The 72,089-nt window shown below is 45.1% G+C and overlaps 2 protein-coding genes and 1 long non-coding RNA gene across 5 annotated transcripts; 1 reads left to right on the forward strand and 2 right to left on the reverse strand.

The window, feature by feature from the left end:
* The first annotated feature begins 35,092 nt into the window (after positions 1-35,092).
* Positions 35,093-45,102, forward strand: LOC127295199 (protein ROOT HAIR DEFECTIVE 3 homolog 2). Of its 2 annotated transcripts, none has more exons than XM_051325101.2 (22): positions 35,093-35,346; positions 35,638-35,704; positions 35,807-35,909; positions 36,662-36,732; positions 36,852-36,915; positions 37,000-37,065; positions 37,396-37,443; positions 37,525-37,587; positions 37,659-37,715; positions 37,877-38,035; positions 38,166-38,234; positions 39,218-39,309; positions 40,453-40,531; positions 41,896-42,061; positions 42,497-42,621; positions 42,793-43,055; positions 43,158-43,254; positions 43,368-43,529; positions 43,616-43,720; positions 44,127-44,221; positions 44,326-44,422; positions 44,607-45,102. In XM_051325101.2, exons 1-22 carry the CDS (start codon positions 35,178-35,180, stop codon positions 44,844-44,846), a joined length of 2,457 nt encoding a protein of 818 aa, XP_051181061.1. In that variant the 5' UTR covers positions 35,093-35,177; the 3' UTR covers positions 44,847-45,102. The 2 variants fall into 2 exon arrangements, with proteins under 2 accessions (XP_051181061.1, XP_051181062.1); XM_051325102.1 differs by lacking the exon at positions 35,093-35,346 and adding an exon at positions 35,451-35,562.
* Positions 45,103-45,422: 320 nt separating this feature from the next.
* On the reverse strand, positions 45,423-46,508 carry LOC127295198 (uncharacterized). Of its 2 annotated transcripts, XM_051325099.2 has the most exons (2): positions 46,337-46,508; positions 45,423-46,207 (listed from the first exon to the last, which is right to left on the reverse strand). In XM_051325099.2, exons 1-2 carry the CDS (start codon positions 46,487-46,489, stop codon positions 45,689-45,691), a joined length of 672 nt encoding a protein of 223 aa, XP_051181059.1. In that variant the 5' UTR covers positions 46,490-46,508; the 3' UTR covers positions 45,423-45,688. The 2 variants fall into 2 exon arrangements, with proteins under 2 accessions (XP_051181059.1, XP_051181058.1); XM_051325098.2 differs by having other exon boundaries at positions 45,423-46,508.
* Positions 46,509-47,504: 996 nt separating this feature from the next.
* LOC127348889 (uncharacterized) lies at positions 47,505-48,644 on the reverse strand. Its single transcript, XR_011743225.1, has 3 exons — positions 48,177-48,644; positions 47,961-48,083; positions 47,505-47,886 (listed from the first exon to the last, which is right to left on the reverse strand). It is a non-coding gene; the product is annotated as an uncharacterized lncRNA (long non-coding RNA).
* Between the last annotated feature and the right edge of the window lie 23,445 nt (positions 48,645-72,089).

Below are 72,089 nucleotides of genomic sequence, written 5' to 3' on the forward strand. Positions count from 1 at the left end.
TTGGAGGCTTTCGACGATCTGGGAAATCCATACGTCGATCCCTCCAATCTGCGACAAGGCCTGGGCAATAAATACGTCGGGCCGCAGCCGCGAGACAGAGTTCAACTTTCGCAAGCAGCGTGGGATAGAGCCGCGAGAGCTATGAATGGTTCAGAACCAATGGCCACCACAGCCACACCAGAGGAATTGCAAGCATATCAATATAGGCTCGCACGAGCTGCAAGAGAATTGGAAAAACAGACAGCTGAGTTAAACAGAAGAAAAGAGGCAGCTTCTGCATCTAGCAGGAGAAGGGCAGATCTAAGTCGACAATCTAGAACTTCGGGTGATAGCCACAGGGAGGCGCGGAACAGAGCAAGATCAAGGTTGCAACATATACCCGAGGCAGAAAGAGAGCACTTGGTACAAAACCTCGACATGTCCTTTATGTCGATAGATACAAGAGGAAACATCATCCCTAAGACACCAGAGGCTGGGTATATGGCGACACATGCTTTTATCCTGGCATCTAAACCACCTCCAGGTGATCCAAGGGAAACACTATACAATATGGCGGTAGCAGGAGTTGGAGCCATGGGGACAGCGTTTGTATCAACGCCTCCCGAAGGAGCAGCAAGGCAAAATAGTCCACGACCTGCAGCAGCAATAGCGGCAGCACCTGAAGGACCAAGTGGAGCAAGAGACACGACAACACAGGCAAGGGTCGACAGAGCGCGGCAAACCAGAAGGGAACAGCGGCAATCCCCAGAGCTTAACGACGAAGATATGTGTGGCTTGCCGTGTTTCACGAGGAGAGTCCGAAAAACTCGAGTCCCTTCAGGATTCAAGTTACCCGACAACTTCAAGAAGTTCGACGGCCTTCAAGATCCAGAGGATTGGCTAGTTGATTATCTCGAGACAGTGAAGCTCACAGGAGGAACCAGGGCAATAGCTATGCAAAGCATCCAGGTGCATTTGAGTGGAGCCGCACGATCTTGGATAAAGAAACTTACTCCAGGATCTATCGACAGTTGGGAAAGTTTCGAGGACGTGTTCGTCAAGAACTTCAGATCCACGTGCAAAAAACCTGCGTCGTTAGAAGAGTTGAGAGCATGTCGACAAAAGCCAGATAAGCCAATGAGAAAGTACATCCAAAGGTGGAACATCATCAAAAACTCGGCAGAAAATATATCTGACGAGAGAGCAATAGATGCGTTTGTCGCAGGAATCAGGCGTGGAGATTTTGTCGAGGACTTGGGAAGGACCAATCCAAAAACAGTATCCGCGTTAATGGAGATAGCAAACAGATGGGCAGATGGAGAAGATGCTGTCCACAACAAACGGCATAGGTCGCCAGAGGAGGACCGTGGTCGGAATTATCAACCGAGGCGACGATTTCCTCGGCAGTACCCGAACTATGACGCTCCAGGGCAAATTTCGGCAGGTTTTCGGGCAAACACAGGAGGAAACAACAGAGATGATTATCAGAGAAGCAGCGAACAGCGAGGTGATAACAGGGATGATTCTCACAACAACAGGCAAAATAGCGGGCCTAGGTTCCCAAGGCCTTTCGTGTCCCCTGAAGAGATGATGAATGGACCGTGTCAAATGCACTTTTTCCTCGACAGCAACAGTAAAAGACAGTCAGGGCACCTGCAGAAAGACTATCGAAATTTTCAGGCAATGCTAAGGTATGCAGAGCACGCTAACGCGCGGGCAACACAGAGAAATCCTCGAGAACCCAGGAGCGAGATTCACTTGCCGCCTCCTCCCGCAATTACAGACGACAATCGACATCAGCTCAGAATAGCGGCAGCACCTCCACCACCACCTTATGTCGATCCTAACTCCAACGGAGCGGTGTCGATGATTCAGAAGGGAAGGCCATCCAATAGAGCTCAGAAAGTAATCTCACGACAGGTGTTTATGGCAGAAAAAATGCCTCCACCAACAGTCGAGTATCTTAATTAGTCAGGACAAGATATTGGCTTCACCATAGCAGATCATCCGCAGCAAGTTCCTCGACCAGGGCAGTCAGCACTTATTCTGCCAGCAGTTATTGCGGGATTTGATGTCTCTCGAGTGTTCATAGACGGCGGCAGCAGCCTAAACCTTATGTACGCAGATACATTGAGGAAGATGAACATATCCTTAGCAAACTTGAAGCCAACAGACACAAGGTTCCACGGCATCACACCAGAGAAACCAAGTTATCCATTGGGGAAGATCAATCTCGACGTTCAGTTTGGAACCCGAGAAAATTATAGAATCGAGAAGCTAGAATTTGAAGTCGTGGATTTTCCGTCGCAATACCACGCTCTGTTGGGACGACCAGCATATGCTAGATTTATGGCGGTGCCACATTATACATACCTGTTGTGGAGGTTGCCTGGACCAAAGGGACCAATCACAGTCAAAGGAAGCTTTGCCTTAGCCGATAAGTGTGATAAGGATTTTCACCGGCTATCAGAAACTTTCGGGATGCAAGCTGAGTACCTGGCGTCAAGAAGTATGACTGACTATGACGTGCTGCCAGACGTTGGAAGGCCAAACAAAGAATCAACTTTCAACACCGAGAAAAATTCTAAGGAGGTGCAGATTCACCCGACAGACCCGAAAAAGACGACATCTATCGCAAACGACATGGATATCGCATAGGAAAGCGCGCTCATCGAGTTCCTCCGTGAGAACTGGAAAATCTTCGCATGGTGTCCAGCTAACATGCCAGGAGTACCCAGGGAACTTGCCGAGCACCACCTAAACTTGGATCCATTAGCGAGACCAATCAAACAACCTTTGCGGCGTTTTTCGGTACCAAACCGCAAAGCCATGCTGTCAGAAATTAATCGACTACGAGAAGCTGGTTTTATTAAAGAGATATTCACAGAAGCCACATGGGTAGCAAATCCTGTGTTGGTGCCGAAGAAAAACACTAAGGTCCTTCGCATGTGCGTCGACTTTACGTGTCTCAACAAACATTGTCCAAAGGATCACTTTCCCCTCCCGAGGATCGATCAAATTATCGACTCCACGGCTGGATGTGAACGTCTTTCCTTCCTGGACGCATATTCTGGTTATAACCAGATCAGATTGAAAGAAGAAGATGAAGTAAAGACCGCGTTTATTACACCCTACGGCGTGTTTTGCTACAGAACAATGCCCTTTGGTCTAAAAAATGCGGGAGCAACATATCAGAGGATGATGCAGAAGTGTTTGGCGACACAGATTGGGAAAAACGTGCAAGTATACATCGACGATGTCGTCATAACATCAAAAAAGGGGGCAACGCTGATTGAGGATCTCAAAGAAACCTTTGACAACCTTGACAAGTTCTGCCTCAAACTGAACCCGACGAAGTGTTCTTTTGGCGTCCCAGCAGGAGAACTTCTGGGGTTTCTAGTTTCAGCAAGAGGGATTGAAGCAAATCCCGATAAAATACAGGCCATCGTAACAATGAGGAAGCCAACAAAGTTGAAAGAAATACAGCAGTTAACTGGACGAGTCGCAGCCTTGAGCAGATTCGTCGCCAGGCTAGGGGAAAAAGCGCTACCATTTTACGCCCTCATAAAGCAAGGAGATAAATTCCAGTGGAACGAAGAAGCGGACAGAGCTTTTGAGGACCTCAAACGCAAAATCTCGACACCCCCCATCTTGGTGGCGCCAAAAGAGAAGGAGCCTTTGTTACTGTATATTGCGGCCACACCCCAGGTAGTAAGCACAGTCCTTGTCGTTGAAAGGGGGGAAGAAGGAAAACTTCATGGAGTGCAGAGGCCAGTATACTTCGTCAGCGAAGTTTTATCGCCCTCAAAATAAAGATACCCTCAGTACCAAAAGCTAGCATATGGAGTGTTCACAACAGCGCGAAAATTGCGCCACTATTTTTCGGCACACCCGATCATAGTGGTCAATGAAGCTCCCTTGTCAAATATACTAAACAATCCAGAAGCTACGGGTCGTGTCTCCCTTTGGGGAATAGAACTTTCCCCTCGGGACATCACGTATGAAAAAAGAAAAGCAATCAAGTCGCAAGTTCTCGCTGCACTTCATCGCAGAGTGGATGGAGCTGCAAAACACAGGACCCCCAGACTTGTCGAGAACCTAGACCATGAACTTTGATGGGTCCAAAAGACTAGAAGGAGCTGGCGCAGGAGTAGTACTCATATCACCTGAAGGCGACAAGTTGAAATATGTCCTTCGGATGACGTTCCCTAACGCATCCAATAACGAAGCAGAATATGAAGCTCTCATACACGGGATGAAGATGGCGAAAGCTTGCGGTGCAACTCGACTAAAAATCTTTGGCGACTCACAATTGGTGGCTTAGCAAGTTATGAACCAATGTGACGCAGTCAATGATAGCATGATGGCATACAAGGAGGTGTACAACGAGCTCGAAAAGTTGTTTGATGGATGCGAAGTAAATCATATTAGCAGATTGAGCAACGACGAAGCCGACGTTCTTGCAAACATCGGGTCGCAATGCCTTGCAGTTCCGCCAGGTGTATTTTGGGAAGAGATAACAGAGAGATCTACAAAATCGACAAAATCAAAAAAGAAGGAGAAGAAACCCTCGGGGGCTACCAAGGAAGAGCAAGAGGAAGAAGAAGAAGATCAGGACCTGGTCATGGCGATACAGACACCATGGATGCAGACGTACATATCATACATCCTCAGGAAAGAAATACCCGATGATCCAGTTGAGGCAAGGCGAGTAATTCGACACTCCAAAGCTTTCACGGTGATCAAAGGAGAATTGTACAAGCGAAGTATTTCAGGCGTCCTGCAAAGGTGTGTCACACCCGAAGAAGGAAGAATAATTCTGAAGGATGTACACGAAGGAATATGTGGCCACCACGCAAGTAGTCGAGCTATTGCAGCCAAGGTTTTTCGGGCAGGATTCTACTGGTTGACAGCAATAGAGGACGCCAAGGAAATAGTAAGAACTTGCGACGCGTGTCAAAGGTTTGCCGCAAAACCTCACTCTCCAGCAGCAGAACTAACACCAATATCATTGTCATGGCCCTTTGCCCAATGGGGACTTGATATGGTGGGCAAGTTACACAAATCCTGGCCAGGAGGAAAGGAGTACATGCTAGTAGCTGTCGACAAATTTACAAAGTGGATAGAAGCGAAGCCGATAAATTCACCAGACGGAGCATCCGCAGTAAAATTCATAAAAGGCCTCGTCTTCAGATTTGGAGTGCCCCACAGCATCATCACAGACAATAGCAGTAACTTCACATCCCACGAGTTCAAAGATTATTGCGAAGAAGTGGGTATCAAGTTACACTTTGCGTCAGTTGCGCACCCGCAGACCAACGGCCAAGTCGAGAAAGCTAATGGAATCATCTGCAACGGCATTAAGAAACGCTTATTAGCACCATTGGAGAAAGCTCGACACACCTGGCCAGAGGAGCTGCCCAGTGTATTATGGAGCATACGAACAACACCAAACACAGCAACACAAGAAACTCCGTTCTTCCTGGTTCATGGAGCAGAAGCAGTACTACCAATCGAGATAGAGCATAACTCTCCACGAGTCGTGGAATATGATGACGAGGTGTCGAGAAAAGCGCTAGAAGATGACGTCGATGCACTTGACGAAGCTAGAGACGAAGTACTGTCTCGGGTAACCAAATACCAACAGGACTTGAAAAATTACCACAATCGACGCTTGCGGCCAAGATCCTTTCAGGTGGGAGACCTAGTTCTTCGGCTCACGCAAAAAAGTCATGAAAAACTCGAGTCACCATGGCTAGGCCCTTACATTGTCACGGAAGTAATCGGAGGAGGAGCATACAGGATAAAAGACAAGAAGACAGGGGTGGAGGAGCAAAACCCCTGGAACGTGGTGCAACTCAGGCGGTTCTACGCCTAGAGTTGAAATATAGTCCTTGTAAAACTTCAATGTACTGAAACGCCCGCGAGTTTTCAGACGCACTCTTTTCCTTTTTCGGGGCACCGAGTGGGGCCGGGAAAGGTTTTTAATGAGGCGGGCTCGCGGTGCTGCAATATAATAAAGATAGTGTTAATATAACTTTTCTTTATCGACACGCTCAAAGTCTCCGACCCGACGAATTTCAATATAGTTCCTCGAAAAAAGAAAAGCCTCGCCTTGGTATTAAAATACCTCGCGAGTCAATACAAATACAAAATAGTACTCAACAAAGAAGCTCGGGGGCTGATACTCGCCAAAACTACATATTGAATAAATGCCTTGGTTCAAAACCTCGCAATACACAAATACAGTAAATAGCCACCGAAACACTCGGGGGCTAGACAAATATAGAAATATGATGATTGCTTCACAATATAATCACAATCATGGGTTACAAAGAAGAATTATCTACCAAAGGAAAATAATTAGTCATGATTCAATATGTCATCAAGGGTAATTCTGTTTTCTTCAGGAGCAGCGCCAAGAAAATCAGCATAATGACCATCTGCAAAAAAGTCGGCATCCATCCGAAGAAGGTCTTCAATCATTTCTTCGGCTATAGGCGAAACCTTCGTGTTAATTCGGTCGACACCAACTCTTCGGCGCCTTACCTTCTCATGAACTTTCGCAACAACTTGGGTCAGGTCAAGCTTTGAGTGGCAGATCTGAAGCATGATAAGGGCAAATCTGGCGCCAGCTACCAGTTGAGCTCTGACAAAATCATGGATCTTGTGGGCATCCTTAAATTTCCCCATTAACTCGGGAAGAGTTTGTGGTTGAACGTTCCGAGGAAACATGGAGTTATAAACCATAGACAGGGTCCTGGTACAGAAGTCAAGGAAGTCGCGAGTTTGAGAGGTGCGATCCTAAAATCTGACAATCTGGCGGGTCCTCTCTGGGGTAGCCCAAAACAGAGAACCATGGTCAAGGGCAAGGTTAACAAGGAGGTTCGTCCTAGTATTTACCCTCTCTTCTTCGGCAACAGCATCAGTAAAGGAACCTATTAAAACAACAGAGCAGAAAACTTTAAGAGATGCAGCATGAAGACGGAAGATATCGGAGGATGAAACAAGCATACCCGACATATCCGCACTGGCTTCATTCATTAACTCGAGCATGAAATTTTCTCGAGTAGTCGCCTTTTCAGCTTCGGAAGCAACGATTTCCTTAGCAGCCACGGCCTCGCGAGCTTGCTGAAGTGCAATTTTTTCGGCTTCAGATGACTTACGAGACTTTTCCATCATCACAAGTGTTTGCTTCTTTGCATACTGAAGTTGCTGCCGAAGTTCATCCAATTCTTGCGGCAAGGAATCTTCGACAGGTATATTATCAGCAAGAGCTCTCCTTGAGCGGGAAGAAGTAGGCGAAACATTGGAAGGAGCGGAAGATGGAGTATAGTTATCAAATACCAACTGAAATTTAATAAAACAAGACAACATCAATCAACAAGCAAAGATAGAGTTTTCATTAATCTTTCGGAATAGTTACAAAGGCCTTACAGTGGAGCTAATGAAGTACGTATCGCCAAATAACTACTTTGGCGACAAGAGCAAAAGAAACAGAGAAAGAAAAACAAAGAGGCATGCAACTAGACCTCCGGCCTTGATGAGCTAGGAGTTGAAGCTGGTTTGATCCCGAGATAGGCCAAGATTTTCTTCGTGTTGGGCTTGGCTGCCTTAATCAGCGACCTCCATCTTGACTGCTCTATCTGATCGGTGTCGCCAACTTTCATCCAATCAACAGTTTGTTGGCTATCAGCAACCAGGGCAACAGTGCTTTCGACAGCAATCTTCATATTTTCCTGACGCATCTTCAGTCCAAGGTCTTCTGATGAATTGAAGCTCTTGGCAAGGGCAAGGAAAGTCGGGGGCTCCTCTTTCTTCGGGAAGAAGTAGGGGAACAGCGCCGACAATCCTGCACTAGCATTTGCCACGCCCTCACGAATTTCGGACCCATGAAGCTCCAGATAAGAAAGTGCGTCGAGGAGAGGATCATTGTCAAGATTCTCCAGATCAAACTCTTGGTTTGTCTGGCCTGCCACAGGAAATAAACATTAATCAAAAAACAAGGAACAGGAAGTCCACTAAAAAATAGAAGGGATTGATAATATTACTTTGAGTGCGTCGACTTTGCGATTTCAGGCGCTTGAGAATCCCCTGTTCACGAGCAGCCTGTGCGGCTTTGTGCTCGTTTAAAGCAGTTTCAGCATCTCCAAGTTTCTTCTGCAGTTCCTCGGCACTAGCAGCTTTTGCTTTGGCTTCATTAGCCTCTGCTTTGGCTTCGCTAGCAACAAGTTCGGCTTTCTTGCGCGCCGCCTCACTTTGCTGCAGTTGTTGAGCAAGTGCGTCGGCACGTTTGTTGGCCTCTACAAGTTTCTCTGTCGAAATAAAAAAGAAAAAAAAGATAGGTCAAAAAGGTTGCGACAAAGGACAGGAGCAAGAAGTCAAAAACAACGACAGTAAAAAAGTTATTACCTTCAGCTCTGTTGGCATACTCACGGTACCCAATGAATTGGGATCCGATGCGAATAAGCTCTTTGATCATGGGCTGTCAAAGAAGAACAAAGAAAGAGAAATATCGGTATGGAAAACGAGTGAAGGCGTGAAAAAGCAAAATAGAGGAAATATAGATATCGACAAACTTACATCATCCAAGAGCAAAGTAGAAGAGCCACCCAATTGAGGGGCAGGCTCAACAATCGTTTCAATCCTTGTCCTTTTTGGTGAAGGAGCAAGGGGGCTTGCTGGCGGAGTTGCGGTGACGACGTTTCGTTGAGGAGGCGAGGATTTTTCTCCTTCAGCTGGTGTCTCTGAAACAACTAGAGTACGTGACGAGCTCGTTCGAGCAGCCACGTCAAGAGTTGGTGGTTCTTCCTCATCATCACTGCGAACAAAAGACGACAGCATAAAAAACAAGATAGACAAAAGAACTTCGAGTACAATGATAAGAAGAAGTAAAAGACAACTTACGAGCTGATGAGGGATTCAAGATATGGATCATAAGCCACCTTTTGGCGTGAAGGATCGGCTTCTTCGGCTTTGGAGGTGCCAGAATCCTCGGCGTCATTCCTTTTCCTTTTGTTCCTTGGGGAAACAGCAGGAGGAAGGGATTGCGTCGACTCGCTGGCGTCAGATTCAACTTCTTTTTCATGGGAAGCCGCAGATTTGTAAGAACCTGCGACTTCACTTTCAGGAAGAGAAGAACCCTGGTTGTCTTCGGCGACGATAGCTCGTTCTTCGACTTCTCCATCCTCAGGAAGAGGAGGAAGGGAAGCCACAGTAGGATGGTTCTGCAGGAAAATAGCGACAAAAGAAAAATTAGAGAGATATCAATACAATGAGATGCAGGAAAAGTTCGGAATAAGACAAAAATTCGAGAAGACAAAATACCTCAGGGAGAGGATTGGCGGAGCTGTATGGTTCCACGCGGCAAGAGGAGGGAATAGGATCCTTCTTGTTAAGTGAGGAAATTCTTTGAATCAGCTTCTCCAAGTCCTTTACAGAAAGATCATTGGAGAGTCTATTGGCGTCATTTTCACCAGCATACGTCCAAAGGGGATTTTTGCGAGCCTGAAGAGGCTGCACTCTAATCCTAAGGAAGTAGGCGGTGATTTGAACACCAGACAGCTCTTTGCCTCGAGTATTTTAAAGCTGATGAATACGAGACATAAGTGCTTCTGTCGCCGTTTTCTCTTCTTCGGAAGCTTCAGCATCCCAGGAGCGGCGGCGCAGAATTTTGGCACTTCCGTCGAAAGGGACTATGTTGTGCTCAACAGAATTGGCACTTTCTTCGTGTATGTAGAGCCACCTTTTGCGCCACCCTTGGACAGAATCAGGAAATTTGACGTCGAAGTAATCAACGTCAGTTCGGACACAGATAACAACGCCGCCTATGTTATAGGTGGCGTTGTGGGAGCCATTGCGGCGGAGGCAGAAAATGCGTTTCCATAGAGCCCAGTTAGGAGGGATTCCAAGGAAGCACTCGCAAAGAGTGATAAAAATGGAGACATGGAGGATGGAATTGGGGGTCAACTGGTGCAGCTGAATCCCATAAACAAAAAGAAGGCCACGGAGGAAATCGTGAATTGGGGCAGAAAGGCCGCGGATGAGGTGATCAACGAAACTAACCCGGTACTCCATTGGAGGGGTTGGGTAGCTTTCTTCGCTGGGAAAGCGGATGGCGTCCTCTTTCTTCATCAGGCCTAGCCTCTTCAGCATGTTGACGTCTTGGTTGGAGATTTTAGATCTCTCCCACTCAAGATCTTCAGCGGCCATCTTGGACTCTGGAGTACTGTGGCGAGTGAGTCGCGTGCGCGGTGGCATCAACGGCACTGGAAAAGCAAAGTTCGTGCGTGTGTAAGATCAAAGAGAGTTGGGCGCAGTGGAAGTTTTTGCAAAGAGGAACAGATGTGCGGCGCAAACGAAGGTGCGAACGGAGGTTGAAGAAAGGTTTATATAGGAATTGGGCGAAGCAATGCACCGTTGGATGAAGAAATCGTGTGGTGGAAAAAGATCTTGTAGATAAAGGGTAAAAAGGTATTTTTACTGAGATGGAATAGAACAGGCGTTACAGTACGTGCGCCAGGAAAAGCGGAGGACGTGTGTCCCCCACTTGCACGACGTGTCAACGTGGTGGAAACAATGGACCCACAAGGTAGAAAAATCACGACTATTAACAGAGATGAAGTAAATTTGACTAAGGGAAGCATACCGACAAGAAAAATAAAAGAAGATTGGCGACAGGAGAAGTTATTGAATACTTCGGGAGCCTTTGATCAAATACAAGTTTTTGCCCAAATGCTCGGGGGCTACTTCGACAAAAGTAAAATTTCGAGTATGGCAATATAGAAATTGTGGGAGCCTACAACCAAGCACAAGTCTTTGGCTGTAGCCTCGGGGGCTACTCCCATCGGGAGCGCTGTTCGCGCACCCGAGAGATGAAAAGAAGATCATATCGAGAAATAATGACAATATAGCGACAAGGTGGACTAAAATGTTGAGCCTACAACCAAGCACAAGTCCTTGGCTGTAGCCTCGGGGGCTACTCCCATCGGGAACGCTGTTCGCGTGCCCGATGAAATTAAAAAAGAAAGATAGAAAAGCAAAAGAGTATATTTCGAGTTATAATTAACTCTACATATACTCCCATCGGGAGAGCAATATAAGTCATCTTTGACTCGATAAAATGTGCCATTCCAACAGCCGAAAAAGCACTCGACAATATATTCTCAGAACGCCAAAGTTGCGATCAATTTCTGAATGCCGCAAATTTGCGAAGGTAAGACCCCAGATCCATTCTGCTGGGCGTGGCATCACCGAAGACTGCGCTCTGCTACTTTTATCCGTATCAACAGATACGAAGAAAAATCCTAACGGACGCGTTAGGTACCCGATAAATTTTACTGGGACTCGACAGAATGGTAAGACCTTAAGCGGCGCCTGTCGAAGTTTACACCAGTATCCCGAGGTCATGTCCAGGGACGTGATCTTGAAGTAGGTTTTTGCGGATTGCCACGAGAGCAGTTAACTAGTACCTGATCCGTCAGATGAAGTAGCCCCAACTACCATTATCCCTGTACAATATAGAATTTTATGTGAAGAAATATAAAAAAGTTAAAGGTGTCGAATAAAAATAAACAGTGGAGATTTTCCCTGACTCTACGATTCAAGCAAAATCTCGGGGGCTACTGACATAGGCATCCCAAATGGGCCTGCCGAAGATAGTACCCGAGGTTTACTGAAGGCCCATTACCCGAAGAATAAGAAGATTAGGGAGCCCAAGATGTATTTAAGGAAAGATAGAGTTGTAATAGGAAGTGTTATTTGTAATCTTGCGGGATGAGTTAGAAACCTTCCCGGACTATGTAACTTGTACTACACGAATCCCTCGGCTCCGCCTCCTATATAAGGGGGAGTCGAGGGACGCAGAGGAAATCGAATCATTGTTACAAACCCTAGTTTTCATAATCGTCGAGTACTTTTCGGCTGAAACCTTCGAGATCTACTTGCCCTCTACTTCCAACTAAACCCTAGCCTACAATCCATAGGCATTGACAAGTTGATACCTTGTCAACTATCGCAATTTCTAGGCAATGTTAAGGTGGGCAGAGCATGCTAATGCGCGGGCAGCACAGAGAAATCCTCGAGAACCCAGGAGTGAGATTCACTTGCCACCTCCTCCCGCGATTACGGAAGACAATCGACATCAGCTCAGAATAGCGGCAGCACCTCCACCACCACCTTACGTTGATCCTAACTCCAACGGAGCGGTGTCGATGATTCAGAAGGGAAGGCCATCCAATAGGGCTCAGAAAGTAATCTCGCGACAGGTGTTCATGGCAGAAAAAATGCCCCCACCAACAGTCGAGTATCTTAATTGGTCCGAGCAAGATATTGGTTTCACCATAGCAGATCATCCGCAGCAAGTTCCTCGACCAGGGCAGTCAGCACTTATCCTGCCAGCAGTTATTGCGGGATTTGATGTTTCTCGAGTGTTCATAGACGGCGGCAGCAGCTTAAACCTTATGTATGCAGATACATTGAGGAAGATGAACATATCCTTAGCAAACTTGAAGCCAACGGACACAAGGTTCCATGGTATCACACCGGAGAAACCAAGTTATCCACTGGGGAAGATTAATCTCGACGTTCAGTTTGGAACCCGAGAGAATTATAGAATCGAGAAGCTGGAGTTTGAAGTTGTGGATTTTCCGTCGCAGTATCACGCTTTGTTGGGACGACCAGCATATGCTAGATTTATGGCGGTACCACATTATACATACCTGTTGTGGAGGATGCCTGGACCTAAGGGACCAATCACAGTCAAAGGAAGCTTCGCCTTAGCCGATAAGTGCGATAAGGATTTTCATCGGATATCAGAAACTTTCGGGATGCAAGCTGAGTATTTGGCGTCAAGGAGTATGACTGACTACGACGTGCTGCCAGACGTTGGAAGGACAAATAAAGAATCAACTTTCAATACTGAGAAAAATTCTAAGGAGGTGCAGATTCACCCGACAGACCCGAAAAAGACGACATCCATCGCAAACGACATGGACCTCGCATAGGAAAGCGCGCTCGTCGAGTTCCTCCGTGAGAACTGGAAAATCTTCGCATGGTGTCCAGCTGACATGCCAGGAGTACCCAGGGAACTTGCCGAGCACCACCTAAACTTGGATCCACTAGCGAGACCAATCAAACAACCTTTGCGGCGTTTTTCGGAACCAAACCGCAAGGCTATGCTGTCAGAAATAGATCGACTACGAGAAGCTGGTTTTATAAAGGAGCTGCATACAGAGGCCACATGGGTAGCAAATCCTGTGTTGGTGCCGAAGAAAAACACTAAGGTCCTTCGCATGTGCGTCGACTTTACGTGCCTCAATAAACATTGTCCAAAGGATCACTTTCCCCTCCCGAGGATCGATCAAATTATCGACTCCACGGCTGGATGTGAACGTCTTTCCTTCCTGGACGCATACTCTGGTTATAACCAGATCAGATTGAAAGAAGAAGATGAAGTAAAGACAACGTTCATCACACCTTATGGCGTGTTTTGCTACAGAACAATGCCCTTTGGTCTGAAAAACGCGGGAGCAACATATCAGAGGATGATGCAGAAGTGTTTGGCGGCACAGATTGGGAAAAACGTGCAAGTATACATCGACGATGTCGTCATAACGTCAAAAAAGGGGGCGACGCTGATTGAGGATCTCAAGGAAACCTTTGACAACCTCGACAAATTCTGCCTCAAGCTGAACCCGACGAAGTGCTCTTTTGGCGTCCCAGCAGGAGAACTTCTGGGGTTCCTAGTTTCAGCAAGAGGGATTGAAGCAAATCCCGACAAAATACAAGCTATCGTAACAATGAGGAAGCCAACGAAGTTGAAAGAAATACAGCAGCTAATGGGGCGAGTCGCAGCTTTGAGCAGATTCGTCGCGGTCGGGAGAAAAGCGTTACCATTTTACGCTCTGATAAAACAAGGGGAGAAATTCCAGTGGAACGAAGAGGCCGACAGAGCTTTCGAGGATCTGAAGCGCACAATCTCGACACCACCAATTTTGGTGGCGCCGAAGGAAAAGGAACCTCTCCTGCTATACATTGCAGCCACGCCCCAAGTGGTTAGCACGGTGCTAGTTGTTGAAAGAGAAGAAGAAGGAAAACTCCATGGAGTGCAAAGGCCAGTATATTTCATCAGTGAAGTTTTATCGCCTTCCAAACAGCGGTACCCGCAGTACCAGAAACTAGCATATGGAGTAATTGCAACGGCAAGGAAGTTGCGCCACTATTTTTCGGCACACCCGATAATAGTAGTCAACGAAGCACCACTTTCAAATATACTGAACAATCCAGAAGCTACAGGGCGTGTCTCCCTTTGGGGAATAGAACTTTCCCCTCGGGACATCACATATGAAAAAAGAAAGGCAATCAAGTCGCAAGTTCTGCCAGATTTCATTGCAGAGTGGATGGAGCTGCAAAACACGGGACCCCCAGATTTGTCGAGAACCTGGACCATGAACTTCGATGGGTCCAAGAGAGTAGAAGGAGCTGGCGCAGGAGTGGTACTTATATCACCTGAAGGCGACAAGCTAAAATACGTCCTCCGGATGACGTTCCCTAACGCATCCAACAATGAAGCAGAATATGAAGCCCTCATACACGGGATGAAGATGGCGAAAGCTTGCGGTGCAACTCGATTAAAAATCTTTGGCGACTAACAATTGGTGGCTCAGCAAGTTATGAACCAATGTGACGCAGTCAATGATAGCATGATGGCATACAAGGAGGTGTACAATGAGCTCGAGAAGCTGTTTGATGGATGCGAGGTAAATCACATCAGTAGATTGAGTAATGATGAAGCCGACGTTCTCGCAAACATCGGGTCGCGGTGCCTCCCAATCCCACCAGGAGTATTTTGGGAAGAAATAGCGGAGAGATCCACGAAGCAGAAAAAGGTGCAGAAAAAAGCAAAGGAAGAAAAAACTTCGGCGCCCCTCAAAGAAACTACGGAGGACGAAGAAGATAAAGAGCTTGTGATGATGGTAGAAGTTCCTTGGATGCAAGCATATATATCATATATCCTCAGGAAAGAAATACCCGACGATCCAGTTGAGGCAAGGCGAGTTATTCGACGATCCAAAGCTTTCACAGTGATCAAAGAGGAGTTATACAAGCGAAGTATTTCAGGCGTCCTGCAAAGGTGTGTCACACCTGAAGAAGGAAGAATAATTCTGAAGGATGTGCACGAAGGAATATGTGGCCACCACGCAAGTAGTCGAGCTATTGCAGCCAAGGTTTTTCGGGCAGGATTCTATTGGTTGACAGCAATCGAGGATGCCAAGGAAATAGTACGAACCTGCGACGCGTGTCAGAGATTTGCCGCAAAACCTCACTCTCCAGCGGCAGAATTAACACCAATACCATTGTCGTGGCCCTTTCCCCAATGGGGACTTGATATGGTGGGCAAGTTACACAAAGCTTCGCCAGGAGGATATGAGTACCTGCTGGTCGCTGTCGACAAATTCACCAAGTGGGTAGAAGCGAAGCCAATAAATTCACCAGATGCAGCGTCGGCAATAAAGTTTGTGAAAGGCCTCGTTTTTCGGTTTGGAGTGCCTCATAGCATTGTTACAGATAATGGTTCAAACTTCACATCCAAAGAATTCAAGGAATACTGCGCAGAAGTAGGCATTAAATTGCACTTTGCGTCAGTTGGGCACCCGCAAACTAACGGACAAGTCGAGAAAGCCAATGGTATCATCTGCAACGGCCTCAAGAAGCGCCTGCTAGGACCGCTAGAAAAAGCTCGACATACTTGGCCAGAAGAATTACCAAGTGTTTTGTGGAGCATCCGAACAACACCAAATACGGCGACACAGGAAACTCCGTTTTTTCTCGTCCACGGAGCCGAAGCAGTATTACCAATTGAAATAGAGCATGATTCTCCAAGAGTAACAGAGTACGACGAAGAAACATCACAAAAAGCTCGGGAGGATGATATGGACGCACTCGACGAAGCTCGAGACGAAGTACTTTCACGAGTCACCAAATACCAGCAGGACCTCAAAAACTACCACAGTCGACGGTTAAGGCCCAGATCTTTCCAGGTCGGGGATTTGGTCTTACGGTTAAATCAAAAAAGTACTGAAAAGCTCGAATCACCGTGGCTAGGCCCTTACGTCGTCACGGAAATCATCGACGGAGGAGCATACAGGATCAAGGACAAGAAGACAGGGGCTCCCGAGAAAAACCCCTGGAACGTAGCGCAGCTCAGGCGGTTCTACGCTTAGAGATGAAATATAGTCCTCCTCTTTAAAAATACAATGTACTGAAACACCCGCGAGTTTTCAGACGCACTCTTTTCTTTTTCGGGGCACCGAGTGGGGCCGGAAAGGTTTTTAATGAGGCGGGCTCGCGGTGCTGCAATATAATAAAGATAGTGGAGATATACTTCTTATCCTTCGATATGCTCGGGGGCTCAACGCCTTCAAGTTGCAAAATACGTACAATATAGATAACTTAGTCTTACCGAAATATTTCGCCTTGGTACACTAAATACCTCGCCAAATATAAACATCGGAAGCTAACAATTATAAATATAGTTTACTCGTCAAAATCCCTGTGCTTTGGTCTGAAAACCTCGCAACCTATCAATGGAAAAATAAAGACATCTTCTTACGACAACAGGAAAAATCTTCGAGATAGCAAAACAGTACAAACTCTATCCAGAGGCTCGGGGGCTCCAGCAATATAGATCACTTTACAATATACAAAAAACTTCTTTGGAAAGAAAAAAGAAATCAACAAAGATACAGAAACAATGTCTTACAATATGTTACAGCTCAGTCAAAGCCTAAAATACTATCTATGGACAAGCCTCTGGTTGTCTTGTGTTCAGCATAGGACCCCTTGACGAAGAATTCTGAGTCCATCCGAAGAAGTTCATCCATCATCGACTCGGCCACAGGAGTTACCATCTCATTGATTGTGTCAATATCATTTTTCCGCCGTGATTTCTTGGCTAGGCAATCAGCAACAATCTTCGTCAGGTCCAACTTTGGATGGCAAATGTTTATCATAATCATGGCGAACCTTGCCCCAGCAGTCAATTGAGCTCGCACAAAATTATGAATGCGGGGAGCATCTCTAAATATCTCCAGCAATTCAGGAAGAGTTTTGGGAACCTCATTGCGAGGAAATAAAGTCTTGTAAACAAGGGTTAACGTTGTCGTGCAAAAATTGAGAAATTCGCGCACCTGGCAAGCACGATCTTGGAACCTAACAATTTGCTGAGTTCGTTCAGGGGTGGCCCAGAACAGACAGCCATGGTTAAGGGAAAGATTGACGAGAAGATTCGTTCTCTCGTTCACTGGTCTTCGGCGGCAGCATCAAGAACGGAGCCTATTAAGCGACAAGGCAGGAAATTTAAGGGGAGGCACAGGAAAGCGAAGAAGAGGCAGTGCGAGGTTGGAAAAACATACCTAACATATCTGTGCTAGCTTCAGACATCAGCTCGAGCATGCTATTTTCTCGAGTAGTGGCTGCCTTAGCTTCCAACACAGCAGCATCCTTGGCAGCCATAGCTTCTTTGGCTTGTTGGAGAGCAAGTTTCTCTTTTTCAGATGCTTTTCGAGATTGTTCCATCATTGCCAGAGTCTGTTTTTTCATGGATTGAAGTTGTTGTCGAAGTTCTTGCAAATCTTCCGACAAATGTTTGCTTGAAGAACCTTCGAGGGGATTATCATCGACTAGCATTTTCTTCGAAAAGGAAGAAGCAGGTGAAGCATCGGCAGAGCAAGGGTTGGTCGAATAGTTATCAAATATTAACTGGAAAAGAAAGTCCCAGGATCAATGATAGTGCCAAGAGGAATTTCATTGATTTCTAGAAAGATTACATGGACATTACAAAAGAAGTTCTCCAAAGGGACTAGCAGGATAATTGTCGCCAAGGCTAAAATGGCGACAGCAGCAAAAGAAATAGAGAAAGCAAAGGAAAGAAAAAGAAAAGGCATTCAACTAGACCTCCGGCCTTGATGAGCTAGGAGTTGCAGATGGCTTGATCCCAAGATAGGCTAGGATTTTCTTCGTGTTGGGCTTGGCTGCCTTGATCAGCGACCGCCATTTTGTTTGCTCTATCTGCTCGGTGTCGCCAACCTTCATCCAGTCAACAGTTTGTTGGCTGTCAGCAACCAAGGCAACAGTGTTCTCGACAGCAACCTTCATGTTCTCCTGGCGCATCTTCAGTCCAAGATCCTCCGATGGATTGAAGTCCTTGGCAAGGGCAAGGAAAGTCTTAGGCTCCTCCTTCTTCGGGAAGAAGTAGGGGAACAACTTCGACAATCCTGCGTCAGCATTCACCACGCCTTCGCGAATTTCTTGGCCATGAAACTCCAGATAAGAAAGTGCGTCAAGGAGAGGATCATCGGCGGGATTTTCAAGATCAAACTCTTGGTTTGTTTGACCTGCCACAGGAAATAAATTGTTGGTCGACAGCAAGAAAAAAAAAGCAAGTCTTAAGAAAAATAGAAGGGGTCGATAAAATTACCGAGGAAGCGCCGATTTTGCGTGTTCAAGCGCTTGAGGATTCCCCTTTCACGAGTAGCCTGCGCGGCTTTGTGCTCGTTTAAAGCAGCTTCAGCATCCTCAAGTTTCTTCTGCAGTTCTTCGACACTAGCAGCTTTTGCCTTGGCTTCATCAGCCTCTGCTTTGGCTTCGCTAGCATCTAGTTCAGCTTTCTTGCGAGCCGTTTCACTTCGCTCTAGTTTCTGAGCAAGAGTATCGGCAAGCTTGTTGGCCTCTGCAAGTTTCTCTGTCAAAATAGAAAAGAACCGTCAAAATTGCGACAAAAACAGGAGCAAGAAGTTGGAAACAATGGCAGCAAAAAAGTTGTTACCTTCAGTCCTGCTGGCATACTCACGGTACCCAATGAATTGGGATCCGATGCGAACAAGCTCTTTGATCATGGGCTGTCAAAGAAAAACAAAGATAGAAAACATCGGTATGAGGAAAATATGAAGGCATAAAGAAGCAAACAGAGGAAATATAGATACTGGCAAGAAAATTAGAAACTTACATCATCTAAGAGCGGATTAGAAGAGCTACCCAATTGAGGGGTAGGCTCCACGATCATTTCAACCCTTGTCCTTTTCGGTGAAGGAGCAAGAGGGCTTGAAGGAGGAGTGGCGGTGGCGACGTTTTGTCGAGGAGGCGAGGATTCTTCTCCCTCAACTGGCGTCTCCGAAACAACCAAAGTATGTGACGTGCTCGTCTGAGGAGCCACGTCAACAGTTGGTACTTCTTCCTCATCATCACTGTGATTAAGGATCGACATCATAAAAAGCAAGATAAGGCAAAAAACTTCGAGTACAGAAATAAGGGGAAATCAAAGTAACTTACGAGCTGACGAGGGATTCGAGATATGGATCATAAGTTGCCTTCTGGCGTGAAGGATCAACTTCTTCGGCTTTGGAGGTGCCGGAATCTTCGACATCATTCCTCTTCCTTTTGTTCTTTGGAGAAACAGCAGGAGGAGGAGACAGTGCCGACGCAGTACCTTCGGAGGCAGCATCTTTTTCAGAAGATCCCGCGGATTTTAGAGAATCCACGGGTTCATTCACAAAAGAGGGAGCCTCTTGGTTGTCATCAGTGACAATGGCCCGTTCTTCGACTTCTCCACCTTCAGGAAGAGGAGGAAGCGAGACAAGGTCTGGATGGTTCTATACAAAATAAAAATAAAATAGGGGAAGATATCAGAAGAGGAGTTACAATAAAGATAGCAAAGCAATAACAAGACAATTGACAAAAATTACCTTGGGAAGTGGATTGGCGGCGCTAAATGGTTTTACACGACAAGAGGAGGGGACAGGATCTTTTTTGCTGAGAGACGAGATTTTTCGGACAAGTTTTTCTAAGTCCTTGACCTCCAAATCCACCGACAGCCGATCTGCGTCCTTGTCGCCAGCATATTTCCAGAGAGGATATTTGCGAGCCTGAAGCGGCTGCACTCTAGTCCTAAGAAAGTATGCAGTGATTTGGATACCCGATAACTCTTTGCCGCGAGTATTTTGCAACTCGTGGATGCGAGCCATCAAGGTTTCTGTCGACGCCTTTTCCTCTTCGGTAGCCTCCGCGTCCCAGGAGCGGCGGCGAAAGATTTTCTCGGCGCCATCAAAAGGAGGGATGTTGTCCTCCGCACATCCATGGTTCTCCTCCTGAATGTACAACCACTTCTTGCGCCACCCTTGAACTGAGTCAGGAAGCTTGACGTCGAAGTAGTCGACAGTGGGCCGAACAGAAATTACAACGCCGCCTATATTATAGGCGACATTGGGCGAGCCATTACGGCGGCAGAAGAAAATGCGCTTCCATAGCGCCCAGTTAGGCTGGACGCCAAGGAAGGCCTCGCAGAGAGTGATGAAAATGGAGATATGGAGGATTGAATTTGGCGTGAGGTGGTGGAGTTGCAGACCGTAGATAAAAAGCTGTCCGCGGAGAAAAGGATGAATGGGGGCGGAAAGACCGCGGATGAGGTGGTCAACAAAACTTACCCGGTACCCCATTGGAGGGGTTGGGTAGCTCTCCTCACTAGGGAAGCACAGTGCCTTGGGTTTCTTGCTGATCCCCAGCTTCTTCAGCATGTTGATGTCCTGAGTGGAAATCTTCGATCTTTCCCACTCCGCCGTCCCCAGATCCACGGCGGCCATGGAGGATTCCGGCGTGCTGTGCCTTGTCAATCGACGCGGTGGCATCAACAATGGCGCAGGGTTTGCAGCTTGGAGACGAGGAGCTAAGGTGGCTGTGGGTCGCAGGAGGAAATTTGTAGATGAGAGTAGGAGGACGGCGCGAGCGGAAGTGCTCAAGGAGGAAGAAGACGATCTTTTATAGGGGTGCGGTGAAACGACGAACCGTTGGATAAGGAAAATGTGTGGCAGATGGTGGCCACATAGACAAGAGGGTAAAAAAGTATTTTCACATCGGAGGAGTTACGGTGCGTGCGCCAGAAAAAGCGGAGGACGTGTGTCCCCCACTCGCACGACGTGTCAAGATAGTGGATCAATTGGGCCCGCAAGGCAGCGGGAGAAGACTTGTCGCAAATTTTTGACTGGCAATCGTGGCTATCGTCAGCAATAACGTCACCTTGGAAGAAGAAAAAAATTCGACTCAACAGCTTCATAAAAGGCGACATGGGAAAATAATGCTGAGCCTTTGATCAAATACAAGTTTTTGATCAAATGCTCGGGGGTTACTTTGGAAAAAAGAAAAAAGATTCAGAAAGATAAGATAGAAATGGCGTGAGCCTATGACCAAATACAAATATTTGTTCATAGCCTCGGGGGCTACTCCCATCGGGAGCGCTGTTCGCGCACCAGAGAAATTATAAAAACTCCGGGAGATAAAAGAAAATATAGCGGCTAAAAGCGTGGAGCCTACACCCAAGTACAAGTCCTTGGCTGTAGCCTCGGGGGCTACTCCCATCGGGAACGCTGCTCGCGTGCCTGATACGTCCAATTTGCATCACTATTTTATATCATAATTTGCTGTTATTCATTGATATATTTCATATTGGGACACAATACTTATGTTATTTCATCTATTTTGCATGTTTCATCATTATTGGAGGATCAAGCACCGGAGCCAGGATTCTGCTGAAAAAAGCACCGTCAGAACGCAATATTTCGGAAGATCAACTGTGGAAGGAAATTATACCAAAAATCCTATTTTTCAAGATGACGAAGGAAGCCAGAAGGAGGAGCCAGGTGGACCCAGGGTGGGCCCACACCATAGGGCGGCGCGGCCCATGGCCTGGCCGCGCCACCATGTGGTGTGGGGGCCCCACAGCCCCTTTCGCCTCCTTTTCTTCGCGAAATCCTTCGTCCCGAAAACCGAAGCCACAGAGGGTACCTCGCGAAGAGTTACAGCCGCCTCTGCGGGGCGGAGAACACCAGAGAGAAAAGAGCTCTCCGGCGGGCAGGAATCCGCCGGGGAAATTCCCTCCGGGAGGGGGAAATTGACGCCATCGTCACCGTCATCGAGCTGGACATCATCTCCATCACCATCATCATCATCTCCACCATCATCACCGCCGTCTCCACCGCTGGACACCGTCACCGCCATAGCAATTTGGGTTTGATCTTGATTGTTTGATAGGGGAAACTCTCCCGGTATCGATCTCTACTTGTTGTTGATGCTATTGAGTGAAACTATTGAACCAAGTTTATGTTCAGATTGTTATTCATCATCATATCACCTCTGATCATGTTCCATATGATGTCTCGTGAGTAGTTCGTTTAGTTCTTGAGGACATGGCTGAAGTCTAAATGTTAGTAGTGAACTATGGTTGAGTAATATTCAATGGTATGATATTTAAGTTGTGGTGTTATTCTTCTAGTGGTGTCATGTGAACGTCGACTACATGACACTTCACCATTTATGGGCCTAGGGGAATGCATCTTGTACTCATTTGCCAATTGCGGGGTTGCCGGAGTGACAGAAACCTAAACCCCCGTTGGTATATCGATGCAGGAGGGATAGCAGGATCTCAGAGTTTAAGGCTGTGGTTAGATTTATTCTTAATTACTTTCTTGTAGTTGCGGATGCTTGCAAGGGGTATAATCACAAGTATGTATTAGTCCTAGGAAGGGCGGTACATTAGCATAGGTTCACCCACACAACACTTATCATAACAATGAAGATTATCTAGCCGTATGTAGCGAAAGCACTAGACTAAAATCCCGTGTGTCCTCGAGAACGTTTGGTTATTATAAGTAAACAAACCGGCTTGTCCTTTGTGCTAAAAAGGATTGGGCCACTCACTGCAATTGTTACTCTCGCACTTTACTTACTCGTACTTTATTCAACTGTTACATCTAAACCCCCTGAATACTTGTCTGTGAGCATTTACAGTGAATCCTTCATCGAAACTGCTTGTCAACACCTTCTGCTCCTCGTTGGGATCGACATTCTTACTTATCGAAAATACTACGATACACCCCCTATACTTGTGGGTCATCAAGACTATTTTCTGGCGCCGTTGCCGGGGAGTGAAGCGCTATTGGTAAGTGGAATTGGTAAGGAAAACCTTTACTGTTTGTGCTAATTTTATTTCTGCCTGCTGCTATAAGTCATTATGGAGAGATCTTCTCTTCAATTTTTATTTGGGAAATCTACTACTACTGCAACGGTAGTGGATGAGGCGCCAGGTGAGGAAGTGATACCATATAAAATACCTATGAAAATTATTGAACGTGTTATGGATAACCGCTATGAAGGGGATGGAACTGTTCACCCTGGAGATCATTTATTGTTCTTACATGAATTATGCGGTTTATTCAAGTGTGCAGGTATTGCTATGGATGAAGTGAGGAAGAAACTATTCTCTTTATCGCTGTCTGGTAAAGCGGCGCATTGGTATAAATTACTGGATAATGGGGATTCTCTTGAATGGAATGATATTGTGCCCCGGTTTTATTCTAAGTTCTATCCTCCAAGTGAAATTCACAAGGATCGGAATCGCATATATAATTTTTGGCCTCATGATGGAGAGAGTATTGCCCAAGCTTGGGGGAGATTGAAGTCTTTAATGCTCAAATGCCCCATTCATGAGCTTCCTGGTAATGTTATTATTGATAATTTCTATGCAAGACTTTCTTTTCAAGACAAGACCTTGCTGGATACTTCTTGTTCTGGATCATTTACACGCAACAAAGAAGAGTTTAAAAGGGACCTTCTTGATCGGATCCAAGAAAATACTGAAGGTTGGGAGAACGACAAGGATAGAGAATCAGGTATAATTTATGATTATAAATGCATTGAAGCTTTTATGAATACTGATAAATTTCGTAATATGAGTGCTACATATGGTCTTGATTCTCAAGTTGTCAGTAAATCTTTATAAAGCTTTTGCCTCTCATTATGAATTGCCAAAGAAGAATTTTGATAAGTATCATGAACCGTATAAAGATAAAATTGATTCATCTATTAATAAATGCGTTGTAGTTGAAACTGCTGATCATGTTATTCCTGAAGCTTATATTAAAAAAACTCCTTTCCCTGCTAAAATGAAGGAGTACTCTGTTATAAATAGTGCGGTTCATAAAAGTGAAAAGAAACCTGTAGAACCTGAAGAACAAATAAAAGTTGAACTCTTTGTTGCAATAGTTAAAGATCTTGTGACTGAAAATGTGGAGGATGGTCATATTATTTTCTGTGAAGATGCTTCTAATATTGTTTCACATCCTAATAAACCCAAACAAGCTAGTGTTCCTATGCTATCTGTTAGAATTGGTGATCATTGCTATTATGGATTATGTGATATTGGTGCAAGTGTTAGTGCTATTCCTTATGAGCTTTACACGGAGATTATGCACGAAATTGATTCTTGTGAACTTGAAGATATTGATGTGGTCATTCAGCTGGCTAATAGAGAAACTATTTCTCCAATTGGTATTGTTCGAGATGTGGAAGTTTTATGCGGTAAGATTAAATATCCTGCTGACTTTTTGGTACTTGGTTCTGCTGCTAGTGATTATTGTCCTATTATTTTTGGTAGACCTTTTCTAAATACTTGTGGAGCTATTATAGATTGCAAGAAAGAGAAAATTTTGACTAAATTTGCTGGTGAATCTTATGAGTTTAACTTCTCTAAATTTACCAAAACTCCTTATAAAGCTGATTTGCCTAGTGATGATTTTAAAATGGAGCAATGTGCATCTATTGTTCTTGTTCCTAATAATCCTTTGCAGCAACATTTGGAGGATAGCGAGAGTGAAGTTTTTAGGAAAGAAAGAGATGAGCTTGAGGAAATTTTTCTTCGCCAACCTATTCTCAAGCACGATTTACCGGTGGAAGATTTGGGTACAACACCGCCACCAAAGGAAGATCCTGTTTTTGATTTAAAGCCTTTGCCTGATAATCTTAAATATGCTCATATTGATGATAAGAAAATATATCCTGTTATTATTAGTTCTAAGCTTTCAGAGATTGAGGAAGAAAGGTTATTGGAAATATTGAAGAAGCACCGAGGAGCTATTGGCTACACTCTTGATGATTTGAAAGGGATTTATCCTTCTATTTGCCAACATGCTATTAATATGGAAGATGATGCAAAGCCTGTTGTTGAACATCAGCGTCATCTAATTCCGAAGATGAAGGAAGTGGTAAGGAATGAGGTATTAAGACTTCTTGAAGCTGGTATTATATATCCTATTGCTGATAGTAGATGGGTTAGTCCTGTGCATTGCGTTCCCAAGAAAGGAGGAATGACTGTTGTGCCTAATGATAATGATGAGCTCATCCCTCAAAGAGTAGTTGTAGGGTATAGAATGTGCATTGATTTTCGAAAAGTTAATAAAGTTACTAAGAAAGATCATTACCCTTTACCATTTATTGATCAAATGCTAGAAAGATTGTCTAAAAATACTCATTTTTGTTTTCTTGATGGTTATTCTGGGTTTTCACAAATTGCTGTTAAAGCTAAAGATCAAGAGAAAACCACTTTCACTTGTCCCTATGGAACTTATGCTTATAGACGTATGCCTTTTGGTTTATGTAATGCTCCTGCTACTTTTCAAAGATGCATGTCTGCTATTTTTCATGGTTTTTGTGAGAGTATTGTAGAGGTATTCATGGATGATTTTTCCGTCTATGGGAATTCTTTTGATAGTTGCTTGCGAAACCTTGATAAAGTTTTGCAGAGATGTGAAGAAACTAACCTTGTTCTTAATTGGGAGAAATGCCACTTTATGGTTAATGAAGGAATTGTATTGGGACATAAAATTTCTGAGAGAGGTATTGAAGTTGATAGAGCTAAAGTTGAAGCAATTGAGAAGATGCCCTATCCGAGGGATGTTAAAGGTATTCGTAGTGTTCTTGGTCATGCTGGGTTTTATAGGAGATTTATTAAAGATTTCTCCAAGATTTCAAAGCCTCTTACTAATCTTCTTCAAAAAGACGTACCTTTTGTTTTTGATGACGATTGTAAGGAAGCTTTTGAAACTCTTAAGAAAGCCTTAACAACTGCTCCTATAGTTGAACCTCCTGATTGGAACTTACCCTTTGAGATTATGTGTGATGCTAGTGATTTTGCTGTAGGCGCTGTTCTTGGACAGCGAGTAGATAAAAAACTGAATGTTATTCATTATGCTAGTAAAACTCTTGATGCTGCTCAAAGAAATTATGCTACAACTGAAAAAGAATTATTAGCTGTAGTCTTTGCTTGTGATAAATTTAGATCTTATATTGTTGATTCAAAAGTTACTATTCATACTGATCATGCTGCAATTAGATACCTTATGACAAAGAAAGATGCTAAGCCTAGGCTTATTAGATGGGTACTTCTGTTGCAAGAATTTGATTTACATATTGTAGATAGGAAAGGTGCTGATAATCCTGTTGCTGATAATTTGTCTAGATTGGAAAATATTGCTTATGATCCTGTTCCTGTTAATGATAGTTTTCCAAATGAACAATTGGCTGTAATAAAGGTGAGCTCGCGAGACAGTCCTTGGTATGCTGATTATGCTAACTTTATTGTTTCCAAGTACTTGCCTCCAACCTTTTCAGCTCAGCAAAGGAGGAAATTCTTTTATGACTTGAGGCATTATTTCTGGGATGACCCACACTTATATAAAGAAGGAGTGGATGGTATTATGCGAAGATGTGTTCCCGAATATGAACAACAAGAGATATTGAGTAAATGTCATGGTAGTGCTTATGGAGGACATCACGCCGGAGAAAGAACAGTGCAAAAGGTTCTACAATCAGGTTTTTATTGGCCAACTCTCTTCAAAGATGCGAGAAAGTTTATTTTATCTTGTGATGAATGCCAAAGGGTTGGTAATATCTCCAGACGTAATGAAATGCCTATGAATTATACTCTTGTTATTGAACCGTTTGATTGTTGGGGATTTGACTTCATGGGACCTTTTTCGTCTTCGGAAGGTAACACTCACATACTTGTTGCTGTTGATTATATTACTAAATGGGTGGAAGCTATACCTACAAAAAGTGCTGATGGTGAGACCTCTTTAAGAATGCTTTTAGATATTATTTTTCCTAGATTTGGAGTGCCTAGATATATTATGACTGATGGAGGTTCTCATTTTATTCATGGAGGTTTTAGAAAAACTCTTGCTAAGTATGGTATTAATCATAGAATTGCTTCCGCTTATCATCCTCAAACTAGTGGTCAAGTGGAATTATCAAATAGAGAGATTAAATCTATTTTGGGAAAGACCGTTAATAAAACTAGAAAAAATTGGGCTAGTAAATTGAAGGATGCACTATGGGCTTATAGAACTGCTTATAAAAATCCCATGGGAATGTCACCTTATAAAATGGTTTATGGGAAAGCTTGTCATTTACCTTTAGAACTAGAGCACAAAGCTTATTGGGCTGTTAGAGAATTAAATAAAGATCCTAAACTTGCCGGTGATAAGAGGTTGTTGCAATTAAGTTCTCTAGATGAATGGAGAAGTGAAGCTTATGAAAATGCTAAACTCTTTAAAGAGAAAGTTAAAAAATGGCATGATAGAAGGATTATCAAAAGAGAATTTAATATTGGGGATAAAGTCCTATTGTATCGGTCTCGTCTCAGACTCTTTGCAGAGAAATTACTCTCGAAATGGGAAGGACCATATGTTGTCGAGGAGGTGTATCGTTCAGGAGCAATCAAAATTAGCTCTCTCCAAGGCAATGCTACGCAAGTGGTGAATGGACAAAGACTCAAGCATTATATCTCAGGTGATTCCTATAATGTTGATGTTGATATTATTCAAGTGGAAACACCGGAGGCTTTCATCAAAGGGCAAATTGACGATCTGCGTAACTCGACTTTGAATAGGTAACAGATCTTGGTAATGAAAAGTACGCAATTTACTTTCCGAACAATATTTTTGCTGTTTTTGGAAAATATGAAAAATTACGAGTTCGAAACGGAGTGGAAAGGACGCACGAGGGGGCGCCACCATAGGCCGGCGCGGCCTGACCTGGGCCCGCGCCGACCTATGGTTTGGCCGCCTCGTCGCCCCTTTCCGACTCTGGTTCGATCTGGTACTTTCCTTTTGTCGTGAAAATATTTGCTATATAATCCCCCGGACCCCTGGAGGTCCGTATATCGTTTTCTCGACGTGTTTTGTTTCGAGCTGTTTCTGCCAGGATCTGTTTTCAGTTTAGAAGCACCATGGTCTCCAAGAACAAGGGCAAGGAGTTTCCGGGTGAAGATGATCGAGATCTTGGGTGGAAAGAGGAAGACAAGGACGTCAAGGAAGAGGATGAAGAAGAGGTGGAGGAAGATTCGCGCGCACACCCGCGTGCTACCATCGCAAGCATCAAGGTGGTGGACAACCCTTTTAGTGCAAACAAGAGCGCAAGAATTCGCACTGGAGGAGCGGTTCCACGTCATTACCTAGCTCCGAAAACATCTCTATCAGGAGGGAAGGAGCCTGAGGCTGAAGAGTGGGGAAATAACTCCAAGAGCTGGGACTCGCCGTCGGACAGACTCCTTAACCGTGTCGAGCACAATTCAGAGATGATTCGCAATCTCACATACAGGATTGATGAGCTTCAGGAGCTTATTGAGAAGCTTGTCAGGAATTCATCACCACCATCGCCAAAGGAGTAATTCATCATCGGTATTGGCATCCCCTTGGTTTGTTCCAAGCTTGGGGGAGTGCCGCGGTATCACATCATCACTACCTTTTACTTTTATTGTCAAGTAGTGTCATATCATGAGTAGGGAAGTTATCATATAAGATGGGTTGCAGTTTGGCAGTATCTCTCCTTTAGTTGGTTATCTATGTATCCCTTGGTGTGAGTTATCGTTATGGAATATTAATGAGAAGTCTTATCATTTACATATTGCACATCTTATTCTAGTTTGCAATCTCTATCATATGATTTATCTTGTTGTTAGTATTGGTATCACTTTGGGAGCATTGAATAAATCTATTTGGTTTTGGCAAACTTAGCATTGGTCAATAGCAACAACACTTTGAGGTTTAAGTAGAAAAGAGAAATACATGTAGATGTTTCATTGTCTTTCTTTCTTGTTAGCTCATAGCTTATTATTCTGAAGTTAAAATTGTTTGAGCTTACAAGGAAGATGCATGATTGTTTCTATCACATGTATATTTGTTTGTTTCCCTCGACTCTTATGCTTGCTAATTAACCTTGCTAGCCAAAGACCTGTACTGAGAGGGAATACTTCTCGTGCATCCAAACCTTAACCCAAACCTATGTCATTTGTGTCCACCATACCTACCTACTACATGGTATTTTCTGCCATTCCAAGTAAATACTTCATGTGCTACCTTTAAACAATTCAAAACTTAGTATCTCCTATTTGTGTCAATGTTTCATAGCTCATGAGGAAGTATGTGGTGTTTTATCTTTCAATCTTGTTGGGCAACTTTCACCAATGGACTAGTGGCTTCATCCGCTTATCCAATAATTTTGCAAAAAGAGCTGGCAATGGGATTCCCAGTCCCAAATTAATTAAACTAAATAGACACTCCTCCATGGTATGTGATTGATGGACGACACCCGAAGGATTCGGTTAGCCATGGCTTGTGTAAGCAAAGGTTGGGGGGAGTGTCATCATCATAATAAAACTAAAATAAAAAGGCACTCCTTCATGGTATGAGATTGTTGGCAGGCACCCGAGGATTCGGTTAGCCATGGTTTGTGAAAGAAAGGTTGGAAGGAGTGCCACACAAAATAAAAATAATATGGGAGCCGCTCTTTGAAGGTTGTCTGGCAAGGGGGTTAGAGTACCCGCTACCAGTCGTTGACAACAACAAACACCTCTCAAAAATGTTACTTTTATTCTCTTTATATGATTGCAAAACTGAAAAAGCTCTAGCACATGATTTAATCCCTGCTTCCCTCTGCGAAGGGCCTGTCTTTTACTTTATGTTGAGTCAGTAAACCTATTTCCCTCCATCTCAAGCAAGCATTTGAGTAGTTGTGATCAAACCATTATATTGTGATTTGCTTCATCATGTCTTTTATTCTTCCTTGTTTAGTACAAGTTTTATCTGAATGAATATAGCTTTGCAAGTTATCAATGATTATGAGGAGACCATTATGATTGAGTATGCAAGTTGTGCCTTATAAACTTTAACATGAGAGCGCTGCTCAATGAGATAAGTATAATCTGTTAATTGTTCTCTGACCAAGAACGAAGTTTGCCATCACCAATTATGATTTCTTATGCACCTTTATTTGTGATTACCTTATACTTGTTTCAAGTTGAGTTATATGAGGAAGTTGACTACTATAATGTCTTGTGCGAATGAATATGATGCTTCTTGTCCGTATTTTATTTATCGACTCTTCACTCCATAAACATGTGGTCCTGTTTATCGAGCTCAGTTTCGCTTGGGGACAAGCGAAGTCTAAGCTTGGGGGGAGTTGATACGTCCAATTTGCATCACTATTTTATATCATAATTTGCTGTTATTCATTGATATATTTCATATTGGGACACAATACTTATGTTATTTCATCTATTTTGCATGTTTCATCATTATTGGAGGATCAAGCACCAGAGCCAGGATTCTGCTCGAAAAAGCACCGTCAGAACGCAATATTTCGGAAGATCAACTGTGTAAGGAAATTATACCAAAAATCCTATTTTTCAAGATGACGAAGGAAGCCAGAAGGAGGAGCCAGGTGGACCCAGGGTGGGCCCACACCATAGGGCGGCGCGGCCCATGGCCTGGCCGCGCCACCATGTGGTGTGGGGGCCCCACAGCCCCTTTCGCCTCCTTTTCTTCGCGAAATCCTTCGTCCCGAAAACCGAAGCCACAGAGGGTACCTCGCGAAGAGTTACAGCTGCCTCTGCGGGGCGGAGAACACCAGAGAGAAAAGAGCTCTCCGGCGGGTAGGAATCCGCCGGGGAAATTCCCTCCGGGAGGGGGAAATCGACGCCATCGTCACCGTCATCGAGCTGGACATCATCTCCATCACCATCATCATCATCTCCACCATCATCACCGCCATCTCCACCGCTGGACACCGTCACCGCCGTAGCAATTTGGGTTTGATCTTGATTGTTTGATAGGGGAAACTCTCCCGGTATCGATCTCTACTTGTTGTTGATGCTATTGAGTGAAACTATTGAACCAAGTTTATGTTCAGATTGTTATTCATCATCATATCACCTCTGATCATGTTCCATATGATGTCTCGTGAGTAGTTCGTTTAGTTCTTGAGGACATGGGTGAAGTCTAAATGTTAGTAGTGAACTATGGTTGAATAATATTCAATGGTATGATATTTAAGTTGTGGTGTTATTCTTCTAGTGGTGTCATGTGAACGTCGACTACATGACACTTCACCATTTATGGGCCTAGGGGAATGCATCTTGTACTCGTTTGCCAATTGCGGGGTTGCCGGAGTGACAGAAACCTAAACTCCCATTGGTATATCGATGCAGGAGGGATAGCAGGATCTCAGAGTTCAAGGCTGTGGTTAGATTTATTCTTAATTACTTTCTTGTAGTTGCGAATGCTTGCAAGGGGTATAATCACAAGTATGTATTAGTCCTAGGAAGGGCGGTACATTAGCATAGGTTCACCCACACAACACTTATCATAACAATGAAGATTATCTAGCCGTATGTAGCGAAAGCACTAGACTAAAATCCCGTGTGTCCTCGAGAACGTTTGGTTATTATAAGTAAACAAACCGGCTTGTCCTTTGTGCTAAAAAGGATTGGGCCACTCGCTGCAATTGTTACTCTCGCACTTTACTTACTCGTACTTTATTCAACTGTTACATCTAAACCCCCTGAATACTTGTCTGTGAGCATTTACAGTGAATCCTTCATCGAAACTGCTTGTCAACACCTTCTGCTCCTCGTTGGGATCGACATTCTTACTTATCGAAAATACTACGATACACCCCCTATACTTGTGGGTCATCAGTGCCCGATGAGATCATAAAAAAAAGAGAGAGAGAAGAAAGAAAAAAGAAAAAGAAAAAGAGCAGAGCAAAAAAGTATATTTCGAGTTATAAATAACTCTGCATATACTCCCATCGGGAGAGCAATATAAGTCATCTTTGACTCGATAAAATGTGCCATTCCAACAGCCGAAAAAGCACTCGACAATATATTCTCAGAACGCCAAAGTTGCGATCAATTTCTGAATGCCGCAAATTTGCGAAGATAAGACCCCAGATCCGTTCTGCTGGGCGTGGCATCGCCGAAGACTGCGCTCTGCTACTTTTATCCGTATCAACAGATACGAAGAAAAATCCTAACGGACGCGTTAGGTACCCGATTTTACTGGGACTCGACAGAATGGTAAGACCTTAAGCGGCACCTGTCGAAGTTTACACCAGTATCCCGAGATCATGTCCAGGGACGTGATCTTGAAGTAGGTTTTTGCGGATTGCCACTAGAGCAGTTAACTAGTACCTGATCCGTCAGATGAACTAGCCCCAACTACCATTATTCCTGTACAATATAGAAGTTTATGAGAAGAAATATAGAAAAGTTGAAGTTGTCGAATAAAGATAAACAGTGGAGATTTTCCTTAACTCTACGATTTAAGCAAAATCTCGGGGGCTACTGACATAGGCATCCCAAATGGGCCTGCCGAAGATAGTACTCGGGGTTTACTGAAGGTCCATTACCCGAAGAATAAGAAGATTCGGGAGCCCAAGATATTATTAAGGAAAGACTAGAGTTGTAATAGGAAGTGTTATTTGTAATCTTACGGGAAGAGTTAGAAACCCCCCCGGACTCTGTAACTTGTACGGCACGAATCCCTCGGCTCCGCCTCCTATATAAGGGGGAGTCGAGGGACTCAAAAATCATCGAATCATTGTTCTCAAACCCTAGTTTTGTAATCGTCGAGTACTTTTCGGCTGAAACCTTCGAGATCTACTTGCCCTCTACTTCCAACTAAACCCTAGTCTACTATCCGTAGGCATTGACAAGTTAATACCTTGTCAGCCGTCGCTCGGAGGGACCAGGGCCAGCCGCAGTTCTGGGAGCCTCCCGGCTCTTCGTGTTGCCAGCCGTAGCTCGCCGGTGGGTTTCGGACGCCAACAGTAAGAAAGTGGGCAAGAGACATCCATCCAAGAGTATCATCTCAACTTCAAGGCCATTGGAGCTCATTCACTTGGATCTCTTTGGACCCACAACTTATGATACTCTTGGTGGAAGTAGGCTTGGACTTGTTATAGTTGATGATTACTCACGGTTTACATGTGTGTTCCTCCTCAAATCCAAAGATGAGACTCATGTGGAATTCATTAAGTGGGCCAAACAAGCTCAACACTCTCATGGTCAAGAAATCAAGGCGATAAGGACGGATAATGGCTCCGAATTCAAGTACACCGTGCAAGATTTTGTTGAAGATGAGGGAATAAAGCATCAATTCTCCACACCATATACTCATCAAATGAGTGGTGTTGTGGGGAGAAAGGACCGTACAATTATTGAAATGGAAAGAACCATGTTGGATGAATTCAATTCACCCCATAATATTTGGGATGAAGCCATTGGTACCGCGGTTCATGCTTCAAACCGGCTTTTTCTTCGACCAATCTACGACAAGACCCCCTATGAACTTCTCACGGGGAACAAGCCGAACATCTCTATTTCCGAGTCTTCGGATGTAAATGCTTCATCAAGAATAAGAAATAAAAACTCGGTAAATCCGAATCTAGAACCTTTGAAGGTACATTTGTTGGTTATGTGGACGAATTCCACACCTATAGGTACTACAACAAGTCCACCGGTCAACTACGGCGCAACGGCTCGGGCCTTGGTCAAGATGAAACTAGTCGTTGGAACCGCCACGTGTGTTCTCTGGACGATTTACGTCGACTGACCTGCGTCGACTGGCTCACACCGATTGGCTTGCGCCGACTGGTCATTACCGATTGATATATGCCGACTGACCCGGTCGACTGGCTCACGCCGACTGGCTCGCACCAATTGGCTCCTTTCGACTAAACTTTATGTCGCAATTATTTACTCTGTTTCAGGAGCTCGCCGCCGATTCGCCGTGGATCCTTGTCAAGCCTCTCCGTGCTTTGCCTCGACTCCACGCCAATCCACGACGCGTTCGGGGACTACTGATGTGGATACACCTAAGGGGTTCCACCATTAGTCTCAATCGCCACAGGAGAGAGGGCCCAAGAAGGGGTCCAGTTGGATGGGGCGACTGGGCCTAAAACCCCAAGCGACTGGGCTTGAACCTTGGAGAACGGCGACTGGCCCGGAGGCGCAGGCAACTGAAGCTGTACATTACTTGGGCGCGGGATAAAGGATCCCGGCCTTATAGTGATTGTTGAGATACGATCTTATCCTCATGTAACTCTAGATCGGGAGTGCCTATATAAACCCCCGAGCTAAACCCTAGAAGGGATCCGCACTCATTCTTCCTCACCTCCATAGCTCTCGTTCCTCCGGACGACTGAGTCACTCAATTGTAAAACTCCACTGAGTAATAGATCTAGTAGGATGTATGCCTTTTACTCTCCGAGGGGCTGAACCTGGGTAAAACCCGTCCTGTGCACCTCGCTCCGTAGATGGCTACGCCACCTTACCCCTGCATCAATAAAGTGCTGCACCATATAGCACCTGCCGTGGTCATATCCGCGACAATATAAATTCTCGTAAGATGACATGACCATTTATGAGTTTTTTTTTGAAATGAGAAGATGAGAATACTACGGTTAATTATTCGATTTTTCTATGTCTCAGTCAACTGAAATTTTCTCAAATCTAAATCACTTACAAAAAAGTGTTTGAGTTGTACTTTTCTGTAAAAAAAGTGCAATCGTACTTTTCTGTCAGAAATGTGCAACTGAACCGAGTTGCACTTTTTTTTAAACTGTAGTTGCACTTTTGTGAGGTGACTGATATTTAAGAAAATCTCGGGTCAAAAGTGAGATATAGGCACACCCAATTTTTTTTTAAAAAAAATAGTTTTACTAGTTAAAATTGTGTCGATGGTCTCGCAGTACATACACTCGAAGAATGCGTGTCCCTTGTGTATTCCGTTAAAATATTTGAACAAAAGCAACGTTAGATAGAGGTGTGGCGAAATGGAAATCGCCGTGGCCGTTCTAGTCGAGTCGGGTCGCCTTCGCCATCCGTCCGTGGCACGCCATTCTTCTCCTTCCCGTTAAAAACCAATGGAGCATAAAACCCTGGCCCCCCTCGCGCGGCCACCTGTCTCCTCTCTCTCTCTCCCCTTCTCCCTCCTGCTCCGCGCCAAGCGTCTCGCTTCCATCCTTCGCTTCCCATGGCGGCCACGGCGGCGGCGAATGGCCCCGAGTGCCCCGCCACGCAGGTCGTGGGCGCCGACGGGGAGATGGACGGCGCCGCGATGGAGCGGTTCGCGGCGGCGGCGGGGCTCGCCTCGCGGGGCCTCTCCTACGTCGTCGTCTCCATCTTCGGGCCCCAGGGCAGCGGTGAGTGCTATCCACCTACGGCTTCTCCTCTAGCCAACGTTTTTTTGCGGCGGTGGGAACGATAAAATCGGCTTGTGTCCAGGCAATTAACACGAATACCCGTTCCCGTTGTGCGCGTCGTCTGCGATTTGATTTCATTCCTGGAGTAACGTGCGATCCGTTTCGTTTCCTACGGTGCGATGATTGCGTAGGGCAGTAGTTACCGGTTTTGCTTAGGTAATTCATCAATTCGAAAATTTCCTGATGGCTAGCGGTTCTGAGTTCCTGATGGCTACTTTGTTCACCCACCAGGGAAAAGCACCTTGCTCAACCACCTCTTCGGGACAAGCTTCACCGAGATGGATGCCTTGAAAGGGAGGTAAAGGCTGAGTCGTCTTCTCTTCAGTTGTTCCATTTCCTAGTGGCATGCATGCAAGCATGTGGAATTGAGTGTTACTTATTGCTCTGCTTCTGCTGCCAGGAACCAGACCACCAAGGGAATGTGGGTTGCCAAAGCTGTTGGCATTGAGCCCTTCACTGTCGTTATGGATTTGGAGGGGACGGATGGGAGGGAAAGAGGGGAGGTGAATCATTTTCTGCTTGCAAATCTGTTCGATGTTCAGATATTCTGCTTTCAGTTTTCTTTGTTTTATGCCAGATTGTGTGGATGAACCATATATTCCTCATTCTCTAGCATTCATTGAGTCCTTTGTCTCTTATATGTTGATTCATGTCCTCAAAAGTAGTACACGTAACTTATTTCCTCTGTACCACAAAGTGTTTAACCTGCTGAGAAGAAAATGGCTGCCATTCACATGCCGCATTAGTAACCTTATTAAATTCCTCAAAAGTAGTATTTATGCTCTTGTTTCCAGCACAGAATGGAGGTTATCAGTACTCGTGGTTGCATCAAGCTATAAATGGAGTAGTACAGCTAGTTTACTATTTTGCAGCCTAAATACAAGCAATTGATCTTGAGCTATAGATGCAAATGCAAGTAATCAATCCCCCCATCTACGACAGTTTGAACTAGAATTTCAGTCATCAGTTATTTTATTTTTTTGAAAAGGAGGGAGCACTGCATTTGGTGATGCACGGAGCCATATTTATTATAAAAAGTATTACTACAAAGTATCAAGTTCTATAAAATGAATCCATCAACTTAAACCATACATACCCTGTCACTTCTGACTTCTGACTTCTGACCATAAATTTGACGTTTCTTTTGTTGAGTGAGGCTCTTTACCTTTTGTTTCCACTTTTTAACTGATTAGTATTATCTATTATCTCCTCTCTAAGGGCGACGTTTTCTTATTAGTGTCTGTTATTTGTGCAGGATGATACTGCCTTTGAGAAGCAGAGTGCCCTTTTTGCTCTTGCAGTTTCAGATATTGTTATGATAAATTTGTGAGTTGTGATGTTGTTCAGTATACTTTTGTTGGTGACTTATATCTAAATTAGTGCAATGGGCAGAGAGCAATTTTGCTCAACCTAATCACGTGGCTTGGTAAATATGCACTCTATAGGTGGTGTCATGACATAGGCCGAGAACAGGCTGCTAACAGACCTCTTTTGAAAACAATATTTGAGGTAATCTCAGTTGCAGTGAGACATGGAGTACTATTTATGTCTAATTATGAAATTATTCTTATGATTTTTTTTTGTCTATTTAAGGTTCTGATGCGTTTATTCAGCCCTCGCAAAACGACACTGCTACTTGTGATTCGCGACAAAACAAAGGTTTGTACAGTTCTAGAAACCGAGACACACAATTTTATTCTTCTACCTCTGCATTCAGATCTGCTCAACTTGTATTTATTTAGATTACGGAAGAGAACTCTCCGCTGGCCTCTGCATGATTCAATGCACACATCCATGCTTAACATATATGGAATAACTTGGTCAACAGGCAATAGCACCCGTGACATTTTTATTTATAAAAACAGCTGTGGGGCACCACAGGGAGGCCAGGCCTCGAACCATGATGGGGCTTAGCGAGCGCAGAAGCCGCTAGCCAACTGAGTGGCATTCAGTACTCATGCTTCGTTATTATTTTCCTCTTCTTTGCAGACTCCTGTAGAGTATCTTGCCCAGGCTCTAACAGAGGATATTCAGAAGGTGTTCATGTCTTATTTTCTGCTCACCTTTCTTTTCCCTTTTGTCATACTGTAATAATCATATATTTTCTGTTTTTACCAGATATGGGATTCTGTTCCCAAACCGGAAGTCTTCAAGGAAGCTGCGCTAAGTGATTTCTTTAATGTAAGTGCATGAGTTTTACTGAAAGTGGGATTTGCGTATATCGACCGACATATATTTTCTGCAATATAAAGGTGGATGTCACTGCTTTGTCAAGTTATGAAGAGAAAGAAGAACTATTTAAGGAGCAGGTATATTAGAATATAATATACTTTACTTTTCTCTCACGTACTGGTTGCAGCTATATTTTAGTTTAGGGGATTTGTTTGCGGAGTCAGTATCTAAGTTAGTCCTTATTTTTGAGAGATAAGACCTTGTAGTGTACCGTTTAATTTTTGTTACTTCCTTGCAGGTTGGGAAACTCAGGAACAGGTTTATTAACTCAATTGCTCCAAGCGGTTTAGCAGCTGATAGAAGGGGTGTGATACCTGCTTCAGCTTTCTGTATTAGTGCGATGCAGATCTGGAAAGTAATACAGGAAAATAAGGATCTAAACCTTCCTGCTCACAAGGTTAGTTTATTGTGGTTTCTAATGACAGTGTTGTGAGACAAGTACACTTCATTGGGTACATAAGCATGCTTCAAAACAGTTTTATATTATAAATTATACGTTTAATTTTCTTTCCTTCTGCATTTTGTAGGTCATGGTTGCTACTGTTCGTTGTGAAGAGATTGCAGATGAAAGGCTTCAATCTTTTATGTCGGATGAGGTGACCTTAGTAACTTACTCTTATGTTATACTTGTTCTTAATTTTTTCTTCTTGCTACCGAACAACACGAGTAAAGTCTTTTGTACCAAGCAAGTTGTGGTAGGCTAGAGATGAAACCCAACAAAAACTTGTGGCAACCAAAGAATAAAGAGAGAAAGAATAGAGTACAATAAAAGTAAATTAAGGTTCCGACACGTGGATTGCTGATTTCCATGCTGTCATATCAAGTGTCAAATCTATAGGTACATTCCAATCTAGTGGCAGACCCAGGAACATTTGGGAGCCTTGGGCATATTGCAAATTTAAAGGCTTAAGTTGCTATTTTTTTTGTTCAAATTTCTATGAAAATAAAAAAATGCAAGGAAGCACCTCCAGCAAGCTTGGGCAAGTGCCTAGGCTTGAGGGATGCTGGATACACCTATGTTCCAATCCTTCCAAGTCCCCTTTTCACCGCCTCCTCCCATGTGAACTTTGGTCACCCTATCGTTCGTATTGCCGCCACCCTTCGAATCCCACTATTCACTGGTGCATGAGTACTCCCAACATTCTGAACATTCATATCTCCTTGAGCTTCTCATTTGTAGGTACGCTTCTAACCATGCCCTCCAAGTCCTCCCAACATTGTCTCTTGATGCTCGACATTCAGGACTAGATTCCCAACAACTAGTTTGTCTAGGATACTCATATCCCTATGTCTTCTTACATAGACCCTTACGATGATGTAGCGCTCCACTAAGGGGGTAACTTCCTGGACCTTGCTCATTTAACACCACACCTGGGTTACAGTATGCTGTCATTGAGAGGGTTACACCCCCAACAAGTTTCTATTGGCTTTCATATCCATAGGAATGGCAAGTTTTTACGTTGGCTCGTCAAGCCTATCACAACCCCCTCCTTTATGCTGGGGTCCGATTATGCCTAAAGAAAATTGGCGGAGTTTTTCTTTTGTTTGTACTTTGGGAATTAAATATTTCGCTCTGCAGGGTTGGTTGGAGCTAGAGGCAGCTGCAAAATCTGGTCCAGTAACAGGTTTTGGAATGAAGCTCAGTGCCATTGTTGATTCTTATCTATCAGAGTGAGTGACTGACTATACTTTTCTTGGCAACGTTCTTTGTACAAAATTAAGATAATCACTCGGCTGTCATGATCCATAATGCTTGTCTTCTCGATTAAGAAATTCCTGAACCTGTTAGTTTTATTATGTGCTGCTCGTTTGCTTCAGAGGTGTAATACTAAAGCTTTTCCCTTGCACACGGTATGTTCAGTCTTTGTTTCGTTCTAACTCTGTGGTTCTATATTGCTAGATACATTTCATGTACTGCATATATGGAAAGTAATTGTTACCCAACATATCAATCGATGGATGCACCCACTTATTTTTCGTTAGTTTGTCATGCTCCTCTATCTACCAGGGATTCGTTCAAGCTTTCTGAACCAGCTTTTACCTATTTTTCTTGTCAGATAGCCAATAATTTTCTGCTCCATGGCTCTACTTTTCATAGCAAATTATAAGTTGAGCACAACACAGTTTAGCAACCGCAAACTGAGGCTAGATGTTGGTCATATCCTCTTATGTTCTTTAAACAGCAGTAGGCAGTAGTCATACTCGGAAGCTATATAGTTCATAATGATTCTCCTCCAATGAAGAGCTCCAAACGTCCAGTACTCAATCCTTAAGGCTCTTATCTATGAGGATGCTTACGCAGTTCCTAGTACCAGCTAAACCTGAATACCAAAGCTTGAAGCCGGTATTCTCAACTTCCCTCGCCTTCGCCCGCCCATCTAGTCTCGTGGACACAACGGATATTTACACGCTTCCTGATCGCAGCATCCACTAACTCCCGTACCTTCCCGGTCTAGGATCCTACCCACCCGCAACCTTTTCTGAGGTGTACGGTTTCTTAATGATTACCTCACTTTTAAAAATACTGCCATTCGTTTGTACTGTACCATATTCTGAGGTGTACGGTTTCATGTGGTGGAAACCTGTAAAGAATCTTGCTTTTTACAATGATGATTTCCTTGTAGCATTTTCTTTTGTTCTGACTCAACTGACTTTATTTGGGTGTTTTGGCACTACAAAGTAGTACAAATGTAGAGATGTTTGGATTGTTTTAGTCGGTGTTTCTTTTAGTGTGTCTTGATCCTTGAAAGCACATGAAGAAAATGGTCTTGACATTTATTTCGTATGGTCTGAGCTTAATGCATTTTCTTGCAGGTATGACATGGAAGCCATGTACTTCGATGAAAGTGTCAGAACTGTTAAGCGTCAACAGTTAGAATCGGATATTCTACATGTACGTTGCTCATTGATACTCTTATTTCACTCTTGACTTGAAGAAAGTATCATTGTAACCAGTTAGGATGATTTCTTACGAGGATGCCCATCTTGCTTTAGTCTGATACCATGTCAAGCTTTATGCACTAGCCAACGCAACCAAAACTCCGAATTAATAAGCGCTAGTGCAATTCACTTATGCACTTTAACACTCCCTCACGCGCGATTGGAAGACAAGTCAAATGTTGTAGACTCAGAAGTAGGCTCAAGAGGCTTTGTACATGGAACGGTGAGGTATGACTCAAAAGGCCTATACGTGACAACGAGGGGGCAACAACAATTTTAGAATAAATTGCGAAAACCAGGATTCAAACTCAATACCTTAAGCTCAAATACCATGTTGTGAAGTGAGCACCTGACATTCACATGGGCCAACGGCCAATACATGTACAAGTGTGGCAATATGCAGAAAACCCTTAGGATAAGGCACTATACATCCCTAACACATCATAGGTCCTTAAACTATTTCAGGGTCTTTCACATGGACCCTTGAACTTTGAAAATCGTCCCAGGCGGTGGAAGTGCAGTTAGTGAATTATCCAGGTCCAAAGCTGCCCCAATGCATTTGATGTCCCAGTTTGCACGTTGACCGGTGACATTTCAGACAGGGGACATGTGCGTGTTCATACCGCTGAGTTCCTAAAGTGCAGGGGGCTGTCCTCACCATACGGCATGCTGTGGCAGGTATCACTGCTGCGTACTTATGGCTGAAGTTGAAGTCGGTGGCCTTGGTGCGGTGTAGCATACCTCTGGTGTCATGGCCAATATGCTGCTGCCGGCTACCGAGCTGAGCTGCACCGAGTCTCAGGCTTTGACTTTTGGTGTAGCATGGCTGAGAGGGGGTGTTACAGTATATGTTGATTGCCCACCTTCTCTCCATAAGTTCGGACTTTTGGTTCTAGTGGTGGTGCATGGAACTTAACATCAAAGTACCAGCTATGGCAGATGTAGGCGGAGATTTGGACCCGGGTGATCCACTAGTGGCACATCCAGGACCCAGATGGCAGTTTTGTAGTCTCAGGACCTAGACAAGACCTCAAAATAGTTGACTTATAATACACTTATTCTATATTCAGTCTAGGTGAATAAATTTCTCAAGCTCAGTGCTTGGCCTATGCCAGTTTATATTGTTGGCTGTTGTTGTGTACATATATTTCAGTATCAAGTATTATCTTGCAAACATCTCAGACACTCAGTTTAGAATCTTTCTTATGTTCTATTAAGTTAGCTGAAGTAGATACTGTGTCTTATCAATTCTTAGAAAAATGAAATGGGATGTTTTCATTTTATCTTGTGTTGTTCACTTGGTCTCATCTTCTGCAGCACGCGTATCCTGCTTTTGAAACAGTGGTGAAACATCTGCATTGCACGGTCCTCGATAAATTCAAAAGTGATCTAGAACAATCATTGAGGACAGGTGGGAGATTTGCTGCAACAGCTCGTTACTGTGCCCAGTCTTCATTAGTGGAGTTTGACGTTGGATGGAGAGGTAAAGAAACAACTACCTGCCTCTAGATATCTTTAGGATTAAATTATTTGGCGATTATTTGACCAGTGTTATCTTGTCATGTGCTTTATTCTTCAGGTAGTGATGTACATGATTAGTGATGTTCTATTGATAAATTTGGGTGACATGTTATTAATGTGACCCTGTAACCATATGCAGTATTGTGGAAATTGATTTCTAATGTTTTAATACTGCTTTCATTTTTTTATCTTCACAATAATGGATGTAAGGTTGCTCTCAGCAACATATTGCACTTCGAGTTCAATTAGCTTTTGCTTGTTGATCATGCTGTAAGCAGTAGATTCATGGTTCATATGCTTACTCCTGGAATTTGTATTCCTCATTTGTGTATGTTTTTAATAGATATTCCTATTTATATGAACTACTTTGACCAATTTCTTCTTTGTTTCCATGCAGATGCAGTAGTTAAACATGTGGACTGGGATGGTACAAGTATTAGAAACAAACTACAGCAGCATGTAGAGGTTCATACAGAATCTGTTAGGAGTGCAAAATTGGATGAACTAAAAGCTACCTATGAGGTATTTTCCTATTCACCGGACAGTGAAATCTCGAGACCCCAGCATGCTTCCCCCTTTCTTTCTGAAATAACAGCAAGTTCCTGGAATCCTTCAGTAAGAAGTTTTTACCACCATGACAGTTTTTAACTTGTTCCATCTTCATGCTTTGCACTTCATCATTGAACATTGCAGAAAAAACTCTTGGATGCACTTTCTGGACCTGTACAATCAATCCTAGAAACTGGCAACCGAAACTCTTGGGCATCTATTAGGAGATTATATAGGCGTGAGACTGAAAATGCTATACTGAGATTTTTAAATTCCCTTTCTGAGTATGAGCTGGACCAGACAGCTTCTGCTCAAATGGTCTTAGAATTAAGGGAATATGCAAGATGCACAGTAGAAAAGAAAGCTCGAGAAGAAGCTGGAAACGTTCTTATGCGTATGAAAGAAAGGTAGAACTTTATTCCTTCGTTCTTATGTGTATGGCAATGTAAGGATGGCACTAACGCCCATATATCATTAACATCTTTGCTATCTGTTCTGTTTATCCATAGGTTTTCCACTGTTTTGAGCCGTGATAAGGATTCAATGCCAAGAACATGGACAGCAAATGAAGATATACGTTCAATCACCCGAGAAGCACGCTTGGCGGTATTGATGATTCACATATCCAAAATTACTATATTGCCATTCTTGGGTGACGCCGTCATCTGAAATTCACGTGTACAAAAAATAATAATCTGTTTACCGTCTTCAAATTTCAGGCTCTAAGACTTATGTCAGTTATGGCAGCTGTACGGTTGGACGAAAAACAAGATAAAATAGACCGCGCTCTGATGATTTCCCTTTTAGATGGAGGACCACTTTCCCAAAAGAGGAGCATCGAGTTCACTTCCGATCCACTTGCTTCAAGCACGTGGCAAGAGGTGCTGACTCTTATACTTGGCTCTCTACTACAGTTCTGAAGGCACAAAAGTGCGAAATAAATTGGAATTTCTTTTATTTCGTACAGGTGTCACCAAAGGATACACTAATCACACCAGTGCAGTGTAAATCCATCTGGAGGCAATTCAAAGCAGAGACAGAGTATCCTCTTGCACAAGCAATTTCGATGCAGGTCTGTTTTCCTGGGTCATTTCCTGCCCAAGTGCTCATTCAATCAATCAGTTCTTTCATAGCCGTAGTCTATGTTTATTTGACCGCAAATTGGTATTTATGTTATAATTTAGATCGTTGATAGTTGAATTGATAGGATAAAGTCAAATTCTTATTTTCGTTGGGGGTGGGGGCAAATTATTCTACGTTTTCCCATTTAACACCCTAAAAAAATTGCTTCATTTAATTTTTCCAAGTCTAGGGGGGCAGCGGCCCCCACTGACTTACACATAGCTACCTCCGTTACTCTGAATACTAGTGCTTGTAGTCTCATTATGTGGAATTACGTTTATTAGGTATATCAATGTTGGTATATTTGCAGTATGTGGTGTGCTGATCGAATTCTTCCTGTCCAACCTTTCCGCCAGGAAGCACACAGACGTAGTAGCAACTGGTTACCACCTGCATGGACCATTCTGCTTCTTGCTATACTTGGTTTCAACGAATTTGTGTTTTTTCTGAGGTAATCGTCTCCTGAAGTAAATTTATATGGTTGAATATTTGAATTCTCTTTTAACTTCTGATGTTGGTGGGCTAATCAAGTTAATTTCTTTTGACCGTGATCAGGAACCCTGTATATATTCTGGGGCTGTTTCTCGCCTTTGTACTGTCTTATGCTGTATGGTTGCAATACGACATAACTGCTTATTTCCGCAACGGCAATGTAAGGATCTGCACACCTCTTTTGACATATATTAGTTCCAGGGTTCTCCCTTGATATTACGCCGAGTCGAAGTTGTTTCTACCAAGCAATTTCTCATCTATTTTCATTATACAGCTAGAAACCCATTGCATTTTTTCCATTTCACTTTTACCTTAATTTCCAGTTGCCATGCTGCCATTTGCAGGTGTCTGGACTTCTCACCATTTCGTCAAGTCTTCTCCCCACTATCATGGAGATCGTAACTGCGATCGTCAACATGACCCACAACAAGAAGCATTCTTCGCACATGTCTCGCGCCGGGCCACACCATGCTCAAAGCTTCAGTAACCAGACGCGGAAACACGCTCAAGTGCACTACCATGCTTCTCCAGACTCCGCTTCCTCATCGTCCTCGGTGGACTCGAACAGTGACAATGAGTCTTGAAGCCGCTATCACAAACGTCTCATGGAAGAGCCGCTTCAGTATTCAGGGGGCGGGCTTTGTGACCTGATGTGCAGATCAACAGTAGAATGAACTGTAAAGTTGGCCGTTTGCTGATTACTAGTACGGAGTATATGGTAATATCCACGGACTGTAGCTACGTGTGCAGTGTATCAACTGTAACGTTGGATGTGCAGACTCGAACATGATTGTGTCAAAAAGGATGAAAAGAACTCTACATAATACTACATATATACGTTACATATCCGACAACCAAATTTCCATGAAACTACTATAGTTCTATACACAACGCATGTTTACTGGTGATACTGTTCAGTGGCCATGGTTTGTTTTATCTTGGGTAGGATACTCTCCGATCGATGAACCCGCGATATCTTTGGTTCGTATATTTGGTGTGTACTAGCAGCGTGTACGGCCTGTCACTAGGGCATTGTTAACTGAAGCAGCCCCTTAATTGAATTGTTTCCTAGTTCTTGCGGGTATATATGTGAAATTAAGCTGCTCCTCCCACATTCCTGGTTCGTGAGATACAGAAAACAAAAATTAATGTACAGCCTATTTCAGAAGCATGCTCCCTCTTTATTTATCACAGTCATCAGCTTAATGAACATAGGCCTTAATTTAATCAGCACAGGCCAAGTTCGACTGCTTAGCTCCCAGTAGTTCCAGGTCGATCCGGCCCCCTCACAAAGCGCGCTCTCCACAGACGGAGAGCCAGTGCCAACTACGCAACTTATTCTTTTCAACACGTGCATACGTATGCACGGGCAGTAGAGAGGCAAGGGGGCCCTGGAGAGCTAGCTACGTACACACGTCCTCCGGTGTTACACCGCCTGAAGGATGGCTGCGGCCACCGTCTCCCAGGCGTGCTGGCGCTCATCGCCCTCGCGGCCACGGCCACCGGCGCCGCTGCCACCGCCACCGCGCTGCTTCTCTTTGCAGTCTCGGATGCACTGCTTCCTCTCGTAGTCGTGGGTGTGGTGCTGGCATTCCTTCTGGCAGCGGGACTCGCACTCGCCACCGTGGCTCTCCTCTTGCTGCTGGCCGTACTTCTGATGACACTCCTTCTTGCACTCAATCACCTCCCCGCCCTTCTCATCGCACTCCCTTTTGCACCGTCCTAGATCCGCAATCCCGGTCTTCACCCCGTTGAAGACGCCATCCTCCTGCTGGCCGTACTTCTCATGGCACTGCTTCTTGCATTGCGCCACATGTTGTCCGGCCATCCGCTCGCACTCCTTCTTGCACCGTCCGAGATCCGCCCACTCGGTCTTCACCTCCTTGATGACGGCATCCTCCTGCTGGCCGTACTTCTCATGGCACTGCTTCTTGCATTGCGCCACCTGTTGTCCGGCCATCCGCTCGCACTCCTTCTTGCACCGTCCGAGATCCACCCACTCGGTCCTCACCTCCATGAGGCCATCTTCCTGCTGGCCGTACTTCTCATGGCACTGCTTCTTGCACTGCGCCACATGAACGCCCTTCCAATCGCAGTCCTTCTTGCACCACTCGACATCCTCCCTCGGGTCCCGCCCGGCCTCCACCTCCGCGGCCGCCACAGCCACCAGGAGGAGCCCGGCGAGTAGGAGACACCACAACACACCACCATTCCGCTGGGAACCCATGGCTAGCTACGTTGAGAAGTCTGGCAGAACGATGAGATGGCTATGGATGGGCGAGACGCTGCGGTATTTATGCGCGGGCCGACGAGGGTAACGTGGCGATGCGCTCGGCAACGTGGAAGCTGCGAGACGCCGTGTCGCCATATCGCGGCATGCAGCGAGCCCACGTCGCGCGCGCCCGGGGTTTGGTATGACTTGGCGGCTAGCATTGCGAGCTTCCAGCTGCACAGGACGCGAGTGCGTGCAAGGGGGCGTGTAGGTAGGGAATGGATTGTTTTGGTGCCGAGGTGTGTAGTAGTAGGTGGAGCTTGTCGTCTTTGGCCACCAGCGAAAATCTGGATAGCCATGACGAGTCACTACAGGAATGCGAGGATATGCCGACGGCCAGCTGCCCTCGGCGTAGCCACGCCTGGCCCTCGGCGTAGGCTACGCCGACGGCAGCCCTCGGCGTACCTCGTCGGCGTCCAGCTCCCTCGGCGTACGCAGTCACGCCGTCGGCGTACGGCTGGCCCTCGGCGTACGCGCCATACGCCGACGGCCAAGTCCACCCCTCGGCGTACGTGCCCTCGGCGACCACGTACCGTCGCACCGTCGCCGTTAACGGAGGGCCGGAGACGCCGACGGCCTCGCCCTCGGCACAGGGCAGGGCTCCTGCGAGAGAAGAGGCGGCGTGGCTCGACCTGGCGCTGCCAGCTGGGGGGTCTACGTCGAGGGCAACCCCCTCGGCATATGTATCTGGGGCATGCAGCTACGTGGCGCGTTCGTGGGGCGGCCAGGCGCAAGGGCTACGCCGAGGGTATTGCCCTCGGCATAGACCTGACCATATGGTCTATGCCAGGGTCTATGCCGACGGCATTGCCCTCGGCGTAGGCCCTGCCTTATTTTTTTTTCTGTTTTTTTGCTGTTTCAGCCAAAATCCTGTTCCAATTCAATTGCAATGCAGTTCAGCAGGTCCAATTCATCCAAATTCATCCAAATCGACCAAATTCGCCATAATTCACCAAAATAGCATATAATTCACATAGTAGCATACATGGTGCACATAGTAGCATACAAGCGGAGAGCGGAGAGTGTCATGTCATAGTAGCATACATAGTAGTAGCAAGCAAACCCTAGTTCTAAGCTGACTAGCGGAGGAAGGACCCGGGCGGGGTGTGTCCGCCCACATCGTTGGCGAAACGAGCAGCCCGGGGTTGCGCTCCGGTAGAAGCTGCAGAAGAACCACCTGGAGAAGGACCGGTGCTACGCCCAGGAGAAGTCGACGGAGAGGCACCGGGAGTAGTCCCAGGAGTAGTCGACGGAGAGGCACCAGCAGAACGCCCAGGAGACCGACCACCTTCATGAACCGGTGTGACCTCGCGCCCACCCGGCGATGCCTGGTTCCCGGACCATCCCGTTCCCTACATGTTCCCTACATGTTAGCAACTTGCGAGGCAAAGACAAGTGGTAACTACCGGTTTGGCAAAGAACTTACCTCCGGTGTGGATCCGTAGTAAGTCGCAGCGAAAGCTGCCCTCGATGGCATGATAGGCATGTCCCCCGCCACGGTAACTCGAGCCGGTGGCGGTGTACCAGTAGACATAGAGATCATCATTTCCTGCAAGATAGGTTACAAGTTAGGCTTTGCAGAAATAAAGCATCAAACTGAGACTTGTCATCTACTTGCGCGAGAAGAAAGATTCAGACTTACTCCTATATACGCCATGTAGGCCGTATTCTGCCTATTCCACTGGGCAGCGGCCTGCTGATACGCTTCATTGCAGACTTCGAAGGCCGCCTCGAACTCAGGCTACAATTTCAGAAACAATGAATCTCGTAAACACTTAGCCATGTAGGAAGGAAAACCGGAAAGAGGATGAAAATGAGGAAAACTTACATCGTAGGCGGGTGGACGAGCAGGCCGTGGACGAGGCTGGGGGCTGTCGGCGGTGAGGGTATGCTTGAGACGCGTGTAGCTCGTGGAGTGGGTAGGCTTGACCGCCTTATTCAGAAAGGGGAAACGGCCATGCGGACGCCCGTGCCCCGACAGGACCAACGACTCCTCGTCGACCGGAATGCTCAAGGGGTCATCCACCTCGGGGTGACGAGACTTGACCATGTCGCAGTAGTCCTCCTTGGCGGCCTTGGCATTGCCGTAGTACTGTGGCTGAGGCAATGCGGGATTGGGCTTCGCCGTCCGCATCATGTCATATATCTGGGCATCATGAAGCACCACCCCAGGTGGTGCCTCGGCCACCTGCATCGCGAAAAGAAAAGTTAAGCGTACCACAAATGAGACATGACGGGAAATGAAAGAAGGTCGTTCCATGTATATACATACCTTTTTCCCCTTGAAGCGGGTGTAGTCGCGGTTTCCCGCGCAGTGTGTGCCACCGGTGCCTCGGTTCTCCATGTTACGCCTCGACACGGCTGCAAACTCCTCGTCCTGCCTGAGCCACCTCGCCCTAATCAGCTCCTCCCATGCCTCCCTATGCTGCTCGGCCCACTCGGGACAAACCTGAAAACGCAATACTCAGCTCAAGATAATTCAATGAAAACTTAGCAGCAATGTAGAATCTCATTGACATTTTACTCACCGACATGTACTCCTCAATGGTCATTGCCCATTCCTCCGTAGGCTGGTTACCAACATAGTACTCCTTCTTGACCCTCTTACCCTTGTTAGCCCAGAAGGCACTAGCGCTGGTGAACTTTTGGTTGTACCATTGCTGCGGTGTCAACCTCTCGCAAGCGCCACGCAAAGTGAGACGCGCCTGCGTCTCATGTTCCGGGTCCACACGATAGAAGCACTTCAATCATGCATAAATCAGTTGTGAAAGTCATGAGTTAGCACATTAGGGTCATTAACTATGAACGGTGCTCGAGAAATATATGCCTTACCCAGAACTTGGTGGTCACAGCCTCAGCAACTGTCGCGAAGCCTACGGCAGGGGCATCCTCATAGTCCGCCCAAGTAGTGGCTAGCTTCGTCGCGCCACCGGGGACCGTGCTAAGGGGAGTGTATCTGCCGGGCCAGAACTTCTTAATCAGAGCCCCAAGCAAGCTGTTAGGCATGCGGGGGGGCTTGGCATCCCATGTCCAGTTGCTGCAAATAAATCACACAATAGTACACATGCCAAATTGTTTATTATGCCCAAGATGAAAATACATGTTCGAAATTTCTGAAGTAGTACACTTACTCATCGCTCGAAGGAATGATAAGGGCCTTGTCATCATGGGTCTTCGGCTCCTTCCTCGCATCGGGGACTCTAGCTTCTCCACGAAGCTTTAAGGGCTTCGGCGCACCCCCATCCTCCATCACCTCCAACTCAGCCCTAGAGTCTGACTTGTGTGTAGACTCCGTCTCCATCTCCACCTCCCCACTAGACGGACCCTCTAGGTACAACTCAGGAGCCACGTCACCAGAAGCGGAGGGTGGCTCGTCAAAGTCCATGTGTACCCCACCGCCACCTCGTCCTCCACCTCATCCTCCTCGTCCTCGTCCTCGTCCTCCACCTCGTCGTCCTCGTCCTCCATCGGTACCATCGGCGTAACGCGGATTTTGCACCGGGGCTCGATCACTCCGTCTAGTGGGTCTAGGAATATTCCTCTTCACCTGCGCCAGCGTCTTAAGCAAGCTCTCGGAGTCTGCCTTGCCGCTGCTCATATTGTCCAGTCACCTGCATTGAGAAGAATAAAACAGTTAAGCACAAAGACATATTATATGAAGATACTAAGAATAAAAGACACAATGCAATTAAGAAGCATGTTGACATAATAAAATGAAGATACTAACAATAAAACGCACAATGCAATTAAGAAGCATGTTGACATAATAAAATGAAGATACTAAGAATAAAAGGCACAATGCAATTAAGAAGCATGTTGACAAATAAATACTAAGAATAAAAGACCCTCACCAGCCATCATCGCTCTCACGCTCACTCTCATACTCCGTCTCTTTCTCTTTCTCTTTCTCTTTCTCTGGCTCACTATCACTATCACTATCTTGTGAGTACAAAGTTGAAGGGTCGACGGGTGGAGGCTCATCATAATTGTCATTCGCCTCAAGTAACTTCTCGAGCATAGATATGTCCTTTAGATCCACCACTGACTCACCACGAGTTTCTGCATCGTTCCCGAGGTCCTCTTGAACAAACGGTTCTAAAATATATTCCCCATCGTCCTGTTCCTCTTGATAGAAAATCCCCTCGTATGTCACGGGGTCAATGTTGTTGTAATCATCCTCAGAGGGAATCGGTAGGTTACCATGTGGCGATACCTGGAAGACGACTTCCCAACCCTTGAGTTCCGCTTTCTGGCATGGGTAGGGCAAATAATAAACTTGCTTGGCTTGGTGAGCCACAACAAAGACATCGGCTCCGCTATAGGTGGTTGAAGGCTTAACTTCAACTAACCCAATGGACTTATCACTTCTCTGTCCACCTATTGGGTCGAACCAATGACACTTGAACACGACGATATTGAGTTGCACGTTCGTACGATTGAATGTCAACTCGTATACACTTTGTAACCTTCCGTAGTAATCAAACTTGTTGGCTCCTTTGGTGAAGACCCCAGTATTTATCGTTTTGGGATTCGGCCGACCCTTCTGGTGCGTCTCTGTGTGGAAGCGAAACCCATTCACATCATACTTCTCATACTTGGTCACCTCACGGCTACAACCTTGGGAAACACATTTCAACTCATCTATCATATCAACGTTTCTCTCACGGCCCTACAAGAACATTTCAAATTTGTTGTGTGCATTAGTTACGTGTAATAAGAGGGACAAGTCACATGTTGCAATGTAAGAGGAAAGATTAGAAATTACTTTTTCCATGAACCATGTCACAAAGTTTTTATTAATTCCGGGAGCACCCTCTTTCAGTAGAGTGTCCATCTCCGAGGTTTGGGGCAATTCATCATACGGCCACATTTCATCCGTGAATTCGCTGAAAGGAGAAAATAAGCATTAGACCGAGACGAGGTTACTAGCTGCAAAGTAATTTGTTCACCATTTTACCTTACGAATGGGATCACTTCCTCCATGTTCATAAGCACATATAGCATTATACAATCCTTCTCTTCGTTATCCAATTTATATTTTGTTCCTTTACCAGCCTTGCCACCGGGGAATTTGAATAGTTGTAGCTTGGGGTCATTCTCGGGCACGTCGATATTGTAACGAGTGACCGGGTTATGCTGAGTGGGAACATCATTGGGATAGTACGTTGTCGCGGCATCTGCCATCTCCCGAAGGCATATTGCCTCAGCTATGCATGCTTCAATCTTGGCCTTGTTTCCAGTTATCTTTCGAATATACTTAAACTCTCTCTCAATACAGAACTGCCAACGAAACTGCACCGGGCCACCCAAGAGTGCCTCGTTGGCGAGGTGCACAATGAGATGTGCCATCGGAGTAAAGAAGCCTGGCGGAAATATCATCTCCAAATTGCATAGCAACTCCGGCACTGTATCTTGTAGCTTTGCAATAACCTTGGGACATATCTGCTTAGCACAGAGCGTGCGGAAGAAATGGCTCAACTGCGCAAGCACTCGCCAGACTTTCTCGGGGATATACCCTCGAAGCATCACCGGCATGAGCCGCTGAATCCATATATGATAGTCGTGACTCTTGAGCCCGGTGACTTTTCCCGTCGCAAGATTAACTCCCTTACTCATATTCGAGCAATAACCATCAGGGAACATCACGACGTATTTGAGCCACCTGAATGCCTCCTTCTTTTGGATGGAATCAAGGCAGAAGTTGGCATGCGGCTTGAACCAATTCTTTTGACGGCCAATAGGATGCTTCATGTGTAATTTTTCCCTATCACATAGGATCTCAATATCGACTCTAGCCTTGACATTATCCTTTGACTTCCCGGGAATGTTCAGGCATGTGTGAAAGACGGACTCCGCGACATTCTTTACAGTGTGCATCACATCGATGTTATGGGGAAGTTCGAGGTCCTTGTAATACTCGAGCTTCGTTAAAGCCGCCTCGTGAGTCCAGTTGTGCGTTACACCATATCCCTCAAATTGATGGCTAGTTGGCGTCGCTGCCGGCACGAGAGCACGTAGCTCGGCTTCAACAAGTGTACCATCAAACTTCGGCACATCTTTTTTTTCATGCACAACTTTGCCCTTCTTGAAGTTCTTTTTGTCTTCTCTAAACGGATGCCTCCTTTTGAGGAACTGTCGATTCGTGTCAAACGCAACATACTTGCGACCCTTCTGTAGCCAAAGGAACTCAAGCCGATGCCTGCACACTGGGCATGGCCACTTACCAGTTGTACACCATCCACATGTTAGGGCGTACCCGGGCATGTCATGCATGGTATACTGCAACCAAACTCTCATGTAGAAGTTTGTCTTCGATGCTCGGTCATACGTCAATGTCCCGTGGTGCCAAGAGTGGTTCAAATCTTCCACAATCGGCTGCATGTAGACACTCAAATTCTTCCCCGGGTAATGAGGGCCTGGAATGATCAGCGACAGAAACATGGTCTTCCTCGTCATTAGGACTCCGGGAGGGAGATTGAGCGGAATAACAAACACGGGCCAGCAACTGTAATTGGCATTGGACATACCATATGGATTGAAGCCATCTGTTGCTATCGCAATTCTGACATTCCGAGCCTCGGCTGCCTTAAGGCGGTGTTTTGTATCGAAGTTCTTCCATGCCGTACCATCGGATGGATGTCCCATCTTCAACTTCTTGTTTTCGTCCACGAATCTCTTCCCATACTTGTGCCACGTCATCTATTTGGCTGTCTCCTCGTGCATGTAAAGCCGCTGGATTCTTTTTATGAATGGGAGATATCGAAGAATCGACTTTGCGGTGCTTGACTGCCTCACCTGACCATCCTTTCCCGTTACCTCTTCATACCTAGACTGCTTACAGATGGGACAGTACTTGTCCTCCGCATACTGTCTCCAAAATAGAACGCAGCCTTTCGGACAACAGTCTATCCTTTGATAATCCATGTTGAGGTCCTTCATCATTCTCCTCGTCGCGTGCAGGCTTTGAGGCAGACAATGATCTTTGGGCAACATGTTACCAGTTGTTTTCAGACTTGCTTCAAAGCCCTCACGGGTGGTGTTGTACCGGGTCTTGTCGGCTAGACATTGGGAGATGGCATCGAGCTGAGAAATCGCGGCGCCCTCGTACAGAGGCCTCTTAGTCGCGGCAATCATATCATAGAAGGCCTTCGCGGTTGGCTCTGGTTCCTCCGGTTCTGGCGGCGCCTCCGGTTCTGGCGGCGCCTCCGGTTCTGGAGGTGGCGAATCCGGGACATCGGCATGGACGAGATCATCTAGAAAGTCTCTAATTCCATCGTACGAATTGCCATTGAGCCGCTGCCGCATCACCTCACCTCTGTCACGTTCGCGCTCATCAAAGTCGATTTCCGTGACGTACCCATGCATATACCCATATTGCAGAAGGTGTCTATACATTTCATCCTTCCCACGACGTTGACGCTTCACGCAGCGAACACAGGGGCAAAGTGCCCGAACCAGCCCCTTTGTACCACGCGCTAACTCATTCACTAGAAAATGGGTCTTCCTTGTCCACTCATCTGTTTCTCAGTCGCACTAACACGCTCATTGTACATCCATCCATTATCAGCCATCCTCTGCTTTATTGGGAGCCAAACCACAGACATAGCATTTATATCAAATAGGAAATTAAATGCATCATATTTTTATTTATTTTACCGGGCGAAACGCATGCATCAACCTACATCTCTACTAGGTGGGCTCCTAGCAGCCGCCGGATCCGTAGTTGGCTACGTTCTCCATGCTCTACCCCGGTCCAAGTCAGAATTTCGGTAGCACCTCCCCGCTGCTCTCCCGATACACGTCTCGGCAAAAAGCCGAGAGGATGTGCATCCGGAGAACAACGGGGAGGCGCCGCCGAAATCCTGACTCGGACCGGAGTAGAACATGGAAAACGTAGACAACTACGCATCCGCCGACTGTCCCGTAAATGCCGCAAGCGTTACGGTTCAAAATATGCGGACCACTAATGCATATTTATCCGCGTAACGCTCGCGGACGGGAAGTGACACCTAGGTTACGCAACTGGACTTGGAAAATGAATCTAGTGACATAAGAAAATGCGGAGAAGGGGAGGCGATGATTTAGCTCACCCTCGGCGACCGGAGAGAATCGCGTGGCGATGTCGGAGGCCGGAGCGAATCGCGTCAAGATCCCGGGTCGTCACGTCGGGGTGCTCACACCGGTGCCTATTTAAAACAATAAAAAATAGTCAATAAATTTGCAACTAACAATTTACCCTAAGTAACAATTTTATTTATAAGTAGCACTAACAACTAGCAATTTATCCTAACTAACAACTAGCAAAGAACCCTAACTAACTAACAACTAAAAATTAACTAAGTAAATTAACTAAGCATATTAACTAAAAAAATGCATACCTTTGGAGCTCCCCATGGAGCCGGCAGTGAGGGGAGGAGAAGCCCGGGCGGCGCGGCTGCGGGAGGAGGGGGCCGGCGCGGTCTGCTGCGGGAGGAGGGGGCCGGGGCGGCGCAGCACGGTGTGCTGCGGCCGGCGAGGGGGCCGGGGCGGCGCGGTGAGGTGAGGCGGCGGGCGGCGCTGTGGGCTGCGAGCAGCGGCGTGGTGAGGTGAGGCGTGGGCGGCGCGGCGACGGCTGGTGGAGGGCGGCGCGGCGATGGTGGTTGCCGGCGGCGGGGATCGTGGCGGCGGGCGGGGGGAGGAGCAGAGGAGATGGGCGCGGGCGTGTGTGCGTGGTCCGGCTCGACCAGCACACATGACCCGGCCGTGCCCTAACCGGTCCGGCGCGCCCCCCCTATGCCGAGGGCCGGCTATACGCCGAGGGTGGCCCTCGGCATAGACCTTTTTTTTCCTTTTACTTCCTATTTAATCTCAATTATAGGTATAAAATTATTTTCTAAATTTTATTAATCTCAGATTATAGTATAACAAATATTAATATCGTTCATAGGAATAAGTATTATGAATAATTATATCATCTTATGTGAAGATTTTTGTATTTAAATTTTATTAATGTCAATTATATTTATTAAATTATATATGTCCATGCATATTTGTTTTAATCTTCTACATTCCCAAGCTATGCGCATAAATATTTTTACCATATCTTAACTTAATATTCCCCCCGGTAGACGAAACCCTAATCCGGGAGCCCCGCAGATCTACCCCTTTGACCGGCCTCCGATAACAGTTGAACTATGGACTTTTCTCTTACTTTGTGTTGTGTTAGTTCATCGGAACATGTAGTACCAATAATTACCCTATCTTACATCACTATTCCCTCCGGTAGACAAAACCCTAATCCGGTAGCCCCGTAGATCTACCCCTTTGAGCGACCTCCGATGACAGTTGACCAATGGACTTTTCTCTTCCTTTGTGTTGTGTTAGGTCATCGGAACATGTAGTATCAATAGTTACCCTATCGGCGCATCAATATTCCCACCGGTAGAAGAAACCCTAATCTAGGAGCCCCGCAGATCTACCCCTTTGACTGCATCCCATCGGGGGTCCCCCGGTGGGCATATGCCTCCATTTGAGCTTGGTTAGGTCATAGGTACATGTGGAAATAAGGATCATCCCATATGATCTCAAGTTTCTCTCCGGTTCAACTCCGAGGGAGTTCCCCCCTATACATGCATAATCTGCCTAAGTGTAGGAACCCCCTGTCCGAGAAGCCGGACACACCTGGGGGTAGCCTTGGATATAAAACCATCTCAAATCACTTTTGTGCATTCCATGTGGACACACACAAGTTTTGGGGCCATTCCCTAGATCCGATGCTCGATTTCCGACGAAACCCTAGTCCTGGTGACCGCGAGGTCTACCCCTTTGACTGCATCCCATCGGGGGTCCCCCGGTGGGCATATGCCTCCATTTGAGCTTGGTTAGGTCATAGGTACATGTGGAAACAAGGATCATCCCATATGATCTCAAGTTTCTCTCCGGTTCAACTCCGAGGGAGTTCCCCCCTATACATGCATAATCTGCCTAAGTGTAGGAACCCCCTGTCCGAGAAGCCGGACACACCTGGGGGGGTAGCCTTGGATATAAAACCATCTCAAATCACTTTTGTGCATTCCATGTGGACACACACAAGTTTTGGGGCCATTCCCTAGATCCGATGCTCGATTTCCGACGAAACCCTAGTTCTGTTGACCGCGCGGTCTACCCCTTTGACTGCATCCCATCGGGGGTCCCCCGGTGGGCATATGCCTCCATTTGAGCTTGGTTAGGTCATAGGTACATGTGTAAACAAGGATCATCACATATGATCTCAAGTTTCTCTCCGGTTCACCTCCGAGGGAGTTCCCCCCTATACATGCATAATCTGCCTAAGTGTAGTAACCCCCAGTCCGAGAAGCCGGACACACCTGGGGGGGTAGCCTTGGATATAAAACCATCTCAAATCACTTTTGTGCATTCCATGTGGACACACACAAGTTTTGGGGCCATTCCCTAGATCCGATGCTCGATTTCCAACGAAACCCTAGTTCTGTTGACCGCGCGGTCTACCCCTTTGACTGCATCCCATCGGGGGTCCCCCGGTGGGCATATGCCTCCATTTGAGCTTGGTTAGGTCATAGGTACATGGGAAAACAAGGATCATCCCATATGATCCCAAGTTTCTCTCCGGTTCAACTCCGAGGGAGTTCCCCCCTATACATGCAGAATCTGCCTAAGTGTAGTAACCCCCTGTCCGAGAAGCCGAACACACCTGGGGGGTAGCCTTGGATATAAAACCATCTCAAATCACTTTTGTGCATTCCATGTGGACACACACAAGTTTTGGGGCCATTCCCTAGATCCGATGCTCGATTTCCGACGAAACCCTAGTTCTGTTGACCGCGCGGTAGTCACATTCTACGCCTTCCCGTCGGTGTTCCCACGGTGGGCATATGCCTCCATTTGAGCTTGGTTAGGTCATAGGTACATGTGGAAACAAGGATCATCACATATGATCCCAAGTTTCTCTCCGGTTCAACTCCGAGGAGTTCCCCCTATACATGCAGACCGCCTAAGTGTAGGAACCCCCTGTCCGAGAAGCCGGACACACCTGGGGGGGTAGCCTTGGATATAAAACCATCTCAAATCACTTTTGTGCATTCCATGTGGACACACACAAGTTTTTGGGCCATTCCCTAGATCTGATGCTCGATTTCCGATGAAACCCTAGTTCTGTTGACCGCGCGGTCTACCCCTTTGACTGCATCCCATCGGGGGTCCCCCGGTGGGCATATGCCTCCATTTGAGCTTGGTTAGGTCATAGGTACATGGGAAAACAAGGATCATCCCATATGATCCCAAGTTTCTCTCCGGTTCAACTCCGAGGGAGTTCCCCCCTATACATGTAGAATCTGCCTAAGTGTAGTAACCCCTGTCCGAGAAGCCGGACACACCTGGGGGGGTAGCCTTGGATATAAAACCATCTCAAATCACTTTTGTGCATTCCATGTGGACACACACAAGTTTTGGGGCCATTCCCTAGATCCGATGCTCGATTTCCGACGAAACCCTAGTTCTGTTGACCGCGCGGTCTACCCCTTTGACTGCATCCCATCGGGGGTCCCCCTGAAGGAGATATGCCCTAGAGGCAATAATAAAGTGGTTATTATTTATATCTTTATGTTTATGATAAATGTTTATATATCATGCTAGAATTGTATTAACCGAAACATTAGTACATGTGTGATATGTAGACAAACAAGAAGTCCCTAGTATGCCTCTTAAACTAGCTTGTTGATTAATGGATGATTAGTTTCATAATCATGAACATTGGATGTTATTAATAACAAGGTTATATCATTATATGAATGATGTAATGGACACACCCAATTAAGCGTAGCATAAGATCTCGTCATTAAGTTATTTGCTATAAGCTTTCGATACATAGTTACCTAGTCCTTATGACCATGAGATCATATAAATCACTTATACCGGAAAGGTACTTTGATCACACCAAACGCCACTGCGTAAATGGGTGGTTATAAAGGTGGGATTAAGTATCCGGAAAGTATGAGTTGAGGCATATGGATCAACAGTGGGATTTGTCCATCCCGATGACGGATAGATATACTCTGGGCCCTCTCGGTGGAATGTCGTCTAATGTCTTGCAAGCATATGAATGAGTTCATAAGAGACCACATACCACGGTACGAGTAAAGAGTACTTGTCAGGAAACGAGGTTGAACAAGGTATAGAGTGATACCGAAGATCAAACCTCGGACAAGTAAAATATCGCGAGACAAAGGGAATTGGTATAGTATGTGAATGGTTCATTCGATCACTAAAGTCATCGTTGAATATGTGGGAGTCATTATGGATCTCCAGATCCCGCTATTGGTTATTGGTCAGAGTGAGTACTCAACCATGTCCGCATAGTTCACGAACCGTAGGGTGACACACTTAAAGTTGGATGTTGAAATGGTAGTACTTGAATATGGAATGGAGTTCGAATATTTGTTCGGAGTCCCGGATGAGATCCCGGACATCACGAGGAGTTCCGGAATGGTCCGGAGAATAAGATTCATATATGGGAAGTCATTTTATGTGAATTAAAATGATCCTAAGGTTCTACGGAAGGTTCTAGAAAAGTCCGGAAGAAATAAGGATGGAAGGTGGAGTCCCAAAGGGACTCCACCCACCTTGGCCGGCCAACCTAAGGGAGGAGGAGTCCCAAGTGGACTCCCCACCATGGTGGCCGGCCACCCCACCAAGGAAAGGGGGGAGTCCCACTCCCCCTAGGTTTGGACACTTGGAAGGTTTTGGTTGGGGTCTTATTCGGACTCTTTGACCTAAGCCTTGGGGCTTCCACCTATATAAAGAGGGGGAGAGAGGGGCTGGCCGGCCACTCAAGCCACCACCATGGCCGCACCCCTCAAGGGTGCCCTAGCCGGCGCCCCTCTCCCCAAACCCTAGCGGTCTCTCTCTCCTCCACCATATCCCGCACGCTTAAGCGAAGCTCCGCCGGATTTCTCCACCACCACCGACACCACGCCGTCGTGCTGTCGGATTCAAGAGGAGCTACTACTTCCGCTGCCCGCTGGAACGGGGAGGTGGACGTCGTCTTCATCAACAACCGAACGTGTGACCGAGTACGGAGGTGCTGCCCGTTCGTGGTGCCGGAACCGATCGTGATCAAGATCTTCTACGCGCTTTTGCAAGCGGCAAGTGATCGTCTACCGCAGCAACAAGAGCCTCCTCTTGTAGGCTTTGGAATCTCTTCAAGGGTGAGACTCGATACCCCCTCGTTGCTACCATCTTCTAGATTGCATCTTGGCTTGGATTGCGTGTTCGCGGTAGGAAAATTTTTGTTTTCTATGCAACGTTATCCTACAGTGGTATCAGAGCCGTGTCTATGCATAGATGGTTGCACGAGTAGAACACAATGGTTTGTGGGCGTTGATGCTCTTGTTATCTTTAGTTTGAGTACTTTGCATCTTTGTGGCATAGTGGGATGAAGCGGCTCGGACTAACTTTACATGACCGCGTTCATGAGACTTGTTCCTCGTTCGACATGCAACTTGTATTGCATAAGAGGCTTTGCGGGTGTCTGTCTCTCCTACTATAGTGAAGATTCAATTTACTCTTCTATTGAAAACATTAGTATCAATGTTGTGGTTCAAGTTCGTAGGTAGATTAGATCTCTCTCGAAAACCCTAAACCACGTAAAATATGCAAACCAAATTAGAGACGTCTAACTTGTTTTTGCAGGGTTTGGTGATGTGATATGGCCATAATGTGATGATGAATATGTATGAGATGATCATTATTGTATTGTGGCAACCGGCAGGAGCCTTATGGTTGTCTTTTATTTTCATGTTGAGTAGTATTTCAAAGTAGTTGTAATAGTTGCTACATGAGGTGAACAACCATGAAGACGGCGCCATGGACCTTGACGCTATGCCGACGATGATGGAGATCATACCCGAAGATGATGGAGATCATGTCCGTGCTTTGGAGATGAAGATCAAAAGCGCAAAGACAAAAGGGCCATATCATATCACATATGAACTGCATGTGATGTTAATCCTTTTATGCATCTTATTTTGCTTAGATCGCGACGGTAGCATTATAAGATGATCCCTCACATTAATATCAAGATAATAAAGTGTTCTCCCCTCGTATGCACTGTTGTAACAGTTAAATCGTTTCAAGCATCTCGTGATGATCGGATGTGATAGATTCAACGATTCACATACAACGGGTGTAAGCCATGTTGCACACGCGGAATACTTGGGTTTGCTTGACGAGCCTAGCATGTACAGACATGGCCTCGGGACAACGGAAACCGAAAGGTTGAACACGAGTCATATGGATGATATGATCAACATGTTGATGTTCACCATTGAAGCTACATCATCTCACGTGATGATCGGTTTTGGTGTAGTGGATGTGGATCGTGTACCACTTAACAACTATGAGGGATGTTGTATTAAGTGGGAGTTCATTAGTAATTAGATTAAAACATGAACTAATTATCATAAACATAGTCTGAGTAGTATTTTGAATTAATTTTGTAGTATTGGCATCCGTTTACTACTATGCGCTAGTCTTATAATTGAGATAGAAATACTGTTAAAATCTGACAAGAAACTTTACGGATTGGTACCGTATTGTTAAAGTATCAAGAATTGATTAAGTCCTATTGCAAACTTTTAGTAAACCTCACATTGTTGATTCAAAGAGCTATGGTTTCAATTAGTACCTAAAGTTATCTTGTCTCCATGAAACTTGAAGTTCAAATCTGTTTGAAAAGTAAGGAGCTGAAAATTTAGTTTTCAGAAATAATCAAGGTATGAGATATATGTGATATCTAAGACCTTATTGCAAGATGATAGAATAAAGTTTGGTGAGACTACATAAACTCATAAGTTTTATGGGAATGTACGAAGGTTGAAGACGCAAGGCGTCACAATCCTCCAACTATTGGGGCACTAACGATATTCGCATATCCATGAAGTGACCATCCTTAATATGCACCGTTACTAAAACTCGTCGTTTCGAAGCATCACGTGATGATCGGGTGTGATAGATTCTACGTGTGCATACAACGGGTGCAAGCTAGATTTGCACATGTAAATACCAAGGTTAAAACTTTACGAGCCTAGCATGTACAGACATGGTCTCAGAAAGTCGTCATGATATGATGGATAAAATTATGAGTGAAATTGTTCATCATATTACAAAGTTACTAATAGTGAAATCTGGAACACTTGTCATATGATGATCAACTTCAAAGTAAGAACCTCAAGGTTATTGGTATTTGACCAACAAACCTAGAAGTTATTGATGTTGAAGTGTTTTTCTGAATAATGAGGAAAACTAAAAGAGAAACTGCAAAAGATATATTGGCAGAAAGAAAAGAAAAGACTAGAAAGTCTAGCTCAGGTGTATATAAATGATATACATGTTATGGTTGTATTCCTAGTTAAGTCACACTATGAAATTCTTGGGTATTAGTACTATATTGATTGGTATGAAGTGTCATACAAAACAACGCAATACAAGAAAACAATGGCCTAAGTGACTGACAAGGAATATGATAGGAATGCACGTCTGGAACAAAATAAAGTGTTATTATGTTCGTCGTTAGCATTCTATCTAGCCCTTAGAATTTATAATAAAGAACTTAATAATTGTTATTTTGCTCTGGTCAAATGAAAACAATGAGTTGTTTAAATTATGACATTACTCCATGTACGATGGATAAGTTATTATAAATCTTAATGGTGAAACACACATACATAACACTGACGCTAAAATGCCATAAGGCAAATGATTTGAATTCCACTTATTTGTGGAACCGCCATTTAGGTCATGTTAGAAAGGAACGCATGAAGGAACTCCATGCAAATGGATTTTTGGAGTCATTTGATTTTTGAATCATTTAGCGCTTGCAAATCTTTTCTAAAAGAGAATGACTAAAATACCGTTTATAGGCCAAGAGTTGAACGGGCAACTAACTTAGTGAAAACATACATGATGATGTATGTGGTTCACTGGACATAGTTGTGTGCGGGAGATTCTTCTACTTCATGAAAACTTCAAACAATGAATTGAATATATATATGTGGATATATTCGATAAGGAAGAAGTTTGAAACATTTGAATGGATTCAAATAAATTTCAGCATGAAGTGGAAATCATCGTAATAGAAAAGTCAAATATCTATGATTGGATCATGGTGAAAATATTTGAATTACGAGTTTTAGCGAACATCTAAGAGAGTCATGAAATTGTTCTACAACTCACATTTCTTGGAGCATCATAATGATGATATAGTATCCGAGAGATGTATCCAAGCCTTGTTGGATTAATGATGAGATAAAATATTATGACGCCATTATATTTTTGTGGATTATGCTTTAGTGACTACCGCTTTTACACTGAATAGAGCATCATCATGATCCGTTGAAATGACATCATACGAGTTATGACATGGGTATAAACCCTAGTAGTCTTTTCTTAAATTTTGGTATACATAGCACAAGTAAATAAGTTTACAACCAAAATCGGATTAATGTCTTTGTTGGTTATCCCAGAGATTTGATTGGGAATTCTTCCCACGAGACAAAGACAAAAGTGTTTGTCAATGTTTCTTATTTCCAAGAAATTGTTTCTAGTGAAGTATTTGAGTGGGAGGACAATAGAACTTGATAAGGTTCATGAACCTGAGCATAATGATCAGAGTAGCGCAGCATCGGAAACTGGTTCCGGAAGCGACCGCGACGATCATGGCTCCCATGACTACAAAGTGTTTTAGCCATGGAGATCGAAGTACATATTGAACCTTATAGGTATGGTTTACTTTGTGATCAAATAAATGATTTGTGGACAAAGGATTGATTTTGAACAATAATAAACCAACTACAAACAAAGAAGTTATGATGGGCCCTGACTCCGTTAAAATGGCCTTACGCCATGAAATCCATAATAGATGAATACTTTTTGAAAGTAAATGGATCTATAGACTTGGATGAAATATCCTTAAAGAAGCTCGACTTGTCGAAAAATTGTTTACGACAAAGTTCAAAGAGTTGACTACGATAAGATTAGATCTTCCGTAGCAATGCTTATAGTCTATGTGGATTATTCTAGTAATCACTACATATTTCTTTTATGAGATATGCTAGTAGGATGGCAAAATACACTACTTAACATAAGTATGTATACAAGATACAACCAATTGTTTTGCTAGTCCGTAGAATACTAGATAGGAGTACGAACTTCAATTGGATGAAGTGAGTATTACGGAGTTGGAATCTTCACCAGATGAAATAGTCAAAGAGTTTTTGATTTCATCAGAAATGATGAAGAGGCTTGCATTTGCAAGAAATTAAGTGGGAGCGCTAAGACATATTTATAATACTTTATGTAGATGACATATAGTTGGTTATAAATAATGTAATTATATACTTGATTAAAATGTTTCATTGAAAATTAACTTCAATGAAAGGATATGGACTAAAACATATTTAGTGTCAAGATCTATGAAGATAGATTAAAACACATGATAAGTTTAAGTCAAAGTACATAGAATGGATATTGAAATAGTTCAATATAGAAATATTAAGAAAATGTTCTTGTCATGTGAAGGTTTAAACAAAACTTGAGTGTATCTGACACTCGATGAGTAAAAACACATGAGTGATTTTAGATCACAAATAATATGTACAAAATCAGATATCTTGTGCTCTAAAATGTTATGAGCATATACCGGAATGATTCATAAGATGATCATGGGACGACAGTAAGAATATCCTTGAGTACTTTAGAAGAACTAAGGATATATATATATTTTTTTGTATGAAGAAATGACAAACAAATCACTGTAAGGTGTTACACCGATATTGGTTTTGTCACATATAAAATATAATTTCAATCTCAAATTAGACTAAGTGTTGTTTAAAAGGTAGCACAATGAGCTAGAAGTTGTCTATGCTAGATTTAGAAGAGTTCTAAATATTGTGACGGATTCTACAAAAGAAGGCAGAGTATGTCATTGTTTTGACAATGACAAAGGATGTTAAGTCAAGAAGTTCTTTGAGAACATGGTGTAGTTCCGACGGAATCAGAACTTTGAAGCTATATTGTGCATGACAATATTAGTGACATATTTCAGACCGCGAAATTAAGGTTCCACCAGAAGACCAAACATATTTAATGCCGACTCATTTGGAAATGAGTGATGCGTTGAGACGCAAATGAATTACAAAATACATACGTTTCTGAGCGTGTCAGATCCGTTGACTAAAAACCTCTCCCGTGAGCAATACATGATAAAACACCGGAAGGCCAAGGTGTTATATCTTTACAAATGTAAACTAGATTATTGACTCTAGTGCAAGTGGGAGACTGAAGGAGATATGCCCTAGAGGCAATAATAAAGTGGTTATTATTTATATCTTTATGTTTATGATAAATGTTTATATATCATGCTAGAATTGTATTAACCGAAACATTAGTACATGTGTGATATGTAGACAAACAAGAAGTCCCTAGTATGCCTCTTAAACTAGCTTGTTGATTAATGGATGATTAGTTTCATAATCATGAACATTGGATGTTATTAATAACAAGGTTATATCATTATATGAATGATGTAATGGACACACCCAATTAAGCGTAGCATAAGATCTCGTCATTAAGTTATTTGCTATAAGCTTTCGATACATAGTTACCTAGTCCTTATGACCATGAGATCATATAAATCACTTATACCGGAAAGGTACTTTGATCACACCAAACGCCACTGCGTAAATGGGTGGTTATAAAGGTGGGATTAAGTATCCGGAAAGTATGAGTTGAGGCATATGGATCAACAGTGGGATTTGTCCATCCCGATGACGGATAGATATACTCTGGGCCCTCTCGGTGGAATGTCGTCTAATGTCTTGCAAGCATATGAATGAGTTCATAAGAGACCACATACCACGGTACGAGTAAAGAGTACTTGTCAGGAAACGAGGTTGAACAAGGTATAGAGTGATACCGAAGATCAAACCTCGGACAAGTAAAATATCGCGAGACAAAGGGAATTGGTATAGTATGTGAATGGTTCATTCGATCACTAAAGTCATCGTTGAATATGTGGGAGTCATTATGGATCTCCAGATCCCGCTATTGGTTATTGGTCAGAGTGAGTACTCAACCATGTCCGCATAGTTCACGAACCGTAGGGTGACACACTTAAAGTTGGATGTTGAAATTGTAGTACTTGAATATGGAATGGAGTTCGAATATTTGTTCGGAGTCCCGGATGAGACCCCGGACATCACGAGGAGTTCCGGAATGGTCCGGAGAATAAGATTCATATATGGGAAGTCATTTTATGTGAATTAAAATGATCCGGAAGGTTCTACGGAAGGTTCTAGAAGGTTCTAGAAAAGTCCGGAAGAAATAAGGATGGAAGGTGGAGTCCCAAAGGGACTCCACCCACCTTGGCCGGCCAACCTAAGGGAGGAGGAGTCCCAAGTGGACTCCCCACCATGGTGGCCGGCCACCCCACCAAGGAAAGGGGGAGTCCCACTCCCCCTAGGTTTGGACACTTGGAAGGTTTTGGTTGGGGTCTTATTCGGACTCTTTGACCTAAGCCTTGGGGCTTCCACCTATATAAAGAGGGGGAGAGAGGGGCTGGCCGGCCACTCAAGCCACCACCATGGCCGCACCCCTCAAGGGTGCCCTAGCCGGCGCCCCTCTCCCCAAACCCTAGCGGTCTCTCTCTCCTCCACCATATCCCGCACGCTTAAGCGAAGCTCCGCCGGATTTCTCCACCACCACCGACACCACGCCGTCGTGCTGTCGGATTCAAGAGGAGCTACTACTTCCGCTGCCCGCTGGAACGGGGAGGTGGACGTCGTCTTCATCAACAACCGAACGTGTGACCGAGTACGGAGGTGCTGCCCGTTCGTGGCGCCGGAACCGATCGTGATCAAGATCTTCTACGCGCTTTTGCAAGCGGCAAGTGATCGTCTACCGCAGCAACAAGAGCCTCCTCTTGTAGGCTTTGGAATCTCTTCAAGGGTGAGACTCGATACCCCCTCGTTGCTACCATCTTCTAGATTGCATCTTGGCTTGGATTGCGTGTTCGCGGTAGGAAAATTTTTGTTTTCTATGCAACGTTATCCTACACCCCCGGTGGGCATATGCCTCCATTTGAGCTTGGTTAGGTCATAGGTACATGTGGAAACAAGGATCATCACATATGATCGCAAGTTTCTCTCCGGTTCACCTCCGAGGGAGTTCCCCCTATACATGCATAATCTGCCTAAGTGTAGTAACCCCCAGTCCGAGAAGCCGGACACACCTGGGGGGGTAGCCTTGGATATAAAACCATCTCAAATCACTTTTGTGCATTCCATGTGGACACACACAAGTTTTGGGGCCATTCCCTAGATCCCATGCTCGATTTCCGACGAAGCCCTAGTTCTGTTGACCGCGCGGTCTACCCCTTTGACTGCATCCCATCGGGGGTCCCCCGGTGGGCATATGCCTCCATTTGAGCTTGGTTAGGTCATAGGTACATATGGAAACAAGGATCATCCCATATGATCCCAAGTTTCTCTCCGGTTCAACTCCGAGGGAGTTCCCCCCTATACATGCAGAATCTGCCTAAGTGTAGGAACCCCCTGTCCGAGAAGCCGGGCACACCTGGGGGGGTAGCCTTGGATATAAAACCATCTCAAATCACTTTTGTGCATTCCATGTGGACACACACAAGTTTTGGGGCCATTCCCTAGATCCGATGCTCGATTTCCGATGAAACCCTAGTTCTGTTGACCGCGCGGTCTACCCCTTCGACTGCATCCCATCGGGGGTCCCCCGGTGGGAATATGCCTCCATTTGAGCTTGGTAAGGTCATAGGTACATGTGGAAACAAGGATGATCCCATATGATCCCAAGTTTCTCTCCGGTTCAACTCCGAGGGAGTTCCCCCCTATACATGCAGAATCTGCCTAAGTGTAGGAACCCCCTGTCCGAGAAGCCGGACACACCTGGGGGGGTAGCCTTGGATATAAAACCATCTCAAATCACTTTTGTGCATTCCATGTGGACACACACAAGTTTTGGGGCCATTCCCTAGATCCGATGCTCGATTTCCGATGAAACCCTAGTTCTGTTGACCGTGCGGTCTACCCCTTTGACTGCATCCCATCGGGGGTTCCCCGGTGGGCATATGCCTCCATTTGAGCTTGGTTAGGTCATAGGTACATGTGGAAACAAGGATCATCCCATATGATCTCAAGTTTCTCTCCGGTTCAACTCCGAGGGAGTTCCCCCCTATACATGCAGAATCTGCCTAAGTGTAGGAACCCCCTGTCCGAGAAGCCGGACACACCTGGGGGGGTAGCCTTGGATATAAAACCATCTCAAATCACTTTTGCGCATTCCATGTGGACACACACAAGTTTTCCAGCGATTCCGACGCTCCGGTGGTCTGTAACTTGGAAAACCCTGGGGCGGGGACCCCACAGATCTACCCCTATAGCTTTCTCCGTGCGAGGGTTTACCAGTGGAATTTTTTATTTATTTTGCTTTGTTTAAGACATATGTACATGGAAACCATAGGTTGGGCATACTTGACCATAAAATAGGCTCCGTTTGAGCCATGGCGGGGGTTTCCACATACAGATCCTGGATTTTACCAAGTGTTAGCCCATTATGCGGCTCAACGTCGGGTACATCCAAGGTTAGCCAAACCTTACATCACACTTGTACATATATGTTAGGGGCAGAAGCAAGTTTTCCAACAATTCTGACGCTCCGGTGATCTGTTTCTTGGGAAATCCTAGGGCGGGACCCCGCAGATCTACCCCTAGGGTAAGGGTTAGGGTTATAGTTAGGGTTAGCAATGTATGTGAAAACCCTAGGGTTAGGGTTAGAGTTAGCGTTAGCAATGTATGTGGAAACCCTAGGGTTAGGGTTAGGGCTAGAGTTAGGGTTAGGGTTAGAGTTAGGGTTAGGGTTAGAGTTAGAGTTAGGGTTAAAGTTAGGGTTAGGGAATTCTTAAAAAATAGAACCATTTTTTACATAATGCATACTAGTAAATAAATAATAGAAACATAATATAAAGTAATATGAGAGAGAGAAAAAAGAAAAAAATAAAAATAAAATCTATATGCCGAGGGTGGCCGTCGGCATAGGGGGGCCATGCCCTATGCCGAGGGTAGCCCTCGGCGTCTTACCTGACGCCGTGACCGCGCCGTCTCGTCGCCGCTCTGGCAGCAGCTATGCTGGTACCTACGCCGAGGGCCTGGTAGACGCCGACGGCTGCCCTCGGCGTAGGAACCTGTACGCCGACGGTACCTAAACGCCGACGGCCGGCTTCCGGCGCTGCCCCGGCGAGGCCGTACGCCGACGGCCCCGACAAAAAGCCCTCGGCGTAGGGTTTGGCCGTCGGCGTCTCTGGCCATTCCTGTAGTGAGTATTGTCACCGTGCATGCACGCAAGATGGAGATAAAGAGTTAAAGACTATGGATATCACTTGGCATATTACAGCACGGTGAAGAGTATTCATACGAGTGCCTACTGCATATAGTTGCATCATTTGGCCAGGCCAATCTTTGTTCTGAAAAATGCCACTCCACAAAAATAGATCAGTAAAGGCTATTGAAGTGGGGAGTGATGTTTTGGCTCCTGGGTGCATATGCTCCCTTTAGTTTGAACTGCGACTTTGATATATTTTGAAATGTCAAAAAAATTCAAACGAAAAATTCATGTGTACATCTTCACATGCTAAGTGCGACCAAAGTCTTTCCATGAAAAATCAACTTGTAGTTTGAGCTGTGTAAAAAAGACAAAATTTAGTGCTAAAAATCAGGCTTTTGTGAGACTTATTTTATCCTTTTTAGATCGATCACAAAAAATATCGCTTTTTTGCGAAACTGTACGAACGCACATAGATTGTCGAGATGTACGTGCGAAATTTTTTGTTAAATTTTTTAATAATTAGAAATATGTTTTTTGGGCGGAGGAAGCATATACACTCAAGAGCCGAATTGAATTTCCGATTGAAGTGGACGTACCAGCAATGGAGCAAGATAAAGGGGTGAAAGGCAAGCCTAATGAGACCAAAAAATTTAAACTGAAGTACGAGCGTGTACCATATTATTGTTCCCACTGTGGCTTCATGGGCCATAAAAAGGATGATTACGAGGAGGAGGCTGGATACACCTTCCCTAGATTATGATGCGCATGAACTACGCTGCAGCCCTTACAAGAAGTTTGCGTATAGATCCCACTATGTACCACCAGGCCAGGTGCGGCGGGGTATCAGCTTCACAAGTTCCGGCAGCGCGGAATTCCACAAACGTTTTTCGCATAGGAGAACACCACTAGGAGAGCAGTGCCGTAATAGTGTGACTCCAGAACAGCCGCAGTCTTAGGCGGGTTCCGTCGAAAAAGAGATGCCGCCTCTAATGAATGAGGAGGAGCTGTATCCGACTATGGCACAGTGGGCTGTGCAGGCGATCCCAGACCTCAATGACAAGGCGACCTCCAACCAGCATGAGGTGGTTTCCACTCTTGCCGATCAGGTGGTCAAAATGATTGTGGACCCTGGCCAGGAAGTACAGCGGCACGAACCACGGATGGGGAAGGATGCGTCTCTACCAATTATTCAATTCCCTGATGAGGGGGAAGAAGCAGTAGACCGTAGACATGAGAGCTATGTCCGGCTGGGCATGACAGCTGACATGTTCGCACAGGTGCAAGCTTTACAAGTCCAAATTGATGTAGCATCGAAAGGCAGCAGCAGGGCCACTGGGTCTCGGCCTAGTGACATGATCCCTACCATGCAAGGTCTCTCTGACCTGCATGTATCGTTTGGCTCGATGAGCGATGTCTCTAAGCCGGCTGCTGATACAATTATGGGGAAAAGGACAACGGAAGAGCAGGAGGTACAGGGCAGGGCTTGGACCTGTCTTTAGGGCTGCACTATGCGGGCGCGGAAGAGGGAGGCACGCCTAAGAAAGGGAAGAAGCAAGGCGTGGAGCAAGGATAAACCGAGAAGAGCAGCACTGACTTGGTCTATAGGCGAGCCAAGAAGCAACAACCGGGCACAAACCAACCGGTAACCTAACGAGACCCAATGTTTGGTCTCGTTAGGCACAATGAGTTGCCTCTCGTTCAACTGTCGGGGTGCCGGGAATAACCCGACGGTACGTGAACTAGCTCTAATTTCCCAAGTTTGAAGTCCTCGTTTGCTTTTTCTTTGTGAAACTAGACAGAATAAAAATAAAATGTGTTGTCTGTGTCATAGGTTAGGTCTTAAGGATTTTGCTGGTGTTAGTAGTGATGGTTTGAGTGGTGGTTTAGCTCTTTTCTGGCATGAACAACTCATTGTTGACATCCAAGTATTAATGAAAAGTTTATTGATGATTACGTCCGTGAGTCCCCTGTTGCTCCGCAATGGCGCATTACTTGTGTATACGGCGAACCACGGGTTGAAAATTTCATCGCATGTGGGATACCCTCCACTATTTAAAAACTCTATTAAATCTCCCTTGGTTAGTGCTTGGTGACTTTGAGCACTTATCCTGTACTTCACGGCCCGTACAACAAATGGAAGCTTTCCGCAAGGTGCTTTTTGATTGTCATCTAACTAATCTTGGCATTGCAGGTGTGCCATACACATACGATAACAAGAGAAAAATGAAGGGCCAACGTCAGGGTCAGGCTTGACCGTGCAGTTGCATGCCCATCCTGGAGGGATAGGTTTGCAGATTCTACGGTCAAACACTTAACCTCTCCTGTCTCGGATCACTGTCCGGTGTTTGTGGAATTGTTGCAGGAGGTACGAGCACCACAACAAAGTCCAGGAGGCAATATGAAATTCTCTAGGAGCGTGAAACTGACTTGGGTGAGAGGATTGCTGCTGCCTGGGGCGAGGCCGGACAAAAACGCAACCTAAATGAGATTATGCAGGGCCTAGACCAAGTCATGTCAATGTTGCAACTATGGAGCAAGAAGAAATTTGGTAGCATCTTGCGAGAGCAAAATAAGGAAAGGAAGCATTTGGAAACGCTCAAGCTGAACAATGCGAGCCAAGAGGATATTCGACGAGCTACAGATCACATGCAGAAACTGCTATATAGAGAAGACATGCTATGGCTGCATCGTTCGTGAGTCACATGGCTAAAAGAGGGCAGCCGAAATACTAGGTTTTTTCATCAAAAATCCGTCTGGTGAGCCCGCAGAAATAAGATAAAAAAACTCAGAGATGAACAAGGAATTTGGCAGGAGGTGCCAACGGACATGGAGAGAATGGCATCCTCTTACTTTCAGGAGTTGTTCACACGAGACCCATCTCTCCAATCAGCCGACCTAGTTGGTATGACAGAGGAGAAGGTTTCCCCAACCATGAATGATAGCCTCTGCATGGATTTCACTGATGAGGAGATAGGCGATGCCCTCTTCCAAATTGGGCCCTTAAAGGCCCAGGTGTTGATGGCTTCCCGACCCGCTTCTATCAACGCAATTGGGGTACCATCAAAGAGGAGGTGATAGATGCGGTGAAACTCTTTTTTGTGACAGGTCATATGCCGGATGGGGTCAATGACACGGCCATTGTGCTCATTCC

The sequence above is a fragment of the Lolium perenne genome, chromosome 4 (assembly GCF_019359855.2).
Source record: "Lolium perenne isolate Kyuss_39 chromosome 4, Kyuss_2.0, whole genome shotgun sequence".
In the NCBI taxonomy this organism is placed as follows: domain Eukaryota; kingdom Viridiplantae; phylum Streptophyta; class Magnoliopsida; order Poales; family Poaceae; genus Lolium; species Lolium perenne.

Excerpts from the sequence above, each read along its gene's own strand:
- LOC127295198 (XM_051325098.2), bottom strand. The coding sequence starts at position 46,489 with ATGGGTTCCCAGCGGAATGGTGGTGTGTTGTGGTGTCTCCTACTCGCC.
- LOC127295199 (XM_051325101.2), top strand. The coding sequence starts at position 35,178 with ATGGCGGCCACGGCGGCGGCGAATGGCCCCGAGTGCCCCGCCACGCAG. Across the intron at positions 38,235-39,217 it reads AATCTTTTATGTCGGATGAG|GGTTGGTTGGAGCTAGAGGC; the intron begins GTGACCTTAGTA and ends TTCGCTCTGCAG. Across the intron at positions 42,062-42,496 it reads GTTTGACGTTGGATGGAGAG|ATGCAGTAGTTAAACATGTG; the intron begins GTAAAGAAACAA and ends GTTTCCATGCAG.